The 72,089-nt window shown below is 40.3% G+C and overlaps 3 protein-coding genes across 5 annotated transcripts in view; all 3 read right to left on the reverse strand.

Moving 5' to 3' along the window:
- Positions 1-3,311: 3,311 nt before the first annotated feature.
- LOC143285001 (uncharacterized) lies at positions 3,312-24,951 on the reverse strand. Of its 2 annotated transcripts, XM_076592179.1 has the most exons (10): positions 24,719-24,951; positions 22,652-22,742; positions 21,906-22,005; positions 20,922-21,081; positions 20,007-20,152; positions 17,426-17,520; positions 16,659-16,805; positions 10,153-13,854; positions 9,111-9,428; positions 3,312-8,550 (listed from the first exon to the last, which is right to left on the reverse strand). In XM_076592179.1, the coding sequence occupies exons 2-10, from the start codon at positions 22,655-22,657 to the stop codon at positions 4,585-4,587; spliced, it is 8,640 nt and encodes a 2,879-aa protein (XP_076448294.1). In that variant the 5' UTR covers positions 22,658-22,742; positions 24,719-24,951; the 3' UTR covers positions 3,312-4,584. The 2 variants fall into 2 exon arrangements, with proteins under 2 accessions (XP_076448294.1, XP_076448287.1); XM_076592172.1 differs by lacking the exon at positions 22,652-22,742.
- A 14,093-nt stretch (positions 24,952-39,044) lies between these two features.
- LOC143285015 (uncharacterized) lies at positions 39,045-57,602 on the reverse strand. Its single transcript, XM_076592190.1, has 16 exons — positions 57,490-57,602; positions 56,307-56,460; positions 54,792-54,993; positions 53,953-54,118; positions 51,255-51,458; positions 50,056-50,323; positions 49,081-49,154; positions 48,254-48,376; positions 47,155-47,320; positions 46,642-46,790; positions 45,600-45,810; positions 44,186-44,390; positions 43,394-43,676; positions 42,386-42,534; positions 41,468-41,672; positions 39,045-41,119 (listed from the first exon to the last, which is right to left on the reverse strand). The coding sequence occupies exons 2-16, from the start codon at positions 56,431-56,433 to the stop codon at positions 40,868-40,870; spliced, it is 2,784 nt and encodes a 927-aa protein (XP_076448305.1). The 5' UTR covers positions 56,434-56,460; positions 57,490-57,602; the 3' UTR covers positions 39,045-40,867.
- Positions 57,603-66,155: 8,553 nt separating this feature from the next.
- Positions 66,156-72,089, reverse strand: part of LOC143285024 (heterogeneous nuclear ribonucleoprotein D0-like) — a 19,361-nt gene continuing 13,427 nt past the window's right edge. Inside the window, exons 8-10 of one of the 2 annotated variants that reach the window (XM_076592202.1) lie at positions 70,901-70,939; positions 67,660-67,734; positions 66,156-66,373 (exon numbers count right to left, since the gene is read on the reverse strand). In XM_076592202.1, coding sequence (XP_076448317.1) covers positions 67,670-67,734; positions 70,901-70,939 — 104 coding nt within the window. In that variant the 3' untranslated portion in view covers positions 66,156-66,373; positions 67,660-67,669. The remainder of the gene's footprint in view (positions 66,374-67,659; positions 67,735-70,900; positions 70,940-72,089) is intronic. The other variant, XM_076592211.1, reaches the window with a different exon arrangement.

Genomic DNA, 72,089 nt, shown 5'->3' on the forward strand with positions numbered 1-72,089 from the left:
TTCTTTTCTCAATTTTTGTCTGCAATAATGCTTTGTTCTTCTTTTTCTTTAATTTTTTTTCTTCTTTTTTTTTTCAATTATTTTGTGTGTGTTTGTTTTGGGGGCCTGACACACCCTTTTGATGGCTATCTGCTATTCCCTGAATGGGCGAAAAGTAGTTGGCTGAAAAAAAAGGTGGGGGTAACTATTTCCTTCTTTTATCTACGTCTTTCACTTTCTATCAAGGCATTTCTGCATCCATGCATCCTCCCATGAGTAATCAGTATGTTGATTGTGGCCGTTTCAAGGATGATGATGATGATGATGTTCTACTGAACAAAGTAATCCTGTAAGCTGGCTTTGTGAAAAGTTAATGTGTCGAAGGTGACAGAATGGTTAAGACATATATCTGCCAGCAACCCCTTGAGGGTCTGGGTTCGAATCCCACTCTCGACCTTTCTCCCAAGTTTGACTGGAAAACCAAACTGAGCACCTGGTCATTCAGATGAGACAACAAACCGATGTCCCGTGTGCAGTACGCACTTGGCGCACTGAAAAAGAACCCATGGCAACGACGGACAGTTTTGTCCTCAGGCAAAATTCTGCAGAAGAAATCCACTCTTATTGGTGCACACACACACACACACACACACACACACACACACACACAAATACTTGTGGTTTCAAACAATTACTCAGGACATTAATTTTATTTTAAGCAGATAAACCATTGTACACAAAACAACGAAATAGCAACTTGATAATATTGTCACACAAATACTGGTGTCCATTTAAAATGTATTGGAGATGAAAGGTATTGAAGGGGATTTTACTTTTATCTTTTACTTTGCACACACACACACACACACACACACACACACACACACATTGAACAACAAATTTAATTCCATTGCCATTTGGGGGGTATGGAGGAAGGGTAACAGCTTATAACAGCTTGAGGAAATAAATATAAAACTAGATATACTAAACTGAACAAGTTTTAATTACAAGTCAAAACAATTCTTGAGAATTTCATCAATATTAAGCAAAACTCTCTTTTCAGTTGATAAATTGTGCCCATAAATTGTTACAATTTTTCATTAGTCAACAAATGAACAAGTCAACAAAGAAAAACATATATACATATTTTGTGAATAAAACAATGGAAGGGGGAAGATTGGACGGATGGCAATTTAAGTGTCTGCATAATTTTGTAAATGACAGATGCTCCCAAACACAACCATAACCACTCTGAACAACCATGGCTTCAACATAAGCTAGCGAAGGAAAAAGCAGAACATCGTTATCATACAAAGTTTTCACAAGTAAGACCACTATCTGTTTGATAATTTGTCATCTGGAGACTATATCAAACTGGCCAAAAAGCAAATGATCCACACACAGACAACTGATAATGAGTAACATCCTGTTTCACTATAAACCATTCCTCATGTTGTACTCTTTTCTAAAAGTTGTTTGTTGTTGTCTTTTTAGCTGAAATGTATCAGTCACATCTCAATTTTCATTTCCTCACATTTCACAACCATGAAGCAACACTGGCACAATCATTTTGTCATGCACATAAAAATGTATTCATAAAAGTCCTCTCCCTCTCTCTTTCACACACACGAGAAGGCGGGAGTGAAAGATAAAGAGCCAAAAGAACAACAACAACAACAAAACAAAAAACAAAACAAACAAAAAGAAAGCCAAATAAATTGGATTCTTCATCATAAATTATTATAGACAAGTTTACATTCTGCCAACTTGAGAAGATGAAGTAAAACTGAGGACCCTGGCTGACTTTTGATGGTCATATGGTTCTCACTCTGTTTTAAATGAGGTTCTTCACAAATTAGCAAGGAATACTGCCACAATAAGTAACAATCACAAGCTAACAGCTGAAACTGGACAACATCATGATATATACCATGTGGTAAAAGATTACCTCCTAAATGTAAATTGTGAGTGATGGAGATGAATTACATAACAGAATGTCCTCTTTACAGAAATTCATGACAAGAATTCAATCCCCAATGCTGTCTTCACCCTGGGTCTTGTCATAATTTTTGTAAACCAATGTCTTTAAAAAAAAAAATTAAAAAAAAAAAAAAAAACCTTTACTTTCAATTTCAAATTTTATAAAGATGGCAACTGCCTGTTTGAACAAATAATTAAGTCCTGCTTCATAGCACAACATTCAAAGAGTATACAGATGTAAGAAAAGGTTTTCATTTCTTTCTTTGTAATATTCATTATAGTTTTACAGATTCTTTTTATATGTGCATACATTTTCAGAAATGAGAGGGTTAATGGGGTCACATTATTATACAGCATGCATTGGTTATACATTGTATTCAACATATAAATGTTGTGACACAGTTCATTTATTAGTTACTTTTCATATCATGTTCTTTTGTTCATTTTTTGTAATCCTCCACAGTTTCAGTTTCAGTTTCTCGAGGAGGCATCACTGCATTTGGACAAAGCCGTATACGCTACACCTCATTTTGTAGGCAGATGCCTGACCAACAGCACAACCCAACCCAAAAGGGATAAAGGAAATTTAATCTTGGCAATCATCACTCAAAATGGAAGACACATTTATGACAAACAATTAAGGCAGCGAAACATCCAGCAGGTTAACCCTTTGAATGCCACAGAACAGAATTTTCCATGCCCTTCCACTGTATAAAAAAGTGCCCCAGAACAGAAGTTTCCATCCCCTTCCTGTATTAGGGGGGGAAAAAAAAAAAGTACCCAAGGGCGGAAATATGTTTGGGTGACTGCAGGAATTTTCCAATCACAAAATTCTTCTTCTGCGTTTGTGGGCTGCAACTCCCACGTTCACTCGTATATATGCGAGTGGGCTTTTACGCGTATGACTGTTTTTACCCTGCCATGTAGGCAGCCATACTCCGCTTTCGGAGGTGTGAATGCTGGGTGTGTTCTTGTTTCCATAACCCACCTAACGCTGACATGGATTACAGGATCTTTAATGTGCATATTAAATTTTGATCTTCTGCTTGCGTATACACACGAAGGGGGTTCAGGCACTGGCAGGTCTGCACATATGTTGACCTGGGAGATCGGAAAAATCTCCACCCTTTACCCACCAGACACCGTCACCATGGTTCGAACCCGGGACCCTCAGATTTAAAGTCCAACGCTTTAACCACTTGGCTATTGTGCCCGTCACAAAATCATTAAATTCATGTGAAATTGTCATAATTGGTTAGTGTGTTCAATTTCCTTTGACAAAAGTATAGGTTATACATGCTGTCTTTCAGGAGTTTTCATTCTAGATTTTTTTTTTTTTTTGGGGGGGGGGGTTGTTTTTTGTTTTTTTGTTACCATCCATGACCAAAAATCCCTTGTAAAATAGTTGTCACTGAGCTGAGGTTTGGCACTGAAAGGGTTAGATCAAATCAATGTGTGATTGTATATTCAACAATGACTGATGACTGCTTAAACTCTGTTGATATCCCATGACAACAGCATCCACTCCAGAAATGATTTTTAACCAGCTGTGAGTTAACTGTAATATACACTGCAAGCAAGAATTGATTTTTGTCAACAATCTTCTTGAAGATTTAACAAGCCAACTATCTATCAACAATAGAAATACACATGTTAGGTTTGTTTTTTGTTTCCCCCCCCCCACCCCCACCCCCCAAAAAAAATCAAAACGCAAAAGCGAGTTCAATTTGAGCAATTACAGGAAGCATTTATAAGCATCATCTCCAAAGATACTGAACTGTATATTAAGTTTCATCAACATACTGATGTTGGTCGTCAAGTGGAAGTGGAAGTATGACAAAATTATCAACAAATCACATGAGACCACACAAGAGACTGAAATTAAATGTTTTGTTAGTGCAGCCTTGACATCATCATGTCATTTGTAGACAGCAAGTTCCATGTCAATGTGTAAAATGGTTGAGAAAGTCAATAATAAAAAATAAATCAGAAAAATCAGCAAAGGATTTCATTTCATTCTAAATTAGTGATATACATATAAGAAGATTTTGTCCACCTGTGTAAGCATATCTTGTAATCTTTTGGGTCCAACATTTAGCACTGATACGGATGGTCTGGAGGGAACAGCAGATTTTTACTGCCTTACATGGCCCCCCAAAGTGAGCTATTTCATACTGAAGTTGTGGACACTGGTACTTGTATTAAGATTTCCCACCTTATCTCAAACTCCTGGGGTTCTGTTGGGGTTGGCAGAGTGAATCCAAAATAGATCATTATTGCACTTTAGATGTGCCAAGCACAAACCTCAAAATCATCAACAGTCATTCCAGACATCACAACCTGCATCACTGAGCAATACAGTTACTCTCTCTCTAAGAAAATGCACAGTTCATGCTGGGTTTGACATGCCTTAAAGTCATTATGGCAACAATACTGTAGTTATGCAGTATCACACTGAGCTGAACAAATGAAAAGTGTCAACCAACCTGAGAACAATATAAAAACAAATCCCATGACAGAAAACTGCAATATAAAATACCCACCAGTGTGTAGTTTGTGTTAAAATTTTCTTTTCAGAGACAGTCTGTATCAGTGGAGTGTACCGGTACAATCAATTAGCTACCATTACATTTTGTTCTTACGATGCATCTCCCTTTGTACAACGTGCAGGTGGTGTTGAACAGCTTCAAACATAGTCCTGAAGAATGTCATCTTGGCAACACTTTCTTGACCCAGAACATGCTCCAGGTGTTTCTGAGTATCTGTGTAGAAACCCAACTTCTTCCGCAGCTGATTCAAAAGCTTGATGCTAATGCTGCCAGTGTGGTTCTGCAAGTGAATCTTACGCTGTTGCTGAAGCTGAACTATCTGACCCTTGTCTTGTGATCCTTTTTTCACAGGTTTCATGGCAGTTTCAACAGCGGTTTTTAGATCCACCAACTTTGTATAGGCTTTAGGGGGAATGCTGGCAATCAGCATCACAAAAGCACCCTCTTTTGTGTACAGTTCATTTGCTTCATCAGGTAAAAGCAGTTCCAGGGGTAAATATTGGTGAGGTCTGCCTATGTGCTTTCCCTCTATGCTTCTAATAGCTAGCTGTAGTTCTTTGGTAACGCTTCCAAGAGACTTCCTCAAAGTCTTGCCATCCATGTCAACCAAGTTGGCAAAAGGTGGTGGTGATGCACTGTCTGTCTTATCACTTGCTTTGCAGATAACATCCACCAGATTGAAGCAGCTAGAAATTATCTCTAGTTCTAAGTTAATCTGGTCTGCACTAAAACTTTCTAGATTAAAAGACGGAGTAGTATTGTCTGATGTATGGCCAGTATTATCTGATGTACAACCAGCTCTACAGTTCCTGTTTGTGTTTGCAGTGGCAGGCGCTGAAATGCTCATATCCTCACTCACATAGTCCCAAGATGATTTTGAAGAACATGGCACATTTTCTTGGATTTGTGAAGACCCTGAGACATTTTCTTGGAACTCTGAAGATGTTGAGACATTTTCTTGGAACTTTAATGACCCTGAGAGATTTTCTTTGAACCGTGAAGAGCATGAGAGATTTTCTTTGAACTGTGAAGATGTTGAGACATTTTCTTGGAACTGTGAAGATGTTGAGACATTTTCTTGGAACTGTGAAGATGTTGAGACATTTTCTTTGAACTGTGAAGAGCATAAGAGATTTTCTTTGGACTGTGAAGATGTTGAGACATTTTCTCTGAACTTTGAAGATGTTGAGACATTTTCTTGGAACTGTGCAGACATTGTGACATTTTCTTGGAACAGTGCACCACCTGGGTCTGGTCTACTGTTGCTGTCTACAGACTTTGCTACATGGAACGAAATCTGATCAATCTCTTTACTGACATGTACATCTGCTGAAAAATCGACATATATATCTGCTGAAAAATCGGCATCACTTGTAAAGTCTGGCAACCTTCTATTCAATGAGGTCTGAGAGAGTACACTCGCAACCCGTTCACCATGGCTTGTGGATCCAAGATATTGCTTTTTCCTCAATGTTTGTTTGAAGAGTTTATTTGAAGAGGCTCCCTTCACAAGATACCCATTTTCCCCTTGTTGTGCTTCATCTGCATGAGACTGAACTGTTTGCCTTGCTGCACTTCCTTGGTTCCTTGACAAAGAACTACAACCCAAAGTTTTATGGTCTTTTTCAATTCTTGATAAAGAACTTGGATCAGGAACTGATTGTTTGTCTGGTTCTGCTGTATCAAGCACAGGACTGTTTTTTTCAAATGCGGAAGGAAAATGGTCCTTCACTTTGTCAGCACATGTAGAATGAACAGGTGTTTGATAATGCCTGTACTTCTCACTGCTTTCAGCCCTGTCCTTCACCTGGTTCAGCATGGGCTGTTTCTCTGCATATACAGGCTGCTCTTGAGAAATGGTTTTTACATCTCTTCTCTTTCTTTCGTTGTCATCTTCAATATCATCTTCATCTTCCCTTCTTTTACCTTTCTGGTTTGTCATTACTGATCCTTCATCATCTGCTATTTCCCTTGATTGACAAGCAGAAGAAACCATGCGTCTCTCTGCCAAAAGATTGTTTCTTGGGGGGACTTTTTCTGTGGATTTCAACACTCTATCATGGCCTCCGTGAGTGTCATAGTTTGATGGCGAAGCTTTGTGCTCTTTCTGTAAGATGTGATCATATGACCTGTGTTCAGGTTCATGACTTTCAGACATCTGCTGTGGTCTGTGCAGGTCACTCGAGGACACAACATGTTTCAAGCTTGTTTCTGCTTCATCTCTGCAATGCAAAGATTCAAGATCATTTGCTTTCAAAGTCTCACCAAAGCTCTTTCTTTTATGTTCCTGTTTAGAATCACAAGGTGCATGCTCGGTCTCTGCACTGGCAGATTCCCCATGTTTCCTTTTCAAACCATGTTTGTCTCTCACAGAAGCATCCCGCCTTGACCTCTTTGCTACACCTTCTGGCCCTGTCTCTGGCACCCATTTTCTTTTCTCTCCAACAATGTCCGTGAACCAATACATCACATCCTTCTTGCCTGACTGCTGCTGCAAACATCCACTCTCCACTCGCTTTGTCCCTGCTGCCTTGCCTGAGGTGCCTGGCTGTGTGGTGCATGTAAGTGAAGGACGGTCTGTGGGTTCGGAAAGGGGCTCAAACTGCCTGGTGTTTTCTGCAGAATGCTGGGGAGGCCCATGTGGAAACAACATCTGCACAAAAGACAGCTGCTGGTAAACTACACTCGGCGCAGAAGTCAAGCTGGGATAAGGTTGTTGTTGGTCTCCTAACATGCAGTTGTAAATGTTTTCTGGGTTCACACTGGTCTGACAGAAATAATCTTGCTCATGTGATGGCAACACACTACAAACATTTCGCCTGTCTTGTGTACTCCCTGTTCTACTTTCAAGAACTGGAATCGGAGAACCAGTTTCAATGTCCTTTTCCAAAGTGGTCATGTTCCTGTTGTTTTGAGTCTCAAATGAATTAACCTTTTCTTCTTTCTTCACCAACCTTTTCCCTGTTCCACTTATAAGAATTGGAATTGGAGAACCAGTTCCAATGTCTTTTGCCAAAAGGGTCTTGCTCTTGTTGTTCTGAGCCTCAGATGAAATCAATTTTTCTTCCTTCTTCACCAACATTTTCCTTTTACAAGGCTGAGCATGTTTCTTAGGACATTCAGAACTAGCAAAGGCACCACCACTGACTGAGCCACCAAGTCCATAGCGCCGCTTACTGTTGAAATATCCTGTTGTGCTCCAACGCCATTCATGTTTCTGTCTGGACACAGCATTAACACCAGCATTTCCTTTTTGAGCAACTGATGATGGAGACAACTCAAAGCTGCATCTTCTTTCTCCTTTTGTAGAATTATTTTCTGCAGACTGTTCCTCGGCTAACTGGTCCTTCAGGCTGTCTTCAGCTGACTGGTCTTTCAGGCTGTCTACAGATGACCTATCGTTCAGGCTGTGTTCAGCTGACTGGTCTTTCAGGCTGTCTGCTTCTGACGGGTCTTTCAGGCTGTCTACAGATGACCTATCGTTCAGGTTGTCTTCAGCTGACTGGTCTTTCAGGCTGTCTGCATCTGACGGGTCTTTCAGGCTGTCTACAGATGTCCTATCCTTTAGACTGTCTTCAGCTGACTGGTCTTTCAGGCTGTCTACAGATGACCTATCCTTCAAGTTGTCTTCAGCTGGCTGTTGTTTCAGGTTGTCTTCAGCTGACTGGTCTTTCAGGATGTCTTCAGCTTGCTGGTCTTTCAGGCTGTCCTCTGTTGACTGGTCATTCACAGTCTCTTTTCCTGACTTTTCCTGGTTGCCTTCAGTCAGGTGATCCATGGAGATGTTTTCTTCTGCATGATCTGTGAAGCAGAGTTCCTCACATGGGTCCTTTAAGCTCAGTGCTGCTGACTGGACCTCTGTACTGTCTTCTGCTGTCTTTACAGTGCTGCAGTCCAGTGGGACAACAGCAGGGTCTGGTTCCACACACAAGGATGTTTCCTCTGTCCCTGCTTGCTCGTCTTCATCATTCTCAGACACAGATGTGACTTTCTGACATACTGCACAGTTGTCCACGTCTACTTTTATTTTGCCCATGAAAGCCTGCAAAAAAAACAACAACAACCAAATAAATAAGTTAATAAAATATGAAAATGAGAGAGCCAGAGAAAGGCACAAAAGGAATTCTGAGGACAGAGAGGGAACAGACAGACCGAAGAAACATGGACAGATACTGAGACAGACAGATCAAGACGCAAACCAAAACCCAACAGAAAATGTGCACAGAACATTCAGTTATTAATATGATTAATCAAAACCCTTTCACCACCAGTCAATTTAGAGTGAAATACTCCCTGGTGCCAGAAGCACAGAAAAGATGGCATCTAAGAATAGCTGGGGATTCCCCTGTGATGTGACTCAAATATGGCATACCACTGAAAATTATGAGCAGTAGGTTTGTGAATAACCGGACCCATGATCTGGTGTACACATCAGCAACATGGGCGTTATACCTGGCTGGTGCTGAAATGCGAAACAGGCGGTGAAAGTTAAAATAATTTGTCTAAATCAACAAGTATGACAAAATCACAATTACGTTTAACAACAGACCCATCAGAAAGAATAACAATAATAAACAACATCCAAATATGAATAACACGCACCTTCAAAATATCAACCACCATAACTTCAGGGTTAAGCCTGGGATTGATGATAGCCTCTAGCCAGTGCTTCAGACCCACAGCAGACAAGGGCAGCGCACGACTCTCCCTGTTGCTGGACCCCACTTCTCCTGACAGCGTGCTGGTCGCTGAATCCAGTTGACGGGCGTTCACTGCTCCTGCGTTTTGACCTTTGTGGGTGGCTATGGCAACCTTCCTGACTTCATAACTGTGGGTTTCCTTGTTGTCCACATGGTCAGTCTGTGCCCTGAGACTCATCAGCAGATCCCATCTCTTGCTGCTCCAGGTACTGATGTCAGCCTGAGACAATTATTCAAGGGATAGTCTGTAACATTTTGGGGGGGGTTAGGGGGGAGAATGTTCATCATTCTTTTTTTCTTACACACACATTATCCATACATTCACATGCACTCATCATGCAGACACAAACCCAGGCATTCATGCACGCACACACACACACACACATCATGCAGACACAAACCCAGGCATTCACGCACACACAAACACACACACATAAACTCACTCAGTCACACATTCACTCATGCTCACACCCATACATGCACACACATACAATAATGCAGACACACATATGAACACAGACTAGCACAAAACTAACAGTAAATATTCCAACAGCCAATGGGGTCATTAATTTTTAATATTTTTTTACAATTACATTCTCACACTCTGATTAATTCTTTTTTTTTCCTTCTTCTTCTTCTTCTTCTCTTCTTTTTCAGCAGCAAGAATACCAACATGTAAACCACTCTGAAGCCACTTGGACTGTGACTGGAAAGTGTGAAGTTGGTATTGTACATCAAAGCCTCAAATAATTACAACTGTACAATGGTCAGAAGTAAAACACATCATTGACAGCATCGTCGTATTTTCTTTAGGAGAATGACAAAAATGATCTTTCTTGTTTTCAGTATATGCACATTTATTCATTTCAATGAATAAAATTAAATAATTATATTATCATCCAAAATAAATCCATATTTATTTTTTAATTTTTTTTAAAGAGTACCTTTCCTTCATCTTGTTTGATGTTTTTAGGTCCATTTGCAGACCTTGAAGTCTTTCCCTGGTGATCAGTGTGCATGCTTTGTTGTGCACAAAGCCCTGCTGCCTGTTCAATCATGGAAGAATTAACAGCAAGCTCTGCTTCAGTCATACCAGCTGTGCTGGCAATGCACTGACTTATGGCGTTCTTCTTCTGGCTGGTATTACCGCATGGACTTGTACTGTGCTCTTTTTCAGACTGGAGGAAAAGAACAGTAGCAATATTATTAGTTTCGCTTGAACCATCAAGATGTTCAGTTGTGGATACACTGTGTGCTCCTGAATATTCTGAGGCTAGGCCCTCCTCCTCCTGTTCTTGAATAATGCTTTGTTCAGCACGCCTTTTGTTCTGTTCTTGAATAATGCTTTGTTCAGCAGGCCTTTTGTCCTGTTCTTCTACAGGAGGCAATGTAGCTAGGTTTTCTTCATTGTTACTCACAGTGTCCTTTTGTTTGTCAGCAGGCGAGTTTTGTAAAATAATTCTTTGGTCAATAGGCTTTTTGTTCAGTTTTTGTACATGAGGCAGTGTAGTTGTGTTTTCTTTGTTGTCATTCAGTGTGTCCTTTTCTTTGTCGGCAGGAGAGTTTTGTAAAAAAGAGTATTCTGGTCTAACTGGTGCCTTGTTCAGTTGTGTATCTGCACAAGACAACACAGCTGTGTTTTGGTCAGTCTCTGTAAGAGAGTTGCTCAGTTCCTCTGCGGGAAAGCCCCGTGACAATGGGTGCTTTGAAGCAATAGTTTCCTGATTCTCAAACACAGACTCAGGCTGTGTTGTCCTTTTTGATTTTTCAGTCAGGTGTTTCAGCTGTGGAGTGCTTCTGCCACTTTCATTCACACTGTGCTCTTGTTTTGTGGACAATGTGTGTTGGTTCATCGAGTGTGACTGGTCAGACAAAGAGATATCCTCACTCTGAGACACACCATTCACTTGTACCCTGCTCTTCTGTTGTTTGATTACACTATCCTGCTCACTGGAGCTTCCATCTGCCTCATCCATGCAAACTTCCTCATGTACATGAATTATGGCTTGGAGTCCACTGGTCTCAGTTTCTTCATTCTCCCCATGAGACTCTTTTTCTTCACTGCTGGTCTCCAAATGTCTGTCTGTTGTACACCCCTCTGGATTTATATTTGACACAAAGTCATCAATATCTGCATTTTTGATGTTGCCTTTTTCTGTATGCAATGCTCCTCCTTCCACTTCACCAACCTGATGACAGGTCATTTTGTGTTCTTTCCCTGATTGCTGAGAATGCCCAGTACCATTCTGAAGTCTTTCTGGGGCTGCATCAAATAAACTCTGAAGAGACATTTCCATTGATGTGGCTTCGTTCTTCTTGCCGCCTTCCTTTAACAGTCTGTCCTCTCTTGCAGTACCCGGTGGCTGAAGTCCACCATCACTGTGTTGGCCAACTATCCCAACAGGACTGTCTGTGTTGTTCATATTTATGCTGCAGCTCCTGATTCCTCCTGATCTGCTTGGTAACTCTGAACTTTCTCTGTCTGATCCTTCTGCACACCTGCCACAGGAAACAGGACCAGCAGTTGCTGATGCGGGAGCTTTACCTGTCTCTGTGCTGAGGTGTACCAACTCAGCCTCAGTGCAGTTCCCTTCAGCATGGGTTGAGATTTCCAGTACAGGCAGCACACATGGGGAATCACTGTAAAGATATCTATCCTCTTCATCAGCATCTGAAGTCTGCAGTGCTGACAATATGATTTTATGCATATCACTCGAGCACTCCTCTTCAAAGCCTGTAGAGTTTCCAGCAGCTGGGACACTATAGCACACAATATCAGTGTCACTGTCTTTTTGTTCATCACTTTTTGATATCTCATCCAGCAAACTGTACCCAGTTTCTACCAGCCTTGATGGCAGTGGTCTTGTTGACAATGCAGGCAGTGCAGTTTGATTGGCAGGCACAGGACGCTGTGTGTTCAAAACAGCTTGTCCGTTCCAACTGTAATGTGAATCATCAGTGAATGTTTTTGGCCTAAGCTCAGGTGGTGTCTGGGGTGGCTGTACAGCAGGACACCCAGGAGTATCATGCTTTGCAGACTTTGGAGCATCTTGCTGAAGTCCTGGCAGGGCAGTTTGATTCGCAGACACTGAACACTGTGTGTTCAACACAGCTGGTATGTTCCATCTGTCATGCTGAGGATCATCACTGAACATTCTGATTCCAGTCTCAGATGGTGATACCTTGGGTGGCTGCCAAGCACTGTATCTAGGAGTTTTCAAGACAGTTTTCTGCACTGATTCATAACCATGAAACTCTGTGCCAGTGTGTTCTGCCGTTGATGTGGGTTGAGCAGACAACCCTACAGTTTTAATGGCAAGCTGTGTAAATTCCCTCAACATACCCAATGCACCTGACAGATAGCCTTGTGATGCAGGAGCACAAGCTGTTTCTGACAAAACACTTGTGGCAGGTGCTGCTGTCTGCACTGACCTTGAGCTCTCAGTTTCAGCTAAATTTGTTGACCCCTCTACGTTTACCTGTGAAACTGAGGAAGATGGCATGCTGCATAATGACAGTGATGGAATTGCTTTTGTTCTTTCCATACTGGCCTCTAACTGGTGGACAAATGCATTGTCTTTCTTGGGCAGCTGGTGGAATGATGATGGATGATTCTGTATTTCAATTCTTCTGACACTGGTCACCAAATCTGAACTTTGCTGATGAGAATGGTCATCTTGAAGAGAGTCTGTACTTCTAACCTCATCATTCACATCAAACTTTCTATTCCAGGTAAGCCCCCACGAATCTCCTGGATCTGTTTCAGCCTGTTCAGGACTGAGATTTCTACCTCCCATAAATTTACTGATTACAGCCATGACACCAAGTGTTGAAGTACCCTGGGTTTGTCGCTGTGGCTCACTGCCAACACCAGGATCATATTCAGAACTCGCTGAATGTGGTTCAGAGGATGCAGTATTTTTTCGTCGCCTAGGATCTCTGCTGATGGTGCTGTTCTTCTTGGGAAGTTTTCCATTTGGATGCAAGCAATGGCAGGTGGGTTCCGAAAAATCACTTTTCTTTTCTAAGTGATCTGACTGCACATGACTCTCCTGCTGCCTGTAGCTGGTATCATCACTGTGTCCCTGTTCAATGGACAGGGGATTCTCTGTGTTCTGACAGAGGCCTTCTACAGCAGACAGGAGATTCTCTGTGTTCTGACTGGTGTTCATTCTGAAAGAACTTGGCCCAACCACTTCATAAAACCTTGGATCTTGAAAGTTCAGACACACAGGGAACAAAAGCTGTTCAGTGTCTGAAACTCTCTCTTCACCATTCTGGCTTGTTTTATCTGTTTCTGCATCACATGCCAACATCTCTCCTGCCAACAATTCTTGTGTTGGTTCAACATGCAGACGTTTTGAATCAACACTGGGCGGTGAAGAAGAAGCGACTGCATTGGCTGAACGTGAAAAGTCATGTTTTGTAGATGGCTGTTGTAAGGTACTTCTGCCAACATGCGTATCATTTTCACTTGACAGCATACGAAGAGATGGAACAGGAGCAGCAGCACTGGTGGAAGCATTTTCTGAGTGAGTGTTCCTGTTGTGATAGCTCCCATTGGAGAACTCCAGTAGAGCACAGGGCAGGCACTGACGAGGATATTCAGCTGGCACTGCATCATCTGTGTACTCATACAGGTACACCTGAAAGTATATATATTTATTACCTTTAAATCAATCAATCCCTCTCTCACTCTCAGTCTCCCTTCCCCCTCTCTCTCTCTCTGAATAAAATTTATTTATTCACTCACTAATCTTTCTCCATTTGAATAGAATTCTCTCTCTCTCTCTTGTAAAGCATATGATAATGTTCATGATAAATCCATCATCTTCCAAACAAGTACTGCAAGGAGTAGGGATGTCATTGGTGTGCAAAGTTTATAGTTGAAGCATACAGAATTAGGAAGATAAGCAGTACATGTTAAGACAATAAGAGCTTCAATACCAAGATAGACAACAACAATAAAAAAGAAAAAAAAAGATTTCTGGTTGTGCTTACTTGAAAAATGAATTGTCAAGAGTTTGTTTGGCTACAAGTTTTTGTTTTTCTGTATTATTTTGGTTCATTGTTTTCACCATTATTGTTCTGATTGTACCCCATTGTCACTAGAGCTGTACAGCTAATGACATTAAATACTTCAGTGTACAGTGTTCAGTGGGTTCTCTCTCTCTCTCTCTCTCTCCTCTCTTCTCTTCTCTTCTCTTCTGTACACATGCAAATGTCTCATAGTTATGTATAACATATGATGGCAGAAGGTTGTTAAGAATGGTGTGACAGCTTGAATGAGTGTGAAGAAGGAAGAGTGTGGGGGGATGCATGAGGTGATATGAGCATATCAGTCTCGCATCAGTCTCCCCTTTCCCTTTCCCGAGTGACGTCTAATGGGGAAAAACCATCACTTGGCTAAATGTTTACCCCTGATGTTATGTTATCCCTCTCCCTCTCTCTACACACACACACACGTTACTCCAAGTTTTTTCTCTGGGAAAGGAATAACTGGAAAAAACAAAGCACCCAGTTTACTAAATTTGCAATCCCTAAATATACGTTATCATGTGGGTGTGGGTGTGTGTGTGTGGTGCTGTGAACACATAACCTAAGTGTGAAAATTTTTATTCGCCCTTCATGTAAGTATATAAGTTCAGTCATTTATCAATTCCTGATTTACGAGTGCACATGCACTGACACTCAGATTAGACGAAACTCTGCTGGTCAATTGCACTGGCAGGATTTGAGGATTCATGTAGATTTGCAAATAGAGGGAAGTAACCTCACCAGTAATATGTCATTTACTGATATGGATTTACGTCCCTTACACTGAAACTTAAGGGCTTTGACAGTGCAGATTTTCTGTGTGCCACAAAACTTTCTAAATAATCTTGTAAATAAGTTTTTAATTTGTGCGAAAGAAATACATATCAAAAACGCTATTTCACTTTAAGGAAATCTGACGACACTGACAGGTCACAGCAGCAAAAGAATCTGCAGGTGGAAATTTTGTTGTTGTTTTTGTTGGGTTTTTTCATTATCCATCTCCTAACTATGCAGAACAAAGTCACCAAAAAATAACATAATATGGGTCAGTGAAGATAAAATGGAACCACAACACAAGTAAGAAGTTTCAGTACTGACTCAAGATTGGTACAAACAAAAGGAAATTTTCTACCTAGTGGTTGAAGACAAAATTTGACAAAAAAACAAGAACGCCAGAGAATTGACAGACAGACAGAAAATACAAAAAAACTTAGCCGTATGAAGAGCACAGGAACAGGAGTCATAATGGCTGCCAGAAAAAGAGGGTGCTAGTCAGGGGGGCAAAGGGGAGGTTACCTACTTCCGGGAGGTTATCGGCCGTAGCTACTTTCGTTTTCTCCGCATAGGCGGACAGTAGTTTGCACAGGACAGGAATGTCAGACCCCTGCTGGAGTCTGCACTAGTGGGTCACGGTTAAGTATGTGTAATTAAAAACAAAATTATATCACAAATAATGTGGTGCTGTTACACCAGAACTGGTTCCTGCCAATGTATACAATACAGACAATCTACTTTGATTTTGATGATAAAATCATATTCTCTTATATCTTAAACATTATTCATCATTTGAATGACATGCATACAATCCATGATTTAAAATCACACTCATCCTTGCTAAAGATAACTGGCACAGGTTCCATGACTAAAAATCACATACACCTGTGACTTGCTGAAGATAACTGGCACAGGATTCATGACTAAAAATCACACCCTGGCAAGGATCCATGACTTAAAATCACACCCACATGTGACTTGCTAAAGATAGCTGGCACAGGATCCATGACTAAAAATCACACCCACCTGTGACTTGCTAAAGATAACTGGCACAGGATCCATGACTAAGAATCACACCCACCTGTGACTTGCTAAAGATAACTGGCACAGGGTCCATGACTAAAAAATCACACCCACCTGTGACTTGCTAAAGATAACTGGCACAGGATCCACAACTAAAAAATCACACCCACCTGTGACTTGCTAAAGATAACTGGCACAGGATCCATGACTAAAAATCACACCCACCTGTGACTTGCTAAAGGTAACTGGCACAGGATCCATGACTAAAAAATCACACCCACCTGTGACTTGCCAAAGATAACTGGCACAGGATCCACGACTAAAAATCATGCCCACCTGTGACTTGTTAAAGATAACTGGCACAAGATCCATGACTAAAAAATCACACCCACCTGTGACTTGCTAAAGATAATTGGCACAGGATCCACAACTAAAAAATCACACCCACCTGTGACTTGCTAAAGATAACTGGCACAGGATCCACGGCTAAAAAATCACACCCACCTGTGACTTGCTAAAGATAACTGGCACAGGATCCATGACTAAAAAATCACACCCACCTGTGACTTGCTGAAGATAACTGGCACAGGATCCACGACTAAAAAATCACACCCACCTGTGACTTGCTAAAGATAACTGGCACAGGATCACTGCTCTCAAGTGGCGTCAGGCTCAAGTGTGCGTCAAAGTTTGGAGTTGGCTCAATAGACTCAACTGTGCCAGACTCTGACAATGGCAGTTTCTTGATACGACCCAGAATGACCTGTCAGGGCAGAAAGTCATGTTACAACACTGTTTGCTTACAACTTCAGGCACAGAGCATGTTCACGTGTGTTTACTGTCCCTAAATCATCACTGTGAATAAGTTCAAAGAAAGAACTGAAAAACATGTATATCAGAAATAAAAAAAAATTTTAAATTATAGGGAAAAAAAGATTATACTGGCTGTTTTACTGGTAAGAGGAAAAAACAGTTATGCAAATCTGTGTGAGTAGTAAATACAAACACTAGCATTTTTGTTTTAACCAGCATAATTGGTTTTACATCAGCAGAATGACAGAATGAAGTACAACCAAACAAAAACAATATCTGTACGAGCTGGCAGTCTGTATTGATTATGATTTTTAATCATGTGAGGGAGAACAAAGACCACATCACCACCACCACAGTTCTGTACAGGTGAACATCAGACAGACAGTTACAACCACTACTTCTTCTTCTTCGTTCGTGGGCTGCAGCTCCCACGTTCACTAGTATGTAAATGAGTGGGCTTTTACGTGTATGACCGTTTTTACCCTGCCATGTATGCAGCCATACTCTGTTTTCGGTGGTAGTTACCACTACAAGTTTAAAGACGCAACATATAAGACAAAAGTAACTTACCTTAAATACAAATATATAAGCAGTCCTGTGTTTCACCTGTGACCTGAGTGCCACATCCAGATAACGGAACAGGTAAACACCTTGACTGGGCTTTCCTGTCAACATCACAAACTGAATCAAACATGCTATTTAATTCAGACTGGTCACCAAATATACTAAGCATGGATGATTACAGCAAAAAAATATATTAATCTTTCCTAGGGTTTTCTGTGTTTATAATAAGCTGAATAAAGTGGGTTTCTTTTTTTCTTTTTAACTTTAATGGTGCTGCATGACCTGAATGCAACTGAGGTAAAAAAATAAAAAAATAAAAATCAAAGTGAAACAAAAACAAAAACTAAAAAAGCTAGTCCCTTCAAACCCCCCCCCCCCCCATCCCCCTCCCCCCATCCCCCTCCCCCCCCCCACCCCCCACACACACAAAAAAAAACAGAACATTAAAACATGGAGGCAAGGAAGGAAGAGAGTGTGGAGCTTCTGAAAACAGTTTACAGAATGTGATTTTTGCATATTTCATATTTCATTCAGGAGGCACCATGATTGGGTGTAATCAGAGTTTGAGGCCCTGCTCTGCCTTTGTGTTGTGTCCTTGGGAAAAAAACAACTTTACTGTGACTTTCCGAACTCCAACCTGGTGTAAATGGGTACCTTACTTCTGTCAGGGAAGGTTAAGATGACAGAGGCAAAGGATTGGACCCAGCCTATCTTTATATATTCATCAGATGGAAACACCAACAAAACACAAGAAAAATACTTATCATTCAGCATGTTATCATATGAGTAAAAATAAATAAATAAATTTAAAAAAATTAAAAAATCACACACAAACAACTGTGGAAGAAGAAAAAAGCATACAAAATATTTTCTATAAATTCACTGAGCTGTATGGTCAGCAAACATCACTGACACATACCCTGACCCCTCGTCCCACATCCTACCCACTAGTTTTAAAGCTCATGAAAAAAAAAAAAAAAAAGTTTTCTTCAATCAAATGAAATACTGTAACAGTTCCAAGCAAAAGATATTCTTCAGAGCTGTACACTGCTCTCACAAAACCCCACCTCTCTCTTTCCCTTGAGGGGAAAGAAAATTTACTAATTCAATGAGATTTACAACAGACTAACAAAACAAAAAAAACACCTTTTAACCATATAAATCAATGAAGTTTAATTTGTATGTAGCCGGGTTGGCTACAATCTTCGTTGGGCCAGCTTAGCAGACGACTTTTGTGACTCCCCGAAGGTTACTAAGGAAGTTGTAAATCGGTCACAAGTTATCTCCCTTTACAGGGAACTGTATGATGATTTTCATCAATTTGTTAAATTACAAACACTTCCTTATAGATGAGATTATAGTTTAATGTTATGGGACTTCAGAACGACCATATTTCTCAAATGTAATGATATCATTTGGCCAGAAAGCCTATAACTTTTTTAAACTAATATTTATGTGAATGAGTTTTGGCGCGATCTTCGAAATCCACTCAGTTGAAACATACAAAATACCTTCGTTTTCTATAAATCGATATAGTTGCCGTGGAATTTAGAATGTGCATTAAAATGTAAATGATTAAGCTTTCTTCTCGTATACTGCTTTCCGTGTACACCTAAGTTATAGGCATGCGATGGTACGAAATGTCTGACAGCATTTCGGCCCCACAAAACTATCTCTTCTTCAAGCCATTGGAATTCGTCAGTGCCGATTTGAGCAAAATATGTTTTTACAATACCTAGTCATTTTTATAGCGTGTCTTGCAGATGTTTGCATTTCTGTTATCAATCTGATTAGTATCGTGTATGTATAATTGTGTTGTAGTTGGTTTAAACGAAGTATTTCATTGTCGATCACAAGTGCCAAAAGCACCGCCAAGGCCAACACAGGAGCTCTCCGTTGAGTTTTCTCTTGAATTTTGACATAAAAAATCTTTAGAAGCAGATTCTATAGATGATTTTTATATAGTTGGAAATTCAGGATTTTCAGTTACTTAACTGTTGCAATTATATTACATATCGCGATGTATTGATTGTTGTAATGTACAAAATGATACATGAACTCGTTAAAAGCTCGTTCATTCAGTGACTCTTTTTGTTTATAGTTTTTAACTACATTATTTTTGTAGAAAATGGTTTAGCTTAAGAAAATGCTCGTTTTGTGTGATATATAATATGTCTATGTTAGTTCCATGAGCCGAAAGTCAGAAGCCGCTAAATTTGGTCAAACAAACACAAGCTTGGCCCCTCAGGGTTCGCGGAGGGCCGGTTTCGTGAGTCGCTTCGCGGCGCTGGCTTTGCGGTTCGGCGGAGCAGAATATAAGGAGTGAGCCAATGCCAGACAAACAGAGAACTCAACTGGCCTGGAAGAATGAGAAAATAAAAGAAGAAAACCAGCGCACTGCCTTCCCGAGTCTACCTTGCCTGGCTGCAGCTCTCTTCTGCAAACACCTTATACCTGTCTTCACCTTCTCTAACACCACCTTACCACCCCATCACATGTACAATAAATTAATTCTTGACAATTGAATGTCAGTCATCATACCTGGGGTAAGGATGCAAATCATGACATCATACAGAAAGAGGCTCACCTAAACTTTGATTTCTGCTGGAACTAGTCCGCAGTCCGTATCTGGCAATCTTTGAGGCCTGGGCTTTGTCCTTGCAGATGAAAAAACAAAGTGTTTCTTGTGACGCATGACTCCCACGCTGCTTTTTCAGATCACCTCGTTTCTGTCTGCAAATATACATGCCAACACACATACAAAAATTTTCAGCTGGTCACAGCACATAAACTTTTTAGCTATATTATTCTAACACACTTGACGGTTTGAGCAACTGATTTCACAACTTGATATGTGAAAATATTAAATACCATGAAAAACCAATCCTTTAATAAATAAATCATGACAACAATATAAGATGATATCTTTCTATACATATAGCTTGACAATTCAGTGCAAAGGATATGACGGCTGTTCAATACATTCTGAAATGTGGCTTTCTGAAAACACCTACTGGCAAGCAGAGCATCATACCAGATATGACACACACAATAAAGCTTGCCTCTGTGAAGAGGACAGCCCATTTTTTCCTTCTTTTTTTTCCAGAGCACACACTGCTTAATTTTCTTCTTTAAAAAAAATATTTTTAGTCCAGTATACAGTAGCTAGGTCATTGTGGAGATTCAAGCCCCATAATATTGTTTGCACCTCCATTTATGTTTGGGGAAACTTAGTTTTTAGACTACTTCCAGCAAACTGCTTAATCCCACCATGGAATAGCCATTCTTGAGCTTATATTACTATTTCATTCATCCATGAATCAACTTTTGATATCTTCTGAAAAAAACACCCATGCTGTATTCAGTATGCTCATAAATCACAACATTCTTTCAGAAAATATCAGTAAAAAGGCCCTAAAGCACTTAATCACTGCAGTCCCCCACCAAATGTCTAATCTACACAGCCATTTATGCCAGGTCTTTACCTGCTGCAAAGTCTTACCTGTAATTCTCCTGCACTTCAGAGGTGGGCCTGACCATACAGACAGCAGCAACTCTCCACTGCCTCCTGAAGTTGGCCAGGGGGAAGAAGCATGTGTGATCAGCATCCCTCATTAACTCCTGAAACTCTCTGTCCCTCCGTGACACATGTTCTAGTGTTCCTGTTAACAGAGGGAGAAATGGCGCAATCAAAAATAGCATTAGCGATATGCATTTATACACAACAAAACAAAAAGGGTTAATTCAAGATGATAACCATCCTCTCATCATCCTGGGTATTTTCCTTTTTGACAACAGACTATAAATTGATCTAGCCCTGAAGTTCAGTAAAGGGCCTGTTCCTTCACACAGATTTTGTGATGACAAAGGGATAACAAATCAGCTCATCAAGAATGATCATGTAAACAGGACCTCTAAAGCAACATCAACATCATAACAATAGTGAAAAAAGTAATTAAAGTATATTTATAGGGCTGAATCTTGTACAGAGAAAAATCAAATCGCTTTCACACCAGTCATTCACACATATGCAAAACTGATTCAGAAATCCCCCACATACACACACACACATGTACCCCTTCCACTTCCATGGGGTGAATTTCTGCCACAGTCTTCTGTGTCAGCATATTCAAAGTGCACACAGTCATTCCTTCAAAATTATATCAGTCATTCCTTCAAAATTATATCAAACTGAACTGCTCGATGAAGTTGTTGAGATTAATACATACTTTCTTCTGATAAAACATGTCCCTACTCTTCTGAGAGCCAGTGAAAAAAGATAAAAGAAAAGCCACTGTGTTTGTGGCAAGAAGCCACAGCTAGCTGTGAAGAATTCTGTAAATTCATTACTTTACTCAAGTATCCAAGTACTAAGTAGTATCTTCAATAGGATGACCACATTCTTTTTACCTCAAATAGCCATATAAAAAAACAAATATGCACAATGTTCTCAGTAAAGTTAATCATACAGTATCAAAATTCTTACCTGTAATTTTGGCCTTGTTTATTTTTGGAATGCTGAATGTTCGTGGTGGAGAATAACTACTGCCATCCTTTTTTTCGTCTATTCTTGCCATTTTGGGGGTCTACAATAATCCAGTCAACATACATTGTCAATACAAATGAGAAAACAAAAAGGAAACTCATGTCAAGTACAACAGACTCAACATTTACATTTTGTGAAAGTGGAAGGAATACTGAAAAGGAACACACACAAAATGTCAGTTATTTCAAATTACAAATGCTATTTAAAAGTACAAAAATTAATTAACCTGCAGGCTACACATAGGACTGATAGTCACATGGTCAACATTGTGTTCTTAGAGTATAACAGTTGACAGGCATACAAATGACATGCGTAAAGTATATGATTAAATGACTTGGTTTTTTAAAGAAAACAGGAAAATAATTAAACAGAATCAACAATTTAAATACAATGAAATATGACATAAAATAAAACAAACAAATAAAAAATAGGGAAGGAATGGGTTGGTGGGTGGGTTTTGTAGCTATAAATGGTTGTGATGATTTTGTTTTGAACTTGACAATGTGTGCATGTGCAGGTTTCGCTCTGTGTGTGTGAATGTGTGTCCTTCAATTGTTTATTATCATCTATCACAGAATGACCTTTATTGACATACTGTGCATGATGCTGTGACCACAAACCAAACAGAGTAAGTAAAAATAAGTAGAGATAAGAGTTGTTTTTACAAACATAAACAGTTTTCACACCTCCATCCAGCATCAGTAGCCCAGGGTTTGGCCCCGACTGGTACAGCCCTGGACTTCAACAGCCCTACTTTGGTTAAACCCAGGACATTATCTACATCAAAAGGATAATTTTTTCAGCTCCCTCTTGAAGGATGACAAGGTGGGGGTCTCTGCCATTAATGCTGGCAGTGAGTTCCAGACTGGAATGCTGGTAGTTATTGGGAAAAGCTAAATTCTTTCATTCTAAAGCCTTTGCTTTGTTACTATTGTGTATAAGAACTAAAGAAATCTCAATGCTAATCAAATCAATCCTTTACAGATCTCTAACATATAATATCATTTATATCAACCAATCTAAAGTAATAAAATGTGTTTAAGTTATTAACCCTTTCAGTGGCAAGCCTATTTTACGCTTAGTGACAATTATTTGCCAAGAGATGTTCTGCTTTTGGTCATGAAAGGTAACAATTCTGGCATGTAAACTTGTCAAAGATATAGAGCCTATACCTTTCTGAAAGGAATGTAAACACATTATCCTATCATGGCAATTGCATGTGAATTGAAATTTGAATGATTTTGCAATTGGAAAATTCCCACAGTGATGCAAATGGAAAATTCCATCCTAGGGCATTTTACTGCACACCAGAAGGGTATGGAAACTAACGTAACTCTTTCACTGCCAAGTTTCTGTGTGAAAAATGCTCCTCAGTGCATTACATTTTTGATACGATGCTCTCAGTCATGGGCTTTGGTTCATGTCAAAACAACACAATGGACTTGTTCATTTCAAACTCAGTCAGGGGACAAAGGTTAGTCAAGCTATTGGCAAGGAAACTATGTCGACTAAAGTTGCCTATGGTGGTCCACTGTCTAGTCAACTAAAGTCGCCTATGGCAATGAAAGAGTGTGTTTATCAAAAATGTACACAGACAGCTCTTAAAATTTAACTATGAGATAAAACTAGATTATTACAGTGTCTTATTTACATAGATGAAGTGCCTTCTTTATTTTGATAGATAATATCCTTTGTGAACCAGGAACCCCTTGTAATAAAGAGATGTTCCAATGTTCTGTTTTCTTTCCAATATACTGCTTTACTTGTTATTTTACCTTTATCTATTTGATCGGCATGATTGAAATATCAATTCATATCAGTAAAATGTGTATATATTTAACAGTGTTCAAGAGCTTGAACTCCTGATAAATACAGGAATGGGTTTTTTGGAGGGGTTTTTTCCCTGCTTTTAGAAAATGAAACAAACTACTGAACTAGAACATTAAATTCTGTGTTTCTGCATAACTTAGAGCCGGGCCAACAGCAAAGTGACAGCTGTAAGATCAATGGGAAGTCATTTTCAGTTAAGTTTTTTATGAAGGACTATGACTCTCAAACTAGGAGGCAAGACTGCACTGGCTCTTGGTGCTGCAGCCTTGGGGTATAGTTGGCCTTTGGGAACCATCCCAACGCAGACTGTCCTCTTGGCCGAAAGAGTGGGGATGTAACTCTCCACTATAATCAAATTCTAACCCAGATAGTTGGGACAACGGTCGCCTCCTCTATTGTTCTGACGGTCATAGTTTGACACGACTGGGGGAGGGGAATCATTTGAAGTACAACAATAAAGAAAAATAGGAATAGCTTTTTTGACAGCCTAACTGGTAACAGAAAAAAGTAATCTCCCCCTAAGTCTGTTCCAGGTCTTCTCATCCAGCTTGCAACTCTGACACTGTGACTTGTCTTTTCTCTGTCAACAAGAAGTGTAACTGAAAGTTAAAATTCCAGTTCCAAAATCTCACTGGTCATGAAAATGAAAAGAAATGTAAAAAAAATTTTTTTTTTTAAACACGCACACCAGGTTTGTTGTTGTTGTTGCTGTTGTTGTTGGGAGACTTTTCTCAACAAATTTGGGCAAAACCACAGCAAAGCAACAAATGATGATGAACATTCTTAACAACTACTTTTTAATAATTATAATAATATGAACGACTCTCTCTCTCTCTCTCTCTCTCTCTCTCTCTCCCACGTGAAAAACACTGAGCTACGATCACACACACACACACACACACACACACACCACACTTGCTCACCACTCGGACAAAGGGGAATTCCCCGACCCGAGTCCCACAGGCCATTCATGTATGATAGATCCCGGACTGAGGACAAAGAGAACGTGACTCTCGTGTACACTATAAGCCTCTCCTTCACATCCTGGAAAAAATATTCAAACTTTTCAAAAACATTGCATCTTCTCCGCACTTTCCTGAAAACTCAGTCAGGAAGTTTCACACGAGACTTGGACGTGTTGTCAGGAAGTGCGGCCGAATTTGGCCCAATACTTTTTTGAGAATCTGATCACATGACCTGAAGTACCGGGGATTTTGGGATTGACTTTTCATTATCAAAACGAGGCTCAAGGAGGTTCTACTTTCGTTGCCAGCAGGTGCTGAAGCCAGGTTAAAGGCTTGACATTTTCGTACGAGTGACAAACACAAGCACATAGCTGTGTGTGTGCGCACACACACACACTGTAAACAAAACCATTCAGAAGTATTTGAAAATTTCGGTTTCGATCTCAAGGAAGAAGCGTTACTTTGTTCGGACTAATCCACATTAATTTTGCTTGGCAGATCCCATACCCTGCAACAGCATGGGCCAAACGCACTCAGCCAGGTCCAAAGTGCATTACATACACAGGCCTATTTCTGTACCCATCACTTGCGCGGATTTATCCAACAGTATTTGCCAGAGCAGGAAAATATGCAGACACTTTGATGGGGTACCTTGTATGAACCTAGTTACACATCAGGGTGAAGGGCGGAAGTGGGGGGGTTGGGCTGTTTAGCTTTCTACACAACGCGCACACTGCTGTCACTGTGACAGTGGTCCCGTGCACCCTTGCACATTTATGTTGCCATGGGTTCTTTTTCAATGCGCCAAGACCTAGCATGCTTACAAAGGACCTTGGATTCTCGTCGCATCCGAATGACAAGACGCTCGGTTTGATTTTTAAAACTCGGGAATGAGGGCGAGACCTTTCGAACCCAGACCGCGGAAATACTGTCTGGAAAATATGCGTCATAACAATGCACCCATCTTCCTCCTCCCTCCGGCTTTTCTTTCGGACACACACCACGAAAGCAGTCATACGCTTTCCTCTAGTTAATAACTATTATTATAGTTATCCTGACTGGATTTGAAAGATTGCAGCGAAGATGAGTGATGGATAGGCTAAGGAAGTTAATTCCAAAGATTGGGGGCATGGTATGAAAAACTGCGTTGGCCATACGTTTTGGTTCGAGCAGGGGAAGATCCCAAGCATGCGGATGTCACTGAGAAGAACTGAAGAGCGGAGCTGGCGCGAGGGTATATAAGGATGAATGAGATCACCGAGAAAGATACTGTGGACCAGAAGTCTCAACAGACTTGAAACAAAGAGAGACGACTGTGTAAATAATTCTTTCTTGTACTGGTACTGGGAGCCAGCGTGAAGCATGAAGATGAGGAGAGACGCGGCGATCAAATTCAGCCTCGGAGGCCACTGTGAGAAAGACAAAACGAGCAGCATGGTTGTGGATTTTCTGGAGCCTATATAGTAGCAGTGAGGTAGCTGGGTGAACCGAAGCTCTCTCTCTTCCGGTTGTTGTTGTGAGAACGTGGTCGCACTTTCAGCTCTCTAAAAATGTGAAGAATCATTGTGCTTTCAGACGTTGTGTGACTGTGAATATTTGCAAGAAGATGTGTCAATGACCAGTAAGTCCGATGGCGTAAGTAGTTTTCTTCGATCGAAGTGAATCTTGCATTATTTGCTAAAACAATTACTACATCATTAAGAAGGATCGAAAGTTGAGCACGGTTCTGAACTAACTAGGCCGGTAAAAAAGAGGCGAGCTGCACGTGTGATAAGGTTTCTGAACACGGCGACGACGACGACTTTTGGTCAGCGTAAGAGTGCATGTGTACCGAAGTTGACGGTAGCCGTTGATGTGTTGTACAGTCCGTGCAGTGTCCACCCTCCATAACAGGCTGTGCTGGGAAAAAAAAAAAAAAAAAAAGGCTGATCGCGAAGGAACGTTCGTGTCGTTTTGTGAAATATGACATCGCCACTTGAAATGTGCTTTACAATGCTGTAATGGATAAACAAGGACCGGCACTGTGACAAACTGTCACGTGAGTAGTGTGTGTGGTGTAATTCTGTTTTAATTGTTTCTTTTATGGCTGACTAGAGACATGTCTGATGATGAGAAAACTGCAGGCAAAAAACTGAAGCTAACTCTTGACAATATTCAAAAACGTTTTGTGTGTGATAACGAAGAACTGGCATTGTGGCGTAACTGTCTTTGCTTTCGCTACTCAGCCATCAAAGAAGAACTATCTTTCCAGTTTGATGACTATGATTATGATGGTTTTATTTTGTCTCCATCTATTCTTAGACAAATTTCACATTCATCAAGAGTCGCCAAATCTGTTCTCTGCATCTGTTACAAAGACACAAAATGTGTAACTACAACCGTCTGTATTTTACGCAACAATCTGGAGGAACCTTGCTGTGTCAAGGAGTCAATTGTCCAGACTGGGACACTGAAGAATGTGAGGTGTTAAAAAGAATTATTTACTACTTTATGCATGGAAAAGATGTTGAAAAACTGACTAAATCACTTATAAACATTCCAATAACTTTTATCACCTCTCTCTCAACGTCCCCAATGTTAATACCCCCAGAGGCAGACTGGAGTCCTGTGACAGTTTCCAACGTGACTGTTCGAACGGATTCTGGTTCTTCACCCCCACATTCTGATTTACTGCAGCCTAGTGACCAGACAATGTGGTTATTTTCTCCCCTCCTCCACCTGTTGCGGCCAGTACTTGTGGTGATAGTAACACACCACCCACCAGCAAGAAGACCACCCCCATCAATAAGAGGACCAGAAATCAGTGTCGACGATCTCTGTATCATGGACAGAAAGCCTGACCTGCCTCCAGCCCGCTGCCTGCACTCAACAGAAGAGTTCTTCAGCTGGAACAAACATTGAACTCTTGGTGCCACGTAGAGGAACAATCCAAGCCAACATTACTTCCATGGTGGATGATGCAAAAACGGCTCCAAAGATATACATGAACTGGATAGCAAAATCATGAAGATTTCGGCAACAGTAATAACAGAGTATCTTACCTACATTTATAATCTCTGCATTGATAAAAACTATTTTCCTGTATGTTTCAAACGGCCTAAAGTTTTTCCACTCTTCAAATCAGGTGATCCTACATCTGTACTATCGGTTCTTTCAAAACCACTTGAAAAGCATATCCAAAAACATATACTGTGTCACAAAAACAAATATCAATTAATTCACCCAGTACAGTAGGTTTTAGGGAAAACCATTCTTGTCATACTGCTCTGACACAAATGATAGATAGATGGCTCTTAAATATAAATAATAGTAAATTTACAGGTGTTGTCTTCGTTGATTTTGCTAAAGGCTTTGACGTAATAAATCACTCTCTTCTCCTTAAGAAACTTGCTTGTTATGGCTTAGCTAAGAATACTTTACAATTTCTTTCTTCCTTCTTATCAGATCGACAACAACTGGTCTGCATTAAGTCTTCCAAATCAACTTTTCAAGAAATAAGGTATGGTGTACCACAAGGATCGATTCTTGGCCCCCTTCTTTTCTCCTTATACATTAATGATTTGCCTCTTTATATCAAATCTGATTGTGAATTGTTTGCCGATGACAACTCCATACACTCCGACCATACATGTATCAAAGTTCTGACATCCAATTTACAAGACAGTGTGAACAGATTAGTTAAGTGGACAGAACATAACCATATGTCTCTCAATGCTAAAAAAACTAAATGCATGTCTGTAACAACTCGACAGAAACACCAGATAATGCCAACAAATTTGTTCAATATTTTCATTTCCAATGTAAAAATTGAAGAAGTCAAATCCCACAAAGTTTTAGGTATAGTTATCGACAATGATTTATCATGGTCTGAACACATTACTTATTTATGTAAAAGGATGTCTCAAAAAGTATTCCAGTTATCAAAAATATAACACTTTCTAAATACTCATGCCAGAAAACAATTCTTTAATGCTCACATACAGTCGATAATAGATTATGCTTCTACGTTGTGGGATTCTGCTAGCGCTAATACTTTAAAACCTCTTGTTAGATTATACAAACGTGCTTTGAAATTAGTTTTATTAAAGTCATGTTCATTAATTCCTAATGATTATAGGTTACTTGATATCCTCCCACTGGAGCTAAAACTAGAATATAATAAGGCTGTTTTTATGCACAAAATAGTAAGTGGCTACGCACCTCCTTCAATTTTAAATAACTTCCCAGTAAATAACATAAAACATGTACATAAGTTGCATATACCTCGTCCAAATCTTGATCTTTTTAAGTCCAGCCTAACATACAGCGGGGGAACGTATTGAAATAATTTACCATCACGTTTAAAAATATAACTAACCACAACAACTTTAAGCAAAACCTAAAAATGTACCTATTCACAAAAATTAACGTCACCTGAAGTCCAACATTGCTTTCGACAATTTGTGGGTTCCCTCTCACTCTCTCTTGAGTGGGTGTATTTGTGTGTGTGTGTGTGTGTGCCACGGTGTGTGTTTCATGATATTTTTTTCTTTCTTTTCTTCTCTTCTTCTTCTTCCTTTTGTGGAATGGCTGTGAATGGTGAAATAATGGTGTATTTTGATTGTGTTTTGATTTTCTTCTTCTTCTTCTTCTTTTGTGCTCAGTTTTCGCTTCTTCTTTTTTTCTTCTTCTTTTTTTTAAGCTTTATTCCCTCTTTAGGGCGAGGGCTGGATGCAAAAAATTATGTTACTTGCTTATCTATTACCCTCGATAATAAAGATTTTGTCTTGTCTTGTCTTGTCTTTGTCTTGACAAGCAGGGAATTACAATGTTCCAGGTGTGACAGCACAAAGACACGGCGGCGTGAGGAGAGTCAGTTTGGCCGGGTTGCATCTTTAGGCAGGAGATGACGATCGAATGGATGCAATTCTGCCAATTCAGTTTCAAAGTAACAGTTTGCACATACAGTATTTGCAACATGCTGCTGATAGGAACTGAAGAGACTGCCTTCGAATTCATCGCCCTCTCCTGCCTCGCGAACACACACACACACACACACACACACACACACACACTTCACACACACTGCACATACACGCGCGCGCGCTCACACATTAAACCTGAGACGCGCGCGGTGCGTGCGCACACACTCAGTGACGCACATGCACACACACTGACGCTGTGAGACACTCCCCACCGTCTGGCACACACACACACACACACACACACACACACTGGCACACAGACACGCGCGCGCGCACACACACACACACACACACACACACACACACACACACTGGCACACACCGGCACTACACACACGGCACACACAAACACACACACACAGGCACTACACACACACACACACACACACACACACACACACACACACCGGCACTACACACACACACACACACTGGCACTACACACACACACACACACACACACACACACACACACACACACACTGGCACTACACACACACACACACACACACACACACACACACACACACACACACACAAAAGCTCAAAAACCGAAACACACAGTACTTTTTTTTTTTAACTCGCCATTATGCAGTACATGGTTTTCACGGCAAATGAAACCGATAAAAGTGTGCGAATCACTGTGACAACTTCGTCATCTCCACGCAGTGACACACACGGCAGCACGACGACGCTGAAACAAGGACTGCTGCTTTTCTTCTTCTTCTTCTTTTCTTCTTCTTTTTCCGCTCTCTCTCTCTCTCTCTCTCTCTCTCTCTCTCTGTCCACCAGAAACACTTTAACACACGCAAAGAAGCCGTGGCACTTGTCAAAACGGGGTGACATCGACAGAAATGATCAACACTGACAAGCGGACTCCGTTAACTGAGCATCTGGTCCGCATTTCACGCACCCATGCAGTGCGCTGCGTGATGATGGCACGCACACAGATGTCCAACCACCCACCGCCGCCACAAGTTACCCACTTGCTAACTGCTCTCTCTCTCTGTTTTCTACCCCACCCTCTTATCTCACTACCCCGGGCCACCCCCGACGACACTCTCTCTCTCTCTCTCTCTCTCTCTCTCAGCTCTTCACAACAGAACTTACCTTCTTTGTCTCCTGTTCAAACTCGGCCTTTCTCAAGCCCCGTTTCTTTTCTGCCATTCCATTTGATTTAGAGCTAAGTTCCCAGACACATTAATGCCAACTTACTGTTTCGTACATGCAGTCTGAACATGGATACGGTGAGTGACTGTGTGATGTGTGCGCCCGGCCACATACGAGTTTGAGAGAGAGACTATATAATACAGAGAACTGCCAGATAAATAGCACATACAGATTGGGATAGGTGAAGAAATGAAAAGGCGACGAGTTCAACTTCAAGGAGAGAGAGCGATTGAGAGAGATGTGCACATGGTGAGGAAAACAGTCAAGCGTTACTGAGTTATCAGTATCTTGCTTTCGATAATCTTCGATAATCTTATCACTTTCTTGCATGTCAGATCGATGGTTGTTACCTTTGTCCTTTCTTCTCCTTCTGCTCCTTCTTCTTTACATGGTGAAGTGAACAGTCAAGTACTGGACATCAGCATTGCTTTCGCTATCTTTTGTGTACTGCATATCAGACTGATGATTACCTTTGACCATTTTTTCCTCTTTTTTTTTTTTTTTTTTTTTAAATTTCCTGTTTAGTTTCTTTTGCCGGTTTAAAATATTTTCGCTCTTCCTCTCAGTGTAGCAGTCATCCAATAATTGTCATGTTTAATTGTTTATCTATGGCTGATTCAAGTTAATGAGTTATTGAAAATAAGCGCATTGCCGGTCCGGGAAAGTTGACATCAGTTGTCATTGGCTAACTCTACTGCAACACAAAGAATAAATCCTCTGATCCTGAAGCAGGTTGTTTTGTTTTTTTTCACCAAAGACACTTTACAGAGAATATGACAACAGCAACTGAGTAGAGAAGTCCGTTTCCCTCATAAAAATGAAATCATCTGAAGCTAAGGCTAACTGAAAAGGCCTATTTATACTAATTCTTGTTTGTTCTTCTGGAGGAGTGAGGGGAGTAAAATCTCCCATTGTCAACGGAACAATTCTCCCAAACAACAGGAACAAAACAGGAACTCGCCTGGATCAACGGACTGACGATTATGACAGGATGTTTGACGGGTCACGTGACATTTTAGCCAGGCACACTTGACATCCCAGAGTCACAGGCTGGGATAGAGAGAGCTGCAGTGTTATGTTAGTACACGCACACACATACACACACACACGAGCGCGTGCGCGCGCGCACACACACACATGCACACACACATGCACACCGTCACACGCGGCGGATGGGTGTAGCTGATGCTGTGGAGATTTGTGTCCCATCAGTAGGCAGACCGCCTGGTTTCAATCTAACAGGTATAATGGAGAGAGACAGAGAGAGAGGCGAACGCTCTCACTCTCACTCACACACACACACACACACACACACACACACACACATTTGTCCCGTAAACGGCTCCTTCACAACTGCATGCACATCAGTACACACACACGTCAGTGCGCTTCTCTTGTTAGTTTATTGTATGTGTGTGTGTGTCCCGTGTGTGTGTGTGTGTGTGTGTGTGTGTGTGACTGAGAGAGAGACGAGAGAGAGAGAGACTGTGTATTTGGTAAGACTGATGAGCCCCCGTGTGAGGTTGTTGCAGAGACCGAGAGAGCGCTGGGAGAGAGAGAGAAGAACAGATACAAGTACTAGTTCATCCTGCACCTAAACAACATTATCACAATCGGAACAAAGTATCGGGGAGAAAAAGAGAGACAGTGAGAGGCGAGCGCTCACATGCATTGCACGCGCGCGCGCGCGCACACACACACACACACACGTACATACAGAGAGACCTTGGTTAGTTTATAGTAGTCAGCCGTGTATATGTGAGGATATATATATATATATGTGTGTGTTTTTGGTCACAGAGAGAGCGTGGAGAGAAAAGAAAAACAAAAAAGCTTAAGCACACACACACACGAGCGCCGGTCTTGGTTTTATTGATTGTATGTGTGTATGGGAGAGAGAGAGAGAGAGAGAGAGAGAGAGAGAGAGAGCCTGTGTGCGTGTGAGGTTGTTGCACAGAGAGAGAGCGCGCGCTGGGAACAATATCGGGGAGCAAAAAGAGTGAGAGGCGAGCGTGCTGGGAAAGAAAATATACAAGAACCATTTTATCCTGCGCCAAAACGACCTCATCCCAATCGGAGCAAAGTATCGGGGGGAGCAAAACAGAGAGAGAGAGAAGCGCTGGCAAGAGAGAATATACAAGGACCATTTCATCCTGCACGACAGCATCACAATCGGAACAAAAAGTATCGGCAGTCACAGAGGGAGAGGCGAGCCGCTCACAAGTATACATGTGTGTTTTTGGTCAGACAGAGCGCGGCACGCGCACACATACATACACACATACATACAGAGAGACCTTGGTTTGTTTATAGTAGTCAGTGTATAAGACGGATGTGTATGTGTTCAAGTCGGTAACTCGGAGAGAACGAAAAACGAAAGCTTAGGTACTGTCCACACACACAAGAAAAATTTCCGGAAAATGGGGTACAACCCTCCTCTCACATGTATGCACACACACAAAACTAGCACACACACAACACGCGCGCGCGCGCGCACACACACACACACACACACACACACACACACACACACATACAGAGAGACCTTGGTTAGTTTATGCACACACACAACTCTGACACTAGCTTCTCTTGGTCAGTTTGTAGCTGCTGTATGTGTGGTGAGAGAGTGTGTTTGGTAAGAGAGCATGTCACACAGAGAGAGAGAAGCGTTGTGTGAGAGAGAGAAGGGATCGTATACAGCATCATTTCATCCTCAACCCGATACAGAACCATTTCTAGTTCTCCCACACCCAAACGACCTCATCACAATCGGAATAAAGTGGTCCGCACACACACAGTAGACACTCGCGCCACAAGAAGGGAAGCCATAAATATTTGTTCAACAGTACCGCACGAAACATTGTGTGTGTGTGAGAGAGAGAGAGACAGAGACAGAGAGACAGACAGAGACGGGGAGAGACAGAGAGAAAGACAGAGACAGAGAGAGCTTAACCTACATGAGAGAGAGAGAGAGAGAACTGAGGAAGCTACTACTACTACTTATAGCAATAATATACTACTAATATTACCACTACTCCTACTACTGGCGCTGCTACTAGGAACAAGAAGAATAAGAACACACACACACACACACACAAGAAATAGATGAAGGAAAAGAAAGGACAACAACAACAACAGCAACAAACAACAACAGTTTCAGTTTCAGTTTCACTTTCTCAAGGAGGCGTCACTGCGTTCGGACAAATCCATACACGCTACACCACATCTGTTGAGCAGATGCCTGACCAGCAGCATAACCCAACGCGCTTAGTCAGGCCTTGAGTGCATGCTTACATATTTGTGTACCTATGAAAGTGGATTTCATTTTACGTAATTTCGCCAGAGGACAACACTCTCGTTGCCATGGGTTCTTTTTCAGTGCGCCAAGTGCGTGCTGCACACGGGACCTCGGTTTATCGTCTCATCCGAAAGACTAGACGCTCAGTTTGATTTTCCAGTCAAACTTTGGAGAAAGGGCGAGAGCGGGATTCGAACCCACACCCTCACGGACTCTCTGTATTGGCAGCTGAGCGTCTTAACCATTCTGCCACCTTCCTCCATGGAACAACAACAAACAGCAACAACAACATCAAGAAACTGACAACAACAACAACAAAAACACTCCAAAAAAGCAGAAAACATTATGTACATGACTCGAGGAAGACAGTAACAACAAGCTGCCCGAGGCAGAATCGTCCTGAGCATATCACACTGAAACCAAATGAACTTATTAACTTGCAAGCCTCGTCTCGTAATCGCAGTAACATAATACGACCTTGTGCGGTATGTCAGTGCGCGCCATTTTACATGCATACTAACCCACTGACCTGCATACTGCTTGCTCCGTCTGGGTTATACGTGTATCAGTGTGTGGGCACTGATGTGAGTCAGTATCACACCGCCTATGGCAGTCTCTGACGTTCTCGGAACAAAGAAAAATACTGTATGAATAGGTGGTATGGCAGCAGATGGCTGTGAGCGTGGAAACGAAAATTGAAGCCAGCCTTGTCCATGGTCGATGTCCGGACAGATCCGGGCAGTATAGAAATTAACAGATCAGATCACCACATGGTCAGTTGAGTACAAAGGGACTCACACACTCCGAGGCCAGTCCAGCACATGTGGGCATATAGCAGTAGAATTATTAAGTGAGGTCCGTTAGGCTGGACATGTGTGCGAGAACACAAAGAAACAAAGAAGGCAAGCCCAGCATTGGGTAACGCCCAGCGGAGATAATGCGGCCGGACGACAGACGAATGGGGAGATTGATCAGTCCCGGGGCTATATATAAGGCTGAACACAAAGGCCAAGGGCAGACCCCAGGAGGAGACCCCAGGAAGAGACCCGAAGAGCAGACCCCAGAGCAAACCCTTAGAATACCGGTCTGCAGCTAGATGATGATTTCAAGAGGTATGTGACGTGTTAGATTCTAAGTCAACATAGGCAGTAGTTAGGTTAGGACAGGTCGTAGGATGTCTATGTTGATGACTGAAGAATGCTATTATGGATAGTTAAGTGATATGATGTTTAGCCCAAGAATGTTGAAAATATGTGAATGAATAAACAAAGGATCAGTAGAAATGAATCAAGTCTTCAGAACTTGTTAGTTGTTATATGTTGTGAAATTATTCCCTCTCGTCACAATGGTAGGCTTTCCTCCCTGTATGAAATCCAGTTGTGTCAGGTAACGTTAGGCAACAAACATAGGGAACCAAAAGAAATCAGAGAGAATAGACTGCATTCCCCTGAGTTGAAATGTTCTAGGAATAAGTTGGAATTTACAGTTGATGGAGATAGGGATATTCACTCGTGAGACAGTTGGCACAAGATAAATCCACGACTTTTCCGTCGTGTGATAGTAATATTCACTGATCTGATAGTTTGTGGACATGACTTTTCAATTCCATTTAGTTTAAAACACTCACAGGGTAATAACGGCACCTTTTCACCCGAGTGATAGTAACGACGCAAATCACCACAGTGTTTAGTTAGCGTGCACTAACTAGTATGTGTGCCGGCGCGACTGAGCGCGCTGTGCGCGTGCGTCCGTCCGAGTATCACTGTGTGTGTGTGTGTGTGTGTGTGTGTGTGTGCGTGCGCGCGCGTGCTAATGAGAGGTTCAAGGGGGAGGGGGGGCCAAAAAGACAGAAAAGCTAGAGAGACACACAGACGGACAAAAATACAAACACAGCGACTGGCATCTGCGACTGAGAAGTTCTCAGGCTGATATAAGTAACTCTGAGGAGCGGGAACAAGAGCTGAGGAAGAACTGAAAATATTGCAATGTTACCGGCGGGCTCAGTCCCGGCGATAGCTGTTTTAACTCAATCGCTTGACTTTTGTCAACAACCGTTCAGTCAATAAAGAATTACTGTGGTGGGGGACAAAACGAAAGAACGAAATGACAGAAAGGACGACCACAGCCAGAGACTTGACAAGTGTCAGTGAAACAGTGCAGTGAGAGTATGTGGGTTTGGGGGAGATCAGTTTAAACTGACCAGTGTCATGCGTGTGCGTGCACGTGAGTCACATCCACACCCACACGCACCCCGTCGGACACCCCCCCCCCCTCATCTCCCCCCCACCCACACACACACACACACACCCCGCCCCCCCTTCCATATACACACGTGACTGACACACTGGACTGAGTGCTGGAGGCAGAAGGGGCCGATCAGAGTGTGAATCCAACAACGATATCTCTAGTGACTGAGTGGGTCCCGGTAGTGATGCTCATTGAAACACCAGTGTACCTTCTTTTTTCTTTATTCTTGTGAGAAGCAGCTCTGATTTTCAAACCGGGCCACCAATGAGAAAGAGCCTCACAAAGTTGATGTCTTGTCCTGCACCTGGCCCTCATTATATGTCATTCCGAGCGACCCCCATCACTGATCCACTGACTGCTTCCTTTGTTCCGCCAGCTCCATAAATGGTCTGGTTTTCCCAGAGGCAAACCCACCAATGAGAAAGGGTCTTAGGAGGTCCCTTGCACCTGGCCCTCATTGTGTCCATCTGCAAGCAACACCTGCCTTGGTCCCGAGACCACAACCCCGCGCACCGGCCATGTCCCGTTAGGCTACCCACCCCGCACCTGCACCTTATTATCCCGACCCCAGGCCACGCGGCTATAATCATATGGGCGACCCTTCCCCACACGTGAAGACTGCTGGATAAAGCCTGTAGGATCATTCGAGCTTCACAGTGAAGACCAAGCCACCAACCCACCATGAACGAAGCCACTGAAAACACCGGCAGAGCCAGCGCATGGAATCCATGGCCAGCGTTAGCAGTAGCAGCAATCTTTTCGGGTGATCAGTGGATTTTCTTCGACGACTACCCAGTCCTTCCATACAGTCCGGAACTGCCAACGGAGACGTAGGCAGTTCTACCCATGTCTGAGTTCTACCCACCAACAGCCCAGCTACACCCAAGGAGATGCCCCGTTTCTACCTGATCCAGCCCTTAACGGTGAAGTGGAACTACCTGTGTGGAAACATCAACAACACTATGTCAAGCAGCTAAAAAGACAAAAAGGTGTTGGTGGTTTTATCAACATTGACAAGAAATATATTCTGTATAACTATAAACGTTACTGGTAACGTCAATCAGTTTAAGTTTGTAACGTCTAGGCTTGCTTTCGCTTACGATAGCGATATCAAGTGACTGTTGAATCTAAGGTTTATCATGGTTTATCATGTATTTGCACTGGCAGTGATCTACGAAGGCAATGGTTCTGCATAGATTCACGTATGTTATGTGGAAGGAAAGGATTGAGCCCCGTTTCCCGGCTCGCCGAACCCCAGACACAGTTGATGTGAATGCACTGCCCCGATGACTGTAAAAGGTTGTGGGACTTTTTTTTTCTTTTTTTTTTTAAACCAGTATTATGTATAATTATTTTTTGCTAATATTTTTTACGGTATTATGTACTACTATAAAAATTTTAAAAAATAGTACATATCGTCATCGTTCATGTCTGTCAATTTCAAAGTGTACATTGCGTGTCTTTCACGGGTTTAAGATGATGGCATTATAATTGTTTTCAGGATTTTAAAAGTTTACAAACGTGTTCATGACTCTGTAAATCTCGCAATCTCACCACGATGTACTACTGTGATTTCGCACAATCGAACACCGACAAGGCAGCAGTTGAATCAAAAATAAACTAAAAAAAGTTGGAAGGCATCTCCATGCCGAATTACCCCCTCACTGTGATTGTCTAAGCCGTTTACAGGGGAAACATTTCTGCTGGTCTTGTGAGAGAAAAAACAAAGGTGTTTTCCCTCAGTCCGCATGTTTTACTTTTAGACACAGAGAGAGAGAGGATACAGTTACATCTTTTCTCGTTTTTTTTCAAAGGCCATACTGTACTGCCAACCTTTTTTCAATGAACCCCCACCCCTCCCCTGGCAGCACACAAACACACACATCTAGATAGGTAGACAGATATAGATATTTGCATGCACCCACGCATGCGCACACATGTATACACATTCGCAGGCACCTGCACGTACTCGTTCATGTTTGTGTCCATTCACAAAATTTCCAGGGACAGGTGTGGATGGGAACAAGTATAATTCCCTGGGGTAGAATTATTTGATTCCAGGGCTGGAGATTGTGCAGGTGGTTTCATGGAAATGAAGATCACAGTTTATTGTGTCCATAATTTGCCGCATTTTTGGCACCCAAAGGCACAAGTGGCTTTGTTTATACTGGTAATTATATAAATAAATTTTTTTTAAAGGTTTCTCTACTTCAAGACTGACGTTCAGGAATATTTTCTGGCACTGCGACAACCTGAAACAAGGCAAGCAGGTGATTCAACTTTGTTGGACTCACATCTCCGTCCACTTTTAAGATCTAGATAATATGGGGGACCAGCTCATGTCAATACTAACCTCATTAGCATAATGTCTTTTCATTTTCTATATGATGTCATTTCCTGCACAATGTCATTTCCTGTACATCGTTTCCCTTATGATGTCATCACCTGCGTCATGTCATTTCCAGTCAAGATGTTATTACAGGTGACATCACTTCCAGATAATGTCACACTAGGAGCCCAGGGGTCCATGAGGGTCAAAATGCACTTAACATACTATTAAACACACACACACACACACACACACACACACAGAGAAGAAAACGAAGAAAACACAAAGTAATTTATTTGGTCTGTCTTGTACCAATGATGTTGAAGCAAACAATCAGATTCTGCTGGCCAGAATACAAACAAATAAAATAAAACAATGAAAAATATGAGATATTCCTAAAGGAATATCATTGCAATGATAAAATAAATTGTTTGACGCGTGGTATAATGCTGATGCTTTGTGACTACATCTTATCACTGGATTAAACACACAGATATAAATGCTGTCAATGAACCTGAACTAGATAGCCATGGGAAAGTGGCCAACCAACAATAGTAAGTTTCTGTTACATGTATGAGTGAGTGAAGTATTTTGTTTTTCTTAAGAGATGTGTGCAACAACAACAAAATACTCTACAGTGTACAGAGACAGGCTCAATGCCAACTCATTCTTTGAAGTTGTGTTGTTTTCAGTTCCAGCAATAACTATCAGTAATTCATAACATGATATCACACAGATCAGTATACTTTTAACAAACAGAAAGACTTAGTACACCTTATGATCCTGCAAAAATGAGTCCTGGTTTTATCTATTCTCATTTCTTTAAGTCATGAAAGAAACTGTTTGGTGATTCAGTGGAGTACACACAAAAAAAACACCAAAAAACCCCAAACAACAACAACAAAATCAACATAAATAAAGACAGATAAAAACGATGACAACACACAACCCATTCTCTCCCAGTTTTCTCCTACTTTTCTCCTCTGTTCCACTATACATATCATACAGTGGTATTAATGCTGACAAATAAATGAACAGATTGTTCAAGCAAACAGTATAAAGCTCAGAAATATATGATGAGAAGTTTGACTTGCATTCACTGCTCTGCTTTGTTTATGACCTTTAGTTTTACTTTATTTATGTACTTATTCATTTATTGTTTCCCATTGTTCTTTGGTGGGCTATCATTCTTATTTCTCTCCCTTTGCCTCTTCTCACCATCTCTTGCAACATTTTTGGGTTCCATGCTGAATAAGCAAAAGCCTAGCAATGACCAAAAGAATGCAAATGTCTGTGCAGACTATAACATCAATCACAGAGTTCCTGTGTAAGCATCCACTGTACAGATGTGGGGAAAAAATGTATATAAAAAATCCCAACAAAAACAATTGTTGTATTAGAAACAAAATATCAAACCATTCATGTACATTGCCAAAAATATTAAAGATGTATTTTCAGCAGTAATAAACATTTAGTTGCAGGTAAATAGATAGGCTAAGTATATATTTGGAAATAAAATCTTCAATACTTGAAGGAAAAGACAAACAGAATGCATCGTAATGGAAGTTCACAACTGTCACACTACTTTCCAACATTAAATGGAATTACTCTTTCACTGTCAAATCATCATCGTCAATCAAATAAAAGGAAGGTCTAGATATATCATCTTGTCTGTATCCTGTCTATTGCCTATTTCAACACTTGCACAAAAAATGTTATTTACACCTGTTCAGTGCATTGATGAGTTGACCCCTCAGACAAGAATTTACAGAAGTTTGAAAAGCAGCTCATAATGATAATCAGAAAATGTCTTAGATTCTGCAAATTGTTTTGTATTTTTTTCCTTGAGTCCATCCTCAAATTTTTCAAACTAAACAATAATTCTCTAATTCCACTGTCTGTTGATGTCAAGAGTCCTTTGTGATCACACAAACTGTAAATAACAGAAATTTGGAGTTGTAGACACTGCTTCTTATTCACATGTAGTTGACGTTCAATACTTTTTTTTAACAAAAAAACAGTATTCTATAAAATAAAGTATAGAAAATTTCTTTTAAAAAAGAAGAAGAAAACAAACAAACAGAAAAAAGATGCCTCATTTAGGGTTTGCGCCATTCAAAGCCTGCCATGTGGTACACCATTTCACAGAAAGCAACGTAGTTGACGTCGTCTTTCCCGCCAACCTTGACCTTGAACTGCCCCCAGAGCAGCTCCAGTTCTTCATCGCTGACCATGCTCTCCAGCTGAAGTTCGCTCAGGACGCGACGGAACTGTGAGCGGGACACGGAGCCATTGTGCACTCTGTCGTAGTCTTCAAACAAGGGGAACAGCTGCATACGGTGCTTGCGAACCTGAAAACATTAGAGAGAAGAATAATATGAATTTTCTACAAAAAAAAGTAATGATAACAAGGATGATGACGATGATAATAATAATGATGATGATGATGAATTATTTTATATACCACATAATCTTTCACAAGGTAATCCAATGCACAGTACACACTCCACTCACAATTCGTAGCTTGTTAAAAACTCAACTCTTCTGTATACTATCTTTTTAGGATAAAAAAAAAAAAAGGAGAAGAAAACAATCAGTTAATGTATTAGCAATAGAATATACTATCTTTTCCTCATCACAAAAAAAGGAAAACAATCAGTTAACATGTCAGCAATAAATATTCCTCAAAATCAGTTTACCTTCTCCTTGATTTTGCTCATGCAGCGGATGAACTTCTCATTGTTCTCTGCACTCATGGAGTTGAGTTCCCACTCCACTGGCGGCTTGAAGGTGTCTACCTCCTCCAGAGGCATCTTCTCCAGGTGTTTGGTGGTGAAAATGGACTCCACCTCGTCACAGAATCGTTTGTAGTCAATGTATTCAGGATCACCAGTGCTCTGGTATCTGGACAAACGGTTTGCTTTCATGTCATTCTTGTGCTTTTAAAAAGCAAAAACAAAAAATCATAAAAATGAAAATGTATCTTTGGGGTCCATTTTCAATAAAGATGTGTGTGTGTGTGTGTGTGTGTGTGTGTGTGTGTGTGTGTGTGTGTGTTGTGTGCATGTGTGTGTGTCAATGTGTATGTGTGTGATGTTATGTGATGATGTGTGAGTATGTGAATGTGTGTGGGTACTAAGTGTGAAAAGCAACATTCAAAACTTACTGTCATTGTTCATTACACTCTTTGTATCCCAAGAACAAATGAGGCAGACTGTTAATTTTTTTTCTCCATAACTGAGAAGTCAGGTGAAGCAATCAATTTTATTTATAGAATTGATGGAAATATACGAAGCAGCAAAGTTTGGTATTTATTGCCATAGGACACAAACACACACTGTGATTTTTTTTCAACTGGTCATAAGACAAACAAATATAATAAAATAACTCAATTTTCAAAATGGCAAATTTTCTATGTTGGCTTGAAACTTCCCAACTTGAAGGGGAAAACTGTGACGGAACATCATTCTATTAAGGGTACTCACTCCCAGTGGGGTCAAGCACATGATGGACTGATAGATCGATCAAACAGTTACTGATGATATTATACTCACAGGCATTCAAAGTCTCTCATTTCCAAATACTCAACGAGTAAAGAAACATGAAACACGTCTCACTTGTCTTCAATAATCGCCAGCTCTGACTCGTAGAGGTCGAGACGGGCAAGATTGACAGCTCGTCTGAATGAAGTCTTCATCATGCGGCCAGATCGAAGTTTGTCATAGTCTCGCATAAAGTCTTCCACTCGAATACGCTCTTTACTAACCTGTGGAAAAATAGGGTTTTGATAAACATGAAGCATGGACAGTAATTTTATATTGTACTGTGTTGTGTTGTGTTGCGCTGTGTTGCGTTGTGTTGTGTTGTATTGTATTGTTATTGTATTGTATTGTATTGCGCATTGCATTGTACTGTACTGTGGTACTGCACTGTACTACATTGTACTGTTGTATTGTACCATACTGCACTGTTGTATTTTACTGTATTGTACTGATGTATTGTACTGCATAGTACTGTGTTAGTTACAACTTATTTCTTTGTGTCAAATTCAAACTGTACTCCCTGGGGAGGGCACATTGCTACAGTGCAGCACCAACCATTTTTTTTTTTTCTTTTATTTGTTTTACTACAAAAGAGGATCTTTCAACAGAATTTTGTTACAGACATTACATTTGTTACTCTAGGTTCTTTATTTATGCTAAAGTGCATGCTGTTCAGAGGACCTCAATCTATTATCTCATCTGAACGATTAGCACTCAAAGTGAAAGTAAAAATCCCAGTCCAAATACATGACTCGAACCTGTGGACACTCACTTCCTAGTCAGGGGCACATAACCACCAGGCCTTTGCTCTACCAAAGAGCGGATACAGCCTGGAACCAGTGCTACTTAGCGCTTCCCATCGCTTTGCACAGAGACAAATAAAAGACACTGAAAGTCATTTGACATGGTTGCTTGGTGTTAAATGCTCCTAGCCTAGTTGGCTTGGATGCACACACACACACACACACACACACACACACACACACACACAACAACAACAACAACAACAACTCCCCCCCGCCCCCCCCCACCACACCCCTGCCACACAAAAACAACCCCTGCACACAGTTCAAATCCACTCACTTTGGTCTTGATCTTCAGCAGGATCTGCTCCAGGTCGGACACCGCGTGGAGCTCCGGCAGCGCCCCCTTGGCATTGGTCTGACGCACCTCCTCCAGGCGCTTGACATACATGAACTCGGTGGGTGCCGGCGGCTCCAGCTCCTTCAGGAAGGCCAGGTAGTTGACGCCCACATCATTGTAGAATCGGGCCTCCATGGCGGCTATTTCCGGGGTGCTGATGGGAATTTCCAGCATGGTCAGCGCCTGACGGAACTGACCCTGCGTGATGTGGCCGTTGTTGTGCCTGGCAGTGGACAGACATGGACAGCATGGTTGGTGTCATGATTAGGTGCTAATAATAGCTAATGTGCTGTTATAAAAACATAAATTTTTCTCATGTGCCTATTTTGTTCCAGAACCGCCTGTCAATCACCAAATGCCACTGCAGAAGTCTGTATAAGAATGGAAATACTCCGAACCTTGGGATAGAACAGAAACTCCATGAAGGCAACAATGACACTTTTGTTCAACACATTTTGCAGGTAGATTTTGATCATGGTGTCAATATAAGCTACACCTACCATTACCCATGGCTACAAAGTTCAGCTGGATATTCATACCAACAGTTCACACAACAGTGACAAGAACAGCAGAGACAAACAGAATTTTCATCAAAGATGAACTCCAATTAAAACAGTTTTTCAAATGTGCATAACAAAACAATAACTGATGTAGAATATAAAAAAATTATTTAAAAAAAAACAACAAAACCTCTAGGCATATATTTGCACCAAAAAATGGGTCACTTCATACCTGTCAAAGTCCTGGAAAACAGGTTTGAGAAGGATACGCCTCTGCTCAACTCTGCTGCGGATACGGGTCATGGTGGCTTCGTACAGGTCTGAGTGGCCACTGTCAGCTCTGTTCCAGTCCACTGTGCCAGGTTTGGGGACACGGAAGATTTCCTGTGGAGGCACTGCTGCTGTTGGGCAGTGCTCCAGGTCAGCCTGAGTGAACACTGGTCAACAGAAACAAGATGCAGAGTACATTATCTATTGCATGTCACCGTCACTGTCAACAGTAAAATGTACAGTTTTGTCCTGCCATCACTGTCACTGTCAACAGTAAAATGTACTGACATCAACTCTTGTGAAATGATGGCATCAATGATATCTTTTACTCATGTAAAACAATAAGACCATTGATATCTTTAACTCTTGTAGAATGATAATATCCATAGTATCTTTAACTTGTAAAAGAAAATTAAATCTGTGATATCTTTCACTCTTGTAGAAACATCCAGTGTATAAACATCCACAACTCTTTGACTCGTATAAAACTATAAAAATCCTCTCTTGTTCTAAGAAAAATATAATTTAATTCTTACTGGTCAACTCATTAACAGACCGTGGAAGCTGAAGGAAAACAATGTGTTTTTTGAAGCAGTTATTTCCCTGAATAAACATCTACTCTCTTTTTGCTGCATCTTCCTCCTCACTTCTTCACTCCAGGCAAAGACATTGAAAAGCATTGTTTCTTTATGATCTGTTCCATCTTTCAGTATGCTTCTCTTATCTTCATTGTATGTCATGAGTCTGGTACATTCATTTTTTGTCTTTAAGAGATCAATCTAATTATGGTTTATTCATCTATTTATCATTTGATCAACTCTAGATTTCATCATTGCCTAAGATCATATATGGGTAATTGCTTGTGCACATTTTCTACTGTACTTGTTATGTAGTAAATAAATAAATGCATCTTCCAAATTGTGGCTCTGGTTCTGACTTTGTGTGTCCCCCAGATCCACACTCTCTAAAGAAGAAAATGTAGCAACAAAAAGTGTGCCCTGTTCGCTAACTCCCTCTTTTCAAAGTCAGCCTCAAGTACATCTGCCATTTTTTACGTTACCTTTATAAAGGCAACCATGGGCTTGTGAGCAACCCCCCAAACATGATATGGGTCCCACAGACCTGTGATGTACAGGTAGGAGGGCACTGCTAAACTGAATACAGTAAGTGTCAGTCTTACAGACCCATGAGATACAAACGCAGTGAATTGTTTAGTGAAAACGGGTCTGAAGATGCACAAAGTACAGATGGGGGATGAAATGTTTCTTTAGTGAGAATGGATCTGACAGAACGACAACGTAGGAATAAGTAGGAACTGAAATAATGAAGCACGATAAAGCGTAATCTACAAAAGTCTTTCCCCACAGAATACATACCACTCTCCACGTCGGCCACAAACTTGGTGTACAGGACCTGGTCCTCTTTCTTGGGGTCCTGGTAGGCCTTGCACAGCAGGTCAAACTGCTTGTCATTCAGGTCGTGCTGAGCCAGCTTGCTCAGCCCCAACGTTGCCAGGCAACGACGGAAGCGGGTCTTGCTGATGGACCCACTGCGCAGGGGGTCAAAGTCCTGGAAGTACTCCAGCACCTGTGTGACAAACACATTCCTAGGGTCAAATTCACATTTCTTCACTCATCTTACATGATAATAATAGGCACATCAATTTATGGTAATCCAATTAGTCACAAACTGCAAACCAAATTCCAAAAGATGCATGGGGTCAAATTTACGTTACTTCAGTAATCCTCCATAATACCTATATATATTATTGTGTGTAAAAGACTTTTTTTCTTTGATGTACATTAGCTCATGATTATCCAAACAGTTGCTAACTGCGGACCAAATTCCTAAAGATTCCTGCGGTCAAACATTCCTGGGGTCAATTTCATAATTCTTAAGTAATCTTCCATGATAACTATATATATCATAATAGAAAAAAGGTCTTTTTTCTTTGCTGTAACTCAATACATGATTATCCAAACAGTCGCTAACTGCAAAATTAAACTCCTTTAGAATCAAAAACAGGTCATGACTTCAATGCAGTAATGAATTATCAGCCAGTCAGCTGCTTAAAAACACTAAAACACTTTGTGAACAATATCAAGATCAGCACAGGGTACAAAACTGCTACAAGGAGAAAGACAAATAGCTAGATTATCTATATACCTTCAAGTCTAATCAACAACAAGAAAAGCTAATCAATTAATTAGTTCTCCACTTTCATCTGCCCCAAATCAGCAAGATATTTTGGCATCACACACTTGATTCAGAAATAAAATCAAAGCATGCACACACACACACACACACACACACACACACACACACACACACACACACAGAGAGAGAGAGAGAGAGAGAGTCAAAAGTACACCATTCTTGGTCCAAAAAAAAAGGAAAAGAAAAGAGCTTTTCACTGACCCTCAGTCGGGAGGTGAGGACAATGTGGCGAATTCTGGCCATCAGGTCGTCAAAGCTGACCTCCACCTCCGGCAGTTTGTTTTCCACCACCTCATTAGTGCGGGTGTCGTCAGCGATACTGATGTCGTCTATCGTGTGACCAACAAACTCTGTGGGAAAACAGTGACATCAGATATATTGATGTTCATCATTCAGAATCCACAAGCAAAAATTATGTACTGGGAACAGTGGAAATAAATGTTGTTTTTTTTAATACACTCTTGGCTAAAGCACTGGCTTAATCAAAATGATTACTGTCTAATGTACTGGGAATATCATGACTACATACATGACTTTTATCTTGGTTCTGACCCCCCAAAACGAGTATGGCTGCCTACATGACGGGATAAAAACGGTCATACACGTAAAAGCCCACTCTTGTACATACAAGTGAACGTGGGAGTTGCAGCCCACAAATGAAGAAGGATCTTGGTTCTGGAACACCACACACAAATTCCACCCAGTGCCATGTACCTTGATCAACGGCCTGCACAAAGGCGGGGTAGTTGACGTCACCAGTGGCTGGATCCTCAAACTTGGCCAGGAGAAGCTTCATGTCTTCGGCAGATACGTCCATCCCCAGAAAGTGCAGAATGCGACCAAACTGCAGGGGGGTCACCACTCGGCTGTAGGCCTTGCTCTGTGTCAGCATAGTTGTAGAAAATCATTAATCAGATGTCTTTTCATGGCTTTCTGTTCCAATTTATTATTATTTAAATCATTAATCAGATGTCTTTTCATGGCTTTCTGTACAGATTTATTATGATATAAGTCATTAACAAGATGTCTTTTCATGGCTTTCTGTACAGATTTATTATGATTTTGAGCTGGTTGGACAACAAAGCATAGTTTAGCCATGTTTTTTAATACACCAAACACTTTAATTTTTTTCAACAAAAGAGTAAATAACAACAGAAACAAGCACACAAACATTAAAAAAAAAAAAACACATCACCAAATGAAGTCCTGGTATCCAAGGAGTTGTTACTGAACTAAAATAACCATCAAAAGTGTCAAGACAACATACATTTTGGAATGATTCCAAAATTCACCAAAGTCCACATAAATGCCCCGCTCTTCCTCCTCTTCTCCCTTCCCACTCCACTCCCTTCCTGCAGCATACCTTGACCATGCCCCCCACACTGAACACAAGGTGCTTTGTCTGTACTGCAAGGCTTGGAATTTTTCACAATCTGAGTCAGAACAGTCAGTGCCTGTGGAAAAAACCTGGGTCATCATAACTGCTTTTGTTTGCTTGAGCTTGACTGTATCATCTGCAATGTTTGGTGGCTCACTTCTTTCACTGAATGGGCTGGCATTGGGTCAATGCTTAGAGCCACAGATCACCACCATAATTATATACCAAATCAGGACTGTGGTCATATTTATTCATGTTTGACATTGACTCTTCTTGTGGGTAGGACAACAGTTATGATGCTGGCTGGAGGAAAATTCAGTAAAGCCCAATAGTGGGTCATCCTGCCATGAGGGCAATATGGCTGCAACTTCAGTACCATGGGTTACACTGTCAAACAGGCAGTGAACAGGTTACACAAGGCACTGCCCAACCTACCCTGTCATAGTCCTTGAAGTAGGGATACATGAGAAGTCGTCGACGACGGCATTTTTCCCTCAGCTCATCCACAACTTTCCGCACACGTGCTTCGTTAACTTCAGAATCCAATGGCTTCAGGCCCTGTTTCATAAGATAAATGATAATAGATCAGTATATGTTTGTCAATGTATGGCTGTATGCAAGTGAGTGTGTGTGTGTGGGGGGGGGGGGGGTGTCTGTGTGTGTGTGTGTGTGTGTCTGTGTTTGTGTATGTGATTGTATGTGTCTGTGTCTGTGTGTGTCAGTACATGTACATGCGCATGTGTGTGTCTGTGTGTTTCTCTCTCTCTCTTTCTCTCTCTCTCTTCTCACCCCCGCACCCCCCTCTCTCTCTCTCTCTTGCTGTCAGATTGGAAGACTAGGAAATGCCTAAAATCTTTATCCTTGAGTAATAATCTTTTTTAATCTTTCTCTCTCCCTCTCTCTCTCTCCCTCTCTCTCACTCTCTCTCTCTCTCTCTCTCTTGTTGTCTCAAGGAAGGATTGGAAGACAAGGCAATGCCTAAAAATCTTTATCCTTGAGCAATTAAGTTTTTGAATCTCTCTTTCTCTTTCTTCCCCACTGCCTGCACCTCTCTCTCTCTCTCTCTCTCTCTCTCTCTCTCTCTCTCTCACATTTTGTTGTATTTTGTGCTGAGTGTTCATTGCATCCTCTTCATTTGAATGAAACATGTTTGTCTTTCTTGCCTCGCTGCCTCTCTCTCTCTCTCTCTCTCTCTCTCTCTCTAAATGCAAATGCAACATTCAAAACAACGCAGTCCACCATATTCGTATCTAGCAACTTACTCTGAACAAAGATCCCTTCAAAGGTCTCGCCACATCTTCCGTTGGCTTTTTCTCCAGGTCAGGAATTGTAAATGCTGTCAACAGACGAAAAATATAATAACATAATATCCTTCCTTGCTTGGCCAATGGTAACATCAAAAATAGGTGTCAGCAGACTGCAAAGTAAAAACAAAATGAAATAATCAATCATAAGCTATAATCACCTTCTGTGCTCCAATAAACATAAGACTTTTGAAAATGATTCAATCATTTATGCCTTATCTTTGCATCAAAAAATAAATAAACAAATGACATAGAATAAAATGGAATAAATAAATGAATAAACCACAAAGCAGCACCTGCTTTGTGCAATAGTGTTTTCCTTTTACCATAATACAGTTGTTGTTGTTTTTAATAGAAAATGAATAATAACCTCATGCAGATTGAATGAATTAAAGAACATTAATTAGCACTGTAAAACAGTTGTGCATTAGATCCGGCATAACCATGGAATAAAACAGAAACTATGGAAAATGATTATTCATCTGTATAACAAAAAAAATTGAGCATTTTGGGAGAGCCGCTCACACAGTCTGGCTCCACGACTAAGCCATTATTATTGTCAGTAGGGGGCTTAGTAGGTGGTGTCTTAAGTATGTTCAATCAGAACAGGAACTACTGAACACCAACGAAGTGACTCAGCAGCAGTGCAGGGTCTCCTCTGATGTGTGGCCTCCTGGCAACCTAAAGCAATGGTTCCCTGTGGACTGCCGGCACTGGGACTGCGACAGATGAACCTGGGTATGGCTGTGTGTGTGTGGGGGTGGGGGGGGGGGGGGGGTACTCGGAATGAGCGGTATGGCAGTAATGCCACTGAAACAGTGCAGATGATGAGGCAGCAAAAACTAAAAACAAAACAAAAAATGTTGAGCATATACTAATGTTATAGGCAATCTACTAATGCTTAAAGCACACATAAAAGACTTCAGCACGTACTATTTTCCAGCATGTCACAGAACTCCCGGTAGCGTACACGGCCATCAGGGACACGGTAAAATTCCACAATTTTCTGGATCTCCCCACGGCTCAGCTGTGCCTCTTTCCCAGCAGCCAGCACGAGGCCACAGATGAACTGGTTCTCTGTGATGATGCCGCTGCGAAGCTTGTCATGGTCCTTGAAAAACTCCAAGGAGCGGATGCCATTCTTGAAGATGGCCACGCGGAGTTTGTCGAAGATCTGGTTGAGGGATGGGTCAATTGGTGACTGCAAAATAAAAAGATTCAGTTATGAACTTGTACAATACCTCTTATATATAAGTTGACATGATAACATACACCAGCTTGACAAATATACATCTACACTAGCTTGACAAATACACATCTACACTAGCTTGACAAATACACATCTACACTAGCTTGACAAATACGCATCTACTTGACAAATATGCACCTACTGCCCTAATGAGCATGTTAACATTATATAATGTTATAATATTATACACTAGACTGACAAATGTACATTGATAATATCAATATACTACATGTATATATGAATACATTATACACAAGCTTGACAAATATACATTGCTGATGTATGCAGGAATGTCAGACCCCTGCCGGAGTCTGCTTAAAAAAGAAACTCCAACAGCAGAAGCGAACCCCAGGGTTTCGAATGAGAAGAATCTGTCTTACCCATTGCACTATCGTGCCACCCTGCACTAGTTGGGTCACGGTTAAGTATGTGTAATTAAAAAGTGTTTTCATGAGATGTATAAATATACATTGCATTAGAATGGAAATCAACACAGTTTATTATTATGATGTGAAAATCATCTTCCAGTCAATGAAAGGCTTTTATAAAATCAGATTCTTACAAAGAACAATAATATCCTTTTGTCTTCTGTTTAAGCTTCTGTACAAGCATTCAAATTACTGCATTGAGCAACAAATAAGCATTCATCTATCTTTTTTCAAATATGTCTAAAGTCTATTAATATTCACATTTTCTCTCTCTCTCTCTCTCTCTCTCTCTCTCTCTTCTAACAGACATACAAACACACACACTGACACGCAAAGACACACAGACACAGACACACACACATACACACAAACACACACACACACACACACACACACACACACACACACACACACACACACACACACACACTTAGTTTATCTCCAGAGAGACTCACCAGCAGAGAAACGGCATCAATGTTGGTCTGCTGAATGGTGGGCACCTCGTCTTCCTTGACCATGAAGTCACGGACAGCCATGATGTCATGATGCAGGTTGAGATAGTTCAACAGTCCAGGTCTGGCAGGGTCACGGTACTTCTCCACCACCAGTTTCATCTCCTCCTCAGACACGTCCGATGGTCCGGGGAAGTTACGATAAAACTGAAACAGTGATTAGGTAACTGTTGATGAATAATCTTTCTTTTCTTTTTTTTTTTTAAGGTCACACCTAGCAGGGTCATGGTACTTCTTCACCACCAGTTTCATCGTTTCCTCAGACATGTGTGATGGGTTAGAAGAGAGGATAAAACTGAAACGGTGATTAGATAACTGTTGTTGAATAATCTTTTTATTTTATTTTATAATTTCTAAAGTCACACCTGGCAGGATTATGGTACTTCTTCACCACCAGTTCATCTCCTCCTCAGACATGTCTGATTGGGTCAGGAAAGTTCGGATAAAATTGAAAAATAGTTATTAGGCAACTTGTTGAATAACAGATGCACTCAAAGGGCCATGAAAGTTATGATAAAACTGAAACAGTGATTAGGTGACTGTTGTTGAATGATTCATTTTTTAAATACATTGCAAATTTTTTTCTAAGGTATCGTCAGATACTATCAATCAGTCAATCAATCAATCAATCAATCAAACAAACAATCAATCAGTTTGTCTATCTATCTATCTATCTACATTATGCACACAAACACACACACACACACACACACACACACACACACACACACACAATGAGACTTTGTGGATCACAAAGAAACATAGAAAAAGCAGTTCAGTTTCAGTTTGAAGGAGGTATCAAAATATGTCGACTGATACACAATACAACAATACAATATATGCTTTACCTAAAAAAGAAAAATAGTATATTAAAAAAATATTTTAAAAAAGACCCAGTATGCTGGTTAGGCCTTGAAAGCCTAAGCCTACCAAAGTCTAAAAATACATAGGTGTGTATGCGCATATATGTATGTGTATATGAGGCAATGGCAGAGGAGGTGTGAGAACCTTGGAGCTGTGGAGGGTGGTTGTCTCTGGGCATGGGAGTGGGAGGGTTAACTGATGCCCATCTTAATTATGCCAGTGTATGTGTGGTTATGTAAGCGTGTGGGTGGGTGGGATAGAGAGAGAGTGTGTGTGTGTGCATGCGTGTGTGCGCATGCATGCACATGTGTGTGTGTGTGTGTGTGTGTGTGTTTGCATGTGTCAGTAAGTTGTCTTCTTATATATATATATATATATATATATATATAAATACAACTACATAAGCATGTAAAAAAAATTAAAAAAAGAAATGATAAAAAACAGCAAAATCATTCAGAATATAAAAAAAGGATAGTGTTTTCTGACTCTGTAAAACACACACACACACACAAACAGATAATTTTCTGCAAATGTCTGTTCCAGAAATTATCACCGCTTATACAGGCTCCATCTCAGAGACTTTTCACCCAGCTTAAATCAGTGAGGGAAAGTGAAAACTTGCTGTGGGGAAAAAATAGTATGATTAGGAACTAATGAAGTGAAATGGAAGCAGGAAACAACACAGAAATAACACCAAAATGTGCTCAGCTTCTCTCTAGGGAGGTGTTGTGCAAGCACCTACACTTGGCAATTTCCATACCAGCTCAAAACCCTTCAAACTGAACTCCTTCTTAGAAAAGTGCAAAAGATTCCAAGTGCATGGGTTTCTTCCCACCTTTCATGTCTAAGGGCACTAACCAAACTCTCTATGTATTGTATTATATTGTATTGTATTGTTTTTGTTGTATTATATTATATTGTAGTGTAGTGTAGTGTATTGCACTGCATTGTATTGTATTGTATTGTATTGTATTGTATAGTATTCAAGTGGGTTTTCCATCCTCCTTGCTTGTACCAGGATACTAACCAAATTCTGTACGTGTAGCCTCAGTAAAATATAGCATCATGTCAACAAATTCTGTGTGCACCAAGTGTGTGTCAGCTGGAATGTGAATGTACAAATATAATGGAAGGGTCTAGTACTTGATGGCATTCATCAGGCTTGTTAACCACCATTGTCAACAAGTGGAGTGATGGCCTAGAGGTAACACGTTTGCCTAGGAATTGAGAGAATCTGAGCGCGCTGGTTCGAATCACGGCTCAGCCGCCAATATTTCCTCCCCCTCCCTAGGAAGCAAGAGAATCTGAGCGCTGGTTCGAATCACAGCTCAGCCGCCGATATTTCCTCCCCCTCCACTAGACCTTGAGTGGTGGTCTGGATGCTAGTCATTCGGATGAGATGATAAACCGAGGTCCCATGTGCAGCATGCACTTAGTGCACATAAAAGAACCCACTGCAACAAAAGGGTTGTTCCTGGCAAAATTCTGTAGAAAAATGCACTTCAATAGGAAAAACAAATAAAACTGCACACAGGAAAAAATACCAAAAAAAGGGTAGCGCTGTTTTGTAGCGATGCGCTCTCCCTGGGGAGAGCAGCCCAAATTTCACACAGAGAAATCTGTTGTGATAAAAAGAAATACAAACACAAATACAAATACAACTGTAGAGAAAGTCTCCTGCACATGCAAGATACAGTCCTCCAACCCCAACCCCCACCTAACTCTGGGGAAACAACCAATCAGAGAAACCACATCTAAAAATATGCAGATACATTACCTGACTCTCACTGATGATGCCCATGTGATGTTTGTCAAAGTCTTCATATGTGGTACGCAGGTTTATGCCATGCACAGCGTAGAAATGCTGCATACGTTTCAGCACACTGACCAAGTTCTCTTCTGAAGAACGCGTCAAGGGTCTGACAGTACGGATTGTGCCAAGGCTGTTATGGGCAGAGGACATTACATTCATGATATTCGGATGATTTTTTTTTATCAATGTTTCACTTTCTTCCTTATAGTTTCCTTCCCTTTGGTATTACCAATATTTGCATAACTGGTAATTACAGCAAAAAACAAAAAAACAGAGAAAAATAGATTCTTTGTTGTGGAAGTGAGTTGACAAAGGCATTGTTGGTTATGTGCTACAAGGTCATCTATAGTGTTTGTCCATATTAACTATTTAACCATCTACCATCTTTTGTGTCAACAATTAATCCATGTAACACATACATGAAGACCCTTGAACAAACCATTTCTCCCTATCAAACAGAAAATATTCATAAATCTTTATTCTCTTCCTCTACAGAAATTTTAAATACCTTTCTTCTTTCTGTTTAACAAACCCAGTCACTTTGCTTAGACATTTGCAAATGATTTTGATTCAGCATTATTACTATCCTAAGAACAGGAAAGATCAACTAATCCAATGCTGACTGAGGCTTGAAATAGTGACTTGAATCAACATCATTTCAAATGATCCAACTTATGCTTGTAATCATCCCCCAGAAACAACCAAACATTTCTCTCTTACACTGTCCAAATCATGTGTTGCACAGCACAAAACAGAAACTCTTAAGCAAACAGCAAATGCGCTATTGTCTTATTTCTACTTACAATTCTCTTGGTTCCACCTTTTGTGCAGCAGGGTCTCTTTTCAAATCTGAGGGGTTGAAATTCAGGTTAATGTCTTCACAGAAAAGGCGGTAATTGATGCTTCCGTCTCGACGCACATCGTAGCGGTCAGTCAAAGCCTGCTCATCTGCTGGGCTCAGTTTTAAATTCAGAGTCTGCCAGAGGCACCGAAAGAACTGAGCAGCTGAAAAAAAAGAGAAACATTTGTTGCAAACACATGGGGTATCTACACCTGGTCAAATATATGTGTACAAAGTATCCCTAAAAGTTATTTTCTTCAAAGGTGATTTTCTTAGTTCTCTCTCTCTCTCTCTCTCTCTCTCTCTCTCTCTCTCTCTCTCTCTCTCTCTTATCTTTTAAAATATTTTTTCTTGATTTTTTTTAAATTCAGATTTCTACTATATTTCATAAGGCATCAGCCTATCTAACCCAGGTAGATTTGCATGTAAGTTTGAATGAGTATGATTAGTTTCATGATTACAGCAAATGTGTTAAATGGAGGCTTATTTGGGCATTTCAATGTAATGGATGTGCATGTATATGCATGCCTTGGCATGTGTTTGTGTGTGCAAGTGTGTAAGGGCATGTCTGAGTGGACATGTATGCATGTGCACATATGCATGCAAGTGTGTGTGTGTGTGTGCGTGCGTGCGTGCGTGCGAGCGTGCGTGCATGCGTGTGTGTGTGTATGTGTGAGTGAGTGTTTGTGAGAGAGAGAAAGAGAAAGAGTTTGTGTGTGTGTGAGTGTGTGTGTGTGGGGGGGGGGAGCGGGGGGGGGGGGGGAGGTAAGTGAGTGTGTGTGTGTGTGTATGTGTGTGTGTGTATGTGTGTGTGTGTGTGTGTGTGTGTGTGTGTGTGTGTGTGTGTGTGTGTGTGTGTGTGTGTGTGTGTGTGTGTGTGTGTGCATTTCAGTGAGAGAGATGGTAAGATCTAAACAAAAATGTTTTTACAAAAAAATTATAGCTATTTTTAGCAATGATATTTTGATCTTGACAGATGTGTGTCCAGAAATGATCTTCTGTCAAATACAAGAATACTGTCTTATAACAGTATGAATAGATCATCTTTATTCTAAATAATGATTACAATGTGAGATGATTCACGAGCAACATTTCACTTACAGTGACAGATTTTTGGAAGATTTCATTGACAAATTTTGGCTTCAACACCATAATAATGGCCTTTCTTTAAAAAGATAAAAATGTAAACATATTTCCAGTTATACAACAACAAAAAATATTGAAAAATAATGAAGATCAGTTTCAAGGTAAATGCACAATGTGATTATATTCAATTATCTTTTGTTTTGGGGATAATGTGACAATAGAGATAAGAAATACGGATGAACTGTATAAAAAGCAGCATCACTTCCATCATTTGATTATATGAGCAAACAACAAACATAACAGAAAACATTATCATAACCATGTATCTTTTTTATCTGTGAGTTTATATCAACTTGGTAAAACACAGTGGAAATATGAGTATGGAACTTACCAGTGACAAACCCAGACCGAAGTTTATCATAATCCTGAAAGAACTCTGTGACACGGATTCGTTTGGTCTGTGCCAGTGTTCGAATCTCATCACACATGGCTGGTGATATACCAACAGCAGCTGCCATCTTAGCTCTTTTTTAAGACTTGCCACTCTGAAAAATGATATGTTAAAAAGCTATTTAAAAAATGCAGCATTTCATACATCACTGAGATGGCAGTTTGTATTTACAGAGGGAAGTAAGGGGTGGGGATGGGAAAGAAACCCATTAAAAACATTTAGTTCAGACACCTATAAGACAGACATACAGGAATCATGTAGAACATAGGGTATATCTTTAGAAGGATCCTTTTCTGAGTGTTACTGTATGCTTTCTTCCATTATAACCACCAATAGTAATTCAATATGCCTTTGCTTCAAAATTTGTGGTGATTTACATATTGTGTATGCATGCAGATGTGTATGTATTCTTCAATATTATTTCTATTTACATGTCATAATTTCACATGCATGTGTGTGTGTGTGTGTGTGTGTGTGTGTGTGTGTGTGCGCACACACACACACAGATTGGATTAGAGAGAAAACAAAATCAGCCAAATTATGAAAAGAAAATATTTTAACAAACAACCAGAAAACAAACTTAAATATTCTTGTTCTTATGCATGTATATACATACATATACACACATATAGAGAGAGATATCTGTGCATATATGTGTGCATGTGCATAATGTGTGTGTGTGTGTGTGTGTTTGTGTGTGCATGTGCATTTATCTGTCTGTCTGTCTGTGTCTGTCTATGATTAAGCCTATGGATACAAGCTCATAATCTAATACATATATCTGACAAGATATATTATGTCACACAGTTTGAAAATGGTGAATATGCTTTGAAATTGATTTAAACAGATAAAGAAATTCCTGCACCACACATTCCTAGCCAACTATTACCACCCCCTGTTTATATTCGTCTTCTAATGTTTTACAAACAGAATATTCCGAACCTCACGATTTCGATCATTATTTTGGTCTTGAATCTGAGCTGTGCAAAAGTTTGTGGTTGTGGAATGGATAGTATGTGAATGTTGATCGGGAGCACAGACGCCTGTTTATCTTTCCTATAACATAAAAAGCAATTAGTGGAAGTTCGATATAGAATAAATGATAAGAATGCTGTACACTCACCTATGCTGAACTGGCAAAGGTATCAGTCCAAACAAAAGCTGAGAAGCACTATCTCGCCGCCGCTTCTCAAACTTCCACCTTCAGCGGCAACACGATGTTGAAATGTTGCTTGGATACTGCGCATGAGCATGACTACTTCCTGTTTATGAAGCCTAGTGATCGATGGTTGTCTTTCCTTGACGCACTTGCCCCATTCACATTTTTGTTGTTGTTTTTGTCTTTACAGTCCCCTGGCGTGAATCTAAGTTTTTTGGCACGGTAACTATGAAATAAAGCAATAGATAAAGTAGGTGGATGGTCAGTATGAAAAGGAATACTGCACGTGTGATTATGATTTATACACATTACCATCAGTGAGAGTTGGCTGCCGGAATAGTTATCAAGTCCCGAATGACGCATGCCAAAGAACAACTTTATAAACACACACAAACACACACTCACACAGTGTCACACACACACACACACACACACACACACACACACACACACACACACACACACACACACACACACAACCACCACCACCACCATACCATAACAAAATAAACCGCCAGTCAAGACAGCAACTTGACTAGATGAGCAAAAGCAAAGAAGCAATTGTGAAGTATATTACTTTTAAAACAAAACAAAACAAAACAAAACACTTGCCATAACAAAATAAACCACCATTCAGGACAGTAACTTGACTAAATGAGCGAAAGCTAATAGGTAGTTATATTGTATAATAGCGATCAATTTCAAACTGTGTTAATGTTTTCAATAGCTTATTTATTTATTTATTTATTTATATTCTTTTATTTTATTTTATTTTTATTGTTATAGTGTCAGTTGCCTATAGCTGACTGGAATACAGCATCAAGCCGCATACTGCTTTTTGTGTAACCCCATCCCCGCCCGGCGGAAGACAAAGAAGAGGAAAGGGAGGGAAGCTATCTTGTGAAGAGGTGGGTTTTAAGGCCAGACTTGAAAGAGCTGAGTGCGGAGACCTGACGAAGCGAAAAAGGAAGTTCATTCCAAATACAAGGTCCAGAGACAGAGAAAGAACGGCGTCCAACAGTGGAGTGTTTGAATCTGGGTACGCGTAAACAGAGTGGATCCGAAGCCGCTCGTAGAGAGCGAGATGGAGTGTAGAGGTGAAGATAGGAAGGGGCAGATTTGTGAATACATTTATAACAGAGTGCAGATCTTGTACTTTATTCTGTGTGAGACAGGCAGCCAATGGAGATTTTGCCAAAGAGGAGTGATGTGCTCAGATCTTTTCTTTCTGAGGACGAGTCGGACAGCAGAGTTTTGCATGCGCTGAAGGGACTGAATGGATGAAGCAGGCAAACCAGACACAAGGGAGTTACAGTAGTCAAGGCCAGAGAGAATGAGAGAAACTACAAGTCTAGTTGTTGTGTCGGTGGATAGATATTTCCGAATGGAACTGATGCGTCCCAACTGACAGTAGCAGGACTGACATGTCTGACTGTATGAGTTGTTGACCTACTGTGGGATCAATGAAAGCATTGTGTTATGAGAAGCTATGAAGATTATAATTGTGTGTAGTATCTGTGTGTAGAATAGAATGTTTTGTTAAGCTACTCATGGAGTTAGAGATATTACCTACTGATATGTAGGTGGTGACAGTTATATTTAAGCGGCAAACAAATATACCGGCTAACTGTGTGTGGAGGATATTCCCCGTGTGTGTGTGTGTGTGTGTGTGTGTGTGTGTGTGTGTGTGTGTGTGTGTGTGTGTGTGTGTGTGTGTGTGTGTGTGTGTGCACTGGGGTGATGCAGCAAACTGTTATGGGAGACATGTTTGACTAGTTGGTAGTTGCGATTCCAATGTGCTGTAGTCATGTGTTAAGTGCCAGTGGGACAATGCATAATTGTAATGTGTTCAAAAGATTTGAGACCACTGAAAGTCAGTCCTATGTTGGTGCACACAGGTTGCTAAATATTAACCAGAGACAATTTACTTGGTACTGTGATTACCAGTGAGATACTTTGTAGAGACAAAGGGAAGATATGTTCAGTACTTTGTAAACAGTTATTATTGTACAGTGGTTTAACTGTGGTTTCACCCACTCTAGGAAGACAGCCATTTCACCCACTCTAGGAAGACATTGTCGGGAATAGCCAGAGGGCAAAACTGATGCGGAAGTGAAGCTACTCATAGAAGAAAACAGTAAAGAAGAGGACATCATCATATACACAGATGGCTCAGTCACCAAAGACCAGTCCGGTTGGGGATTCACTGCGAAACAAAATGGAAAAACAATTAGGGAAGAGAATGCTGCCTACAAAGTCACAACCTCCAGCCTAACGATGGAAGTTGAAGCTGTGACACATGCCCTCCAGTGGCTATCGTCCATCCATATGCCCGGAAACCAACATGTCATGATTCTAACCGACTCAATGAACCTCATACAGAAAATTGAAAACGGAATGGGAAGCCCAGAGTGGCATAAGGCAATGCGCAACTTTCAGATTAAAAAACTCACATGGTCATACTGCCCGGGACATGCATGTGTTAAGGGAAATGAGCGAGCTGACAGACTTGCTGGTAACGCAACACCAACGAGTGGCCTACATCTAGGAAAATCGGAAATCCTCAGAAAAGTCAAAGAATATCAAAAAGAACAGGTACAAGGCCATCACACCATCGATCGCCTCAAAGAAATAAAAGTAGAGAGAGGGAGCGGCCGTGGTGGTGGTGTGTCCATCGAGATCGATGATGACCATCGTTGTCATCCAGCTGGGGAATGGGGGGAGGGTGGTGGTAGGGGGGCGGGGGGGGGGGGGGCGGAGGATGCTCATGAATCTATCTGTGAATGCGCATATGGCTGAATAGTCCAATCTGCGTACGAAATGTTCGCTGACAGTTGGGGCAGACAAAGACAGGCATACCATTGTCAGGGAGCTTGTTTGCCCGTGACTTTCTGGCCTGCCTCTTCTGAACAGCTGCAGCAGTCCTGTTGGCCTCGCACAACTTGGCGCCTTTGTGCACAGCAGCGCGCCATTTGTCACGGTCCACGGCAGATTCCTCCCAGGAGTCAGGGTTGATATCAAACGCTTTCAGAGAGACTTTCAGAGTATCTCTGAAGCTCTTCTTCTGACCTCCGTGTGATCTCTTCCCTTGTTGCAGCTCGCCATAGAAGAGCCTTTTGGGCAGCCGATGGTCTGGCATACGCGCCACGTGTCCAGCCCAGCGAAGCTGGGACTGCATCAGGATGGTGAAGATGCTGGGAAGGGTGGCTTTTGCGAGCACCTCTGTGTCTGGGGTCCTGTCTTGCCACTTGATGTTCAGTAGCTTCCTGAGGCATGTTGTGTGGAAGTGGTTCAGCTTCTTGGCATGTCGTTGGTACACTGTCCAAGTTTCGCAGGCGTACAGTAGTGTGGGGAGAACTACTGCTCTGTAGACCTTTAGCTTGGTCTCAAGACTAAAAGAACAGGTACAAGGCCATCACACCATCGATCGCCTCAAAGAAATAAAAGTAGAGAGAGGGAGCGGCCGTAAATCTAACATGAAAGGTAGAGCACGATGCTTTGCAAATCAAACAAATATCGGCATAATTTCCAAACCAACATTGCGCAAATTTCTTCACAACGGAACAGAGTCTCTGTGGGCTTTTCCAAATACAATAGACTGAGCAACACACTAGACGCCACATTCTTGGCATCAGAGATCTTTTCCCATCCCTCTTGCGGCCAATCAGTGGCAGCTTCTGTGCGTGTGTGTATGTGTGTGTTTGTGTGTATGTGTGGGTCTGTGTGTTTGAGTGCGTTTGTGCATGCGCGAGGGTGTAAGTGTACACAAGTGTCAGGAGAGTTCTGTGCATGTGCGTGTGTGTGTGTGTGTGTGTGTGTGTGTGTGTGTGTGTGTGTGTGTGTGTGAGGGGGAGGGGTGCAGGGTGGATGGGGGGTAGAGGATGAGGTATGTGAGTGTATGCATGCCTACACTGTGGGAGCAACGGGATATTGGAACGTGCAGGTGTGTATATATATATATATATATATATATATATATATATATATATATATATATATATATTTGTGTGTGTGTGTGTGTGTGTGTGTGTGGTTGAGGGTGGGGGGTATGGGCATATGTGTGTGTGCTTGTACAAGTAAGTGTTCATCTCTGTGTGTGTGTGTGTGTGTGTGTGTGTGTGTGTGTGTGTGTGCCGTGGAAGCTGCGATACGTAGCCTAGAAATGAGTGTGTGGAGGAGGGGGGTAGAGGAGGTGCAGGGTAATGTGTGTGTGTGTGTGTGTGTGTGTGTTGGGGCTCATGTACGTTTGTGTGTATTTGACTGTTTTTTTATATCTGTGAAACTGCATGTTTGGTACATATCTGTTATGCATATGTCGGTGTATGTGTGAATGTGTGTCTCCATGTTTTACATTTATTTGCTTATTTATCATCATTGTTGTCTTATTTATTTATTCATTTATTTATTTATTTATTATTATTATTGTTACTACCTTTTTTCTTTATATATATATATATATAATATTTATTTACTTATTTATGTACACTTATAGTTGACTTCATCAAGTTTTTGCGCCTCATACATATTATTAGTAGTGGTAGTAGTTTGGGGGGGTTTTTTTTACCTTTTAAAAAAAAAATCTATTATTTATTCACTTTTAAAAAAATCTATTATTTATTCACCTTTTTTTTCTTAAAAAACAAAATGTATTTATCTATTATTTATTCACTTTTTTTTTCAAGGCCTGACTTGTAGCGTATATGGATTTGTTCGAACGCTACTGAAACTGAAACTGAAACTTAACTGTGGTTATGAACACTGAGAGTCTGTATTTTAGTCAGTGACATGTTTGGTGCACAGTTTGTATTAGTCAGTCATATATTTGATACAATATTTTATGTCACTAACTGTTGGTTGAGGATAAGCTAAAGTAAATGGAGCTTCTGTATACTACATGGATTTCTTTGAGGAGAGTGTATACATCTGGGTATGTGGTGAAAGGTTATACTTTTGTGTGTATGTTTGAATCAGTCTGATGACATATTGATGTTTGCATGTTATTCTCACCTTTCATGGCAATGATGTTTAGCATATGATTTGGTATCGTTTTGACCTGGGTTTTGGTTTTTGTATGTGTTCCAGGTGTGCTGCTAACTGCTAAGTTAGGATGTATTGCTAAGTGCTGTTTTAGTTAGAGAAAATAAAATACCTCAAATCATCTTACTAAAAGACCCTGCTTGTGGTACGAGGAGAGAATGGAGTGTGCATCTGTCCTCTACCTGCGATCCTACCATTCTACTTCCTACTATTCTACTACACTACTCCTGCATCCTCCAGTCTTCAATCACTCCACACCTTTTTCCATTATTCATCTTTTTCTTTTCTTTTTCATCAAGGTCTAACTAAGCATGTTCTGTTAAGCTGCTGGTCAAGCAGCTGCTTAGCAGATGTGGTGTAGCATACATGGATTTGTCTAAACAGTGATGCCTCCTTCAGTAACTGAACTGAACTGAACGAGCTGAATTATTGACCTATTTGTGATTTGTGCTCATATCATTTAACTTACTCCTTTCCTTCCAAGTGTACACAAGCCTTTTCTGTTTCAGTTTTAGAAAATGTTTCACATTTACAGCTTTTGGTTTGTGTGCTGTCAAATGTGTAAGCCAATGGGATAGTGGACAGCCTTCATACTTATATGTCAATCAAGAATGAAAAATGATGTAAATGTGCGTTTGAAGGGTTGGATGTTTTTTAATGATTGTGTTGTTGAGCCTGGGCGTTGTTTGTTTTTGACAAACATGGGTGCATGAGAAAATAAAAGTTATGATAATCATTAACATTATACTATTATTTTTATCTTTATAATAATCATTATCGTCATATCATTACTCTTATTCTTATCTGAGTGAAGGCAGTCACAGGTAGAAAGGGGCAGCTAGATTTGTACACTTATAACAAAGAGTGCTGACCTTGTACTTTAGTCTGTGTAACTGTAAGACAGGGAGCCAAAGAAGAGATTGCTAGAGAGGAGTGATGAGCTCAGTTCTTCTTCCTGGGGTTTTATATGCATTTAATGGAGTTAATGGATGAAGCACGCAGACAGTAGTTAGGTACTTGTAATGTAATAGACAGTAGCAGGAGTGGTGTGTCCGACTGATTTTTGCATGGACAGTTTTCATGGACAACACTAAATACCAAGGATCTTGACTGAGCTGGAAAGGTTAGATGCAATTGCTTTTGAAAGTCAGTTGTGACGAGTTTTTCTTCGGTTCCTGTGTGCACTGCTTCAGTTTTGTCAGCATTCAAATGCAGTAGGTTCTGTGTCATCTCATCTGGTTCTGAATGTCCAGGAAGCAGCCCGGTGTTTCTTGCAAGAGGGCATTCTCAGGAGTGTTTATCTGAAGTTATGTCATCAAAAGAATGATGACCGACATTGGTGATTGATTATCTCAGAAGACTTTTGACAAATATTAACTTATATACACAAGTTTTATTCCTTCTGGCAGCGTGTGCTCTTCAAGCAAATTACTTGCCAGAAGTTCATGAAATGGAATCAATTTAGGCCACATGCACCTACAGAAATACCCCTATGCCTGCATTTGTCATAAATTCAAGTATTTATTTTTGTGATGGAAGATCATGTATGGCATCTCCACCCTCTGGAACTCCGCAATATTTAGACTTACAGTATTGTTGCATGTCATCCCAAATGGGGCAGTAGTTGTATAAGAGGGTCTGTTGGGGTCCCATACTGGCTTCCTCATCTTTTGAGGATCTGAAATAGGGAGCTGCATTTCAGCTCTTTTTTCTATCAGGCTTAGAGGTAAAGTGGGAAAGATAAGCTGGTCTCAAACTGAACAGCAAGTGTGTGTAGGAAATCAGATGAGGGTATACAGCAGCAGTGCTTTGTTTTTCATTCTGATGTCAGTAATGTTTCTTCACCTCTAGATAAAATAAACCAAGCAGTAAGTCAGCAGGAAAGGTTATTACCAAAAAGAAAATCTGGTGTTTAATCTCTAGTAGAGGAAGTCTGGTAAAAAAAAAAAAAAAGAAAAGGCTTGTTAAGATAGGACTCGGGTCCCTGAAGAACCTAGTTTGAAACATCGATACCTCTACTTAAAGTGGGTCCTATTTTACATATCAGTTTTAACAGAATTTCTCCATTTTTAGTATTTGTAGATGCAAAGTTATTATTGAAGTCTGAGTGAAAGTCAGCATAAATTGCTTTTTACATTATTCACTGTCAAGTTACGGAATCATTATCATCTCAATTCTTTAAAACTGAGGGAACAGCAAATAGCTCACCAGAAGATGAGATACAAGTCAGCGCTACGGAAGTCCAGCCCCCCCCCCCCCCTTTTTTTTTTTTTTTTTTTTTTAACGTTTCTCAATATCATGGTTACTGAATTTGACTTTCTAAATGCACCAGTTCTGCTGCAATTTAAGGCAATTTTGCTGACAAATGGCTTATGGATTTTAGGTAGTTATGGCTTGTCCAATACTTTTTAAAGCAAATAAATGATTATCTTGAAATAATAACAGTTAAATGTGATGCCTTGAGTAGTCATGGAAGATATCATTTTATATTAAGATGTGTGAAAATACTGTGCAATGAATTTGATTATATTTCCAAAGAAAGGAAAAACAAATTATTGTGCACAGTCTGAATTGGGATGGGTTTTGGTTTAGTTTTATATAATTCTGAACCTGGGTTTAATTATGGAAGAAGAGCTACAGCAAGCTGTTGAAATGTCAACACCACAGGCTGCAAGTGTCAACATGGAGACTTGGTGTTGGCCAACTCCGTCTTGCCTGAAGAAAGTACAAGTTCAAGAGACAATGATTTGACCATCTCAGCTTTTGAAAATGATCAATTCGATGGTCCTTCTGTCTGAAAAAAAGAACATCCGTTGTTTCCCAGTTGTTCAGACTGTCCAAGCAATCCTGGAAGATGGCTTTGTGCAGTCAATGTGACATGACAATTGATCTCTTTCTGTTATCTTTCTAGAAAGCCAAGCCCAATATGGTAACACCCTGAGTTGTGCCAAGATGATAGTTTCAACAAATATATAACTGCTTTAATGCACAGATTTGTTTAGTTTAATGCATGGTCCTTTAATTATTTTGCATATGCCAGGCCAAACATTTACAGGCATGATGTTATTTTACTGCGTGTCGCCTTTAGTTGATTTTGGCACTCCGAACGCATGATTTATTTGAATGATTTGTGATTTTGACTGCTTGTTATTTTCATGAAATCTGGTATGTGACTGGTTGAATTTGAGCGAAATGTTTTTGATGCTGAAACTTGGGGCACAGGGACTGGCTATCAGATGTGTTTGCAGGTCACATGCACATTGTCAATGTGAAGTGGCTTTTTCATATGTGCTTGCTGCCAACAACAAAGGAGAAGAGCAGTGACAAATTATCAATACATTCTGCTTACAGCCTGAAACCTTGTATCTTGAAAGGTAGACGGGGAGTTGAGGCATTTGTTAAAAACAGAAAAATTGGCATGTCCAACAAATTTGCAAAGTTCTTTTGTTTGTAACCTGTTCCCACACTTTCTACATCATCTGAGTAAATTCGCAAGCTTGCTGGAAATAGTGTTCTTGAATTCAAAGCACTTCCACTTGGCACTCATCATCAGACAAATACATTCAACCACAACAGCACACCACCTCTGTCAATTTCAGTTTGTGAGTTTTAATAAAAGATGCAACACTAACACACAGACATGATGCAGAGACTGTACATGATGAACGATGGGAGTGTCTCTCCTTTGCCACATGGAATGCCTGACATTCTGGTTTTGGACTGTAGTGCAGCTGTCAGGTAACAAGTTGGGAGCAAGGGATCCACGATAAAAGCTTTCCAACCTGATGTGCTGGGAAGGTAAGCCACGTTCCTTAAAACAGAACATAATCAATACAATATAACTGTTACAGTAACAGAAAATTAAGAAAAGCCAAGATCTGTTTCTTCCAAATAGAATGAAGTCTAATCAATTCAATGCAACAGAAAATCACATTTATATCTGGTAAATATAGGACAAAAACACCTATGGTTAAAAAATATCAATCAAAAAATAGTTATAACTAGTCAGGTTGGGAAACCCCAAGTGGAATCACCCCTTGCATTATACTGGACATTAACAAATCTAGAACAAACAAGACATTGGCCTAAAATTGCTTCTTGCATGTCAAAGTCCTTATTTAAATCCCTCATTAGAATATACAGAAGATCCATAGATTCCTCTATCCAATATTAGCACACGCGTACACACACACACACACAGTGTCCACAACAGCAAAAACATAAGTTTTTCATGCATGAAATCAAACCTGGGACAAATAGGCAAAACAAAACTGTAGCCAGTTGATAAGAAGAGGAAATTAAAAAGATACCAAGAACTACAGACAAATATTAATAACTATTTCATTAAGACGTACTGCATGTCAAAAGCATTCAGTGAAACAGTTCCGATTTTCTTCTTTTGTAAATGCCCACCCCGCATTTATCAATTCAAAAGAAGATTATGGTCATACATGCATCCTCTGAAAAAAACACACACCCAGTCAAGGTATCTAAACTTTTGACTGCACTCATGTTTTGTTGGAACTTGTAAGTGTTATCTTGACGTCACTGCCCTTCCCATATCAAATGTTCCCCCAAATGATCATGGCGAACTTATTTCATCCAAGCTGAATTAAGAGTCCAGCTAACCACTGGGAACAGGACTGTCAAAACAAGACCAGAAACCATGTGACAATTAAATCCATGACAAAGATCACCAATATGACTGAATAAATCTGTCCCTGAAACAGAAAACTGCACAAGGAACTTCAGTGTTTCTGTGAAAGAGCCTCAGAGATGCCTTTGGTGCCACACTAATCTGCAAAATTTTCACAGGATTAAGAAAAAGAATATGTAAAAATACATGTACCATTCCACTGCTCAAAATCAATACATAAAATGGGACTGTGGACAGAAATAGTATAGTTAAAAATAAAACAGGAAATTGAAGAGCAGAATATCCAAAAAGGGGGTATCTTTGGTATAACTGTCAACCTTTCAAACAACAGTAGAATAATCCACCCTGCCAACCCTTCATGCAATGGGAAGTAACAAGAATCAGCTTTATGAAAAAAGAAAAATATCCTCTCCCCTCCCTTGTGTACAGTTCATTCTTACCTTTCAGGCTTTAGCGGTTGTAGGGATGGTACCCCCCAGAATGGCCACCTCTCTTTTGGGTCTTCCCGTAACCTCCTACAAAAGATGTGAAAATATATGTAACTAGCATAAAACAACCACAGAGAATCAACCCTCATTAAAAAAACAAACAAAAAAAATTGAAAAAAAAAAAAAAAGTAACCATCTGAAGGTCAAGAGAAAAACATACCAAATTTTCATCTGGATTTTGATTGAATTGTTAAAAAAAAAAAAAAGTTTCTAACAACATTCTAAAACAATTTGTGAATGTTTCACCAATTGGGAGAAAAACATGTTTCCATCTGGATTCTGATGGAAATGAATATATATTTTCTCATTCATTATCATTTGAGAACAGGCTGTGTATGTTTTATTGTTAATGTTTTCGCATGCTACATCCTCTTTCCACACTCATTGAAAACCATGTATTGATGTAAGCACATGCTGAATAACAAAGCAAACACACAAAATAAATATCCATTAAAACATAGACACATAACACTAAATAGACATGTGGCTAAGCATATGGCAAACCATCATTTTCATTTATAAAAATCTAAAAAGCTTTAAAAAATGTTAGGCTGAGTGGAGATGAGCAACCATATTTTCATTTTAAATTACCAACACTATGCCAAAATGGAGACAAATAATAGACGATGGTGATATCAATCGAACTGTAATTCCAATTCACTTAAAATATGGAACTCTTTTAGTCATTATCATGTCAATACAAATATTTGCATGGACGTTCTTTAACCCACCCTCCCCTTTCCCACATTGTTTTTTGATCATGTCAAAATCAAGTGAACATCTCACACACAAGTCTCATGACAAGAAAAAAGCATCAATATAATCACACAAGAAACATGAATGCAATTCTTAAACAGTCCAGGAATCAAACAGTTTTTCTTGCTTTGGCATTACAAAGTTGAGAAAATACATAAAGAGGACTGTGCTCATTTTGGTAAAGTGGTATGTTGTAAGTCTTCCAAAAAAATTAATATTCACATATTCAACCACAACCGAGGTCAATCAACTGTACTGCTTTGTTGAGCAAAAACAAAACCAACCAACCAAACACAAAACACAACCAGAACAAAAGCACCCGCCGAAACAAAACCCAGAAAGTCAATCAGCGCATAATGTTATCAATGGGACAATTTCATGTCTAGACTTCGGTATATATCTATCATGTTTTCAAGTGAAATAACATCATCTTCCTAACAGTGCAATGTACAGAATACATTGCTTTTCAGTCAAAAGAAATATAGGAAAGATATGTATGTCGTTGATAAATATTACCATTCACACTTGGCATGGTGACATGAGCACACATTACAAAAGTTTATTGCATGGACTGATATGCCAAAACATTTTTTTTAAATACAGACACATAAGTATTACTCAAACTCAGTTTTTTGTTTTTAGATTTTACTTCAACTAGTTCTCTAAAAGCAACTTTGTATTGTATCATTACTCTACTTGTCACAGCAGATTTCTCTGTGTGAAATTTGGGCTGTTCTTGCCAGCGAGAGCGAGTTTCTACAATGAGAGCACCACCCTTTTCTTTTTTCAGTTTCTAAGTGTATTTGATTTCCTACCGATGTGAATTTTTCTGGAGAATTTTGCCACAGGCAACCATTCTGCTATTGTGGGTTCTTTCACGTGTGCCACATGCATGCTGTACTTCATCCATGATGCATTACATCTAGGCCAACACTCCAGTTTGCAGGTCTACACACACATACATGCACAACAGATAGTTGTTCTTTTTAAGGGATGACACTTTCTTTACTCAAGTCAAGAAGTTATCTGGTAAAATGTTTGTATAACATATCAGAAAGATATCAGGCACATATTTTACTTATCACAATTAAGAAAAAAAAAGTGACACAAACAAAAAGCCTGATATTTTCATAAGGTTCTGGAAGTTGCTGCTTTTCAGGTTACTTGAAAGCACCACAGCAATAGCACACTGTCAGTATAGACACAGGACACAAATCCATTGTATGAACATTAGCAAATGAGAAAAAAAGGGTGTGTATATCAGAAAGAGATACTGAGAAAGGATGTAGTCTGAACCTGTAAAATCATTTATTCTGAATCATGACAGAGATGCAAGTGTCTGTGTGACTGATTTGAATTAAGTTCATCTGCATACACATATATATGTATGTACATATAAGATACTGGAGGCCAAACAAACAACGCAAAGGAAGTAACCGAACACTGAGTAACCAACCAAAAGCACACAACAAATTCAAGCAGACGCACCGAACAGAACACTAAAACAATGGATTTCAAGTAAAGTTTAAAATAAAAAGTGCCCCCAAAGAGAGAAATCTCTTTAATGTCATAAAAAGAGGGTCTATTTAGGGCAAAAAGTGTCAAAATGAAAGAACTGTGTTTCATTTACCAAAACAAAGTTGTCTTAAAACTTCTTTTTTTCTAAATTAATTTTTAGGGGGCTACAGGTGGAGAGCAGGGAGGTAAAGGTATGTTTGAGGGTGGTGTTGGTAGTGTTAAATGGCAGAATGATCTGACTGCCAGAATGGGCATGTAGTCAGATCACTGAGCTTTCTACATGCGAGTCCTGGATTCGAATCGCAATAGTGGCACATGACAGCACAAGGAAAGAGATAATTTTCAGTTCTCCCAGGTCAACATATAAGCTGACCTGTCAGTGCCTTAACCCCATTATATACTCATGAAAAAAATCCAATATGTAAATATTTTCTATGTCAGGGTTTTGGTGGGTTATGAAAGCTTTAACATTCTCAGCAAGCACACCCTGGAAACAGAGTATGACAGGCTAAATGGTAGGATAAGTCATGCATATATAAAACCACTCATAGAAACAAGTGAACTTACAGCTCACAAGTGCAGAACAAAACGTCAGCAAAACGTTTTTTTGTTGTCGTTTTTTTTAAATTATAAATAAATATTTCAATAGCATTGCAACATCATGCAAAAAATAGAAATGCAATTAACTGACTGGAAACACTGGACAAGCCCAAATCAAAAGTTTGAGCATGGCAGCAACAAAAAGACAGCATTATTAATTCAGTCAAATCTTTTGAAACTTTCATTTTTCTGTCATTTTTGGAAGGGGTGAAAGGGCCAGGGAGGTGAAGGTAACATTACTGACAGGGGTCCTCCACTCATAAATGAAAAATGGACAGGTGGCTGCTTACTAGCTAAACCATGGTGACACTCAACTCACCTTCATCCTGTCCATAGCCCCAGCCTCCGTAATCATAACCTTAAAAATTACAGAAAACTACATTGTTATATTACTCCAGTGCATTGCCTGCTAAGTCAGGATGATGAACATACATAGACAGTATTCCAAAGGTGAAAAGGTGTGGCATCTACTGACAAGATCATGACCATTATGACCCAAGATCTTTTAGGATGAGAACTCATTTAGTAAACTAAAAATGCTACAACGGAATGGTTCAATGGAATACTGGTAATATATATTTACCATCCCATGCCTCTCACAGCAAGTCAGCAAGAGCAATATAGATGTATACATTTTTCCGGATGCACGACTACTGGAGCAACATCAGGAAATTTAGTTTTCAATTTTCTTGATCAAAAAGCCTCATCCACAAAAACACTACCCCACCCCTCCCCCAAAATAAAACAATGGATCAGATCTCTGAACCCACTTCCTCAAGTTTTAACACACCAATGAATAAAAAAAATATGAGAAGAAACTGAACATGCTTGTAGAGTGAGTGTATTGTGCAGTATTGTGAAGATGAAGAAAAATCATTCTGGAACACAGAAACAGCTTTCCAATTATTTTCCATCTTTCTGTTATAATGAAAAATGCAATATATAGATTCGTAAACATAATTGCTTGAAACAATCAAGTTGTCTTCCAAACAGTTTATCAGTGCAGGCCAGCAGGTTATGGTGCACCCTCATTATAGTGTAATTTTTTTTTTTTTTTTTTTGTAAATGGTGCATGCCTCTGTTTCTCTGCACACCCACTGGGTCCTCATTTAATAACCTCCAAGATTTATGAAAGGCCCATACATTAAAAGGCAAAACAGAAGAGCATCTTCTGAGATGGATGAACAATACCCACATCATTCAAACGAGAAAAGGATTTTATGTTCACAAATGACAAGAACAGCAATAATCAATTGAAAACTATTACTGTAATATGACTGGTAATTATGATTGCTTTACGAATCTCAATAAGCGACTTGCAGAAGCTGATTTTTTAACCCATAAAAATTTACTGTCCAAGAAACTAGCCAGATTTGTTTTTCTTTGCTTAATAATTCATCATGTTCAGTTTCAAGTAAATTCTGTTTTTCTCTACAGCTGCACTAATACAGTTTTCATCAGGAGCCATATTTATGCATGAAATGTTTGTTGTTATCTTTATCTCATCA

The sequence above is a fragment of the Babylonia areolata genome, chromosome 1 (assembly GCF_041734735.1).
Source record: "Babylonia areolata isolate BAREFJ2019XMU chromosome 1, ASM4173473v1, whole genome shotgun sequence".
NCBI classification, from domain to species: Eukaryota; Metazoa; Mollusca; class Gastropoda; order Neogastropoda; family Buccinidae; genus Babylonia; species Babylonia areolata.

Excerpts from the sequence above, each read along its gene's own strand:
- LOC143285001 (XM_076592172.1), bottom strand. The coding sequence starts at position 24,763 with ATGGCCTGTGGGACTCGGGTCGGGGAATTCCCCTTTGTCCGAGTG. Across the intron at positions 22,006-24,718 it reads AATTCCCCTTTGTCCGAGTG|ACCCCCAAAATGGCAAGAAT; the intron begins GTGAGCAAGTGT and ends GGATTATTGTAG. Across the intron at positions 21,082-21,905 it reads AAACAAGGCCAAAATTACAG|GAACACTAGAACATGTGTCA; the intron begins GTAAGAATTTTG and ends CTCTGTTAACAG.
- LOC143285015 (XM_076592190.1), bottom strand. The coding sequence starts at position 56,433 with ATGGCAGCTGCTGTTGGTATATCACCAGCCATGTGTGATGAGATTCGA. Across the intron at positions 54,119-54,791 it reads AAGGTGGAACCAAGAGAATT|CCTTGGCACAATCCGTACTG; the intron begins GTAAGTAGAAAT and ends TGCCCATAACAG. Across the intron at positions 46,791-47,154 it reads TGTGCAGGCCGTTGATCAAG|AGTTTGTTGGTCACACGATA; the intron begins GTACATGGCACT and ends GTTTTCCCACAG.